The 70,591-nt window shown below is 38.2% G+C and overlaps 8 protein-coding genes across 14 annotated transcripts in view; 4 read left to right on the forward strand and 4 right to left on the reverse strand.

Moving 5' to 3' along the window:
• Positions 1-310: 310 nt before the first annotated feature.
• Positions 311-3,295, reverse strand: rps5 (ribosomal protein S5). The gene is made up of 6 exons (XM_079480896.1): positions 2,906-3,295; positions 2,307-2,414; positions 1,068-1,277; positions 763-891; positions 514-612; positions 311-426 (listed from the first exon to the last, which is right to left on the reverse strand). Exons 2-6 carry the CDS (start codon positions 2,412-2,414, stop codon positions 358-360), a joined length of 615 nt encoding a protein of 204 aa, XP_079337022.1. The 5' UTR covers positions 2,906-3,295; the 3' UTR covers positions 311-357.
• Positions 3,296-4,364: 1,069 nt separating this feature from the next.
• On the forward strand, positions 4,365-12,417 carry cab39 (calcium binding protein 39). Of its 2 annotated transcripts, XM_079481252.1 has the most exons (10): positions 4,377-4,530; positions 6,231-6,425; positions 6,759-6,920; positions 7,017-7,181; positions 7,972-8,090; positions 8,643-8,811; positions 8,934-8,993; positions 9,339-9,404; positions 9,768-9,911; positions 10,021-12,291. In XM_079481252.1, exons 3-10 carry the CDS (start codon positions 6,801-6,803, stop codon positions 10,207-10,209), a joined length of 1,032 nt encoding a protein of 343 aa, XP_079337378.1. In that variant the 5' UTR covers positions 4,377-4,530; positions 6,231-6,425; positions 6,759-6,800; the 3' UTR covers positions 10,210-12,291. The 2 variants fall into 2 exon arrangements, with proteins under 2 accessions (XP_079337377.1, XP_079337378.1); XM_079481251.1 differs by lacking the exon at positions 6,231-6,425 and having other exon boundaries at positions 4,365-4,530; positions 10,021-12,417.
• Positions 12,418-13,095: 678 nt separating this feature from the next.
• itm2ca (integral membrane protein 2Ca) lies at positions 13,096-18,354 on the forward strand. Its single transcript, XM_079480965.1, has 6 exons — positions 13,096-13,409; positions 14,500-14,643; positions 15,960-16,148; positions 16,246-16,356; positions 16,551-16,701; positions 16,828-18,354. Exons 1-6 carry the CDS (start codon positions 13,311-13,313, stop codon positions 16,917-16,919), a joined length of 786 nt encoding a protein of 261 aa, XP_079337091.1. The 5' UTR covers positions 13,096-13,310; the 3' UTR covers positions 16,920-18,354.
• Positions 18,355-19,061: 707 nt separating this feature from the next.
• lpar5b (lysophosphatidic acid receptor 5b) lies at positions 19,062-21,260 on the reverse strand. The gene has a single exon (XM_079480885.1). The coding sequence runs from the start codon at positions 21,174-21,176 to the stop codon at positions 20,232-20,234; it is 945 nt and encodes a 314-aa protein (XP_079337011.1). The 5' UTR covers positions 21,177-21,260; the 3' UTR covers positions 19,062-20,231.
• Positions 21,261-22,225: 965 nt separating this feature from the next.
• On the reverse strand, positions 22,226-28,207 carry gpr55a (G protein-coupled receptor 55a). Its single transcript, XM_079482011.1, has 2 exons — positions 28,001-28,207; positions 22,226-24,360 (listed from the first exon to the last, which is right to left on the reverse strand). Exons 1-2 carry the CDS (start codon positions 28,014-28,016, stop codon positions 23,360-23,362), a joined length of 1,017 nt encoding a protein of 338 aa, XP_079338137.1. The 5' UTR covers positions 28,017-28,207; the 3' UTR covers positions 22,226-23,359.
• Positions 28,063-49,115, forward strand: ngef (neuronal guanine nucleotide exchange factor). 6 transcript variants are annotated; one of them, XM_079482008.1, is made up of 17 exons: positions 28,063-28,147; positions 30,785-30,851; positions 31,404-31,635; positions 35,717-35,813; positions 36,543-36,743; positions 37,698-37,777; positions 38,783-39,009; positions 40,237-40,397; positions 41,216-41,368; positions 43,248-43,377; positions 43,503-43,577; positions 44,636-44,725; positions 45,620-45,783; positions 46,066-46,224; positions 46,303-46,382; positions 46,488-46,592; positions 47,844-49,115. In XM_079482008.1, exons 3-17 carry the CDS (start codon positions 31,407-31,409, stop codon positions 48,059-48,061), a joined length of 2,169 nt encoding a protein of 722 aa, XP_079338134.1. In that variant the 5' UTR covers positions 28,063-28,147; positions 30,785-30,851; positions 31,404-31,406; the 3' UTR covers positions 48,062-49,115. The 6 variants fall into 6 exon arrangements, with proteins under 6 accessions (XP_079338134.1, XP_079338136.1, XP_079338135.1 ...); XM_079482010.1 differs by lacking the exon at positions 28,063-28,147 and adding an exon at positions 28,264-28,425; XM_079482009.1 differs by lacking the exon at positions 28,063-28,147 and adding an exon at positions 28,499-28,703.
• Positions 49,116-54,482: 5,367 nt separating this feature from the next.
• LOC306908263 (zinc finger MYM-type protein 1-like) lies at positions 54,483-58,185 on the forward strand. The gene is made up of 3 exons (XM_079480969.1): positions 54,483-54,598; positions 54,857-55,128; positions 55,848-58,185. Exons 2-3 carry the CDS (start codon positions 54,876-54,878, stop codon positions 58,010-58,012), a joined length of 2,418 nt encoding a protein of 805 aa, XP_079337095.1. The 5' UTR covers positions 54,483-54,598; positions 54,857-54,875; the 3' UTR covers positions 58,013-58,185.
• Positions 58,186-60,746: 2,561 nt separating this feature from the next.
• The window catches only part of LOC306908601 (uncharacterized protein), a 78,452-nt gene continuing 68,607 nt past the window's right edge, over positions 60,747-70,591 (reverse strand). Inside the window, exons 33-43 of the mRNA XM_079481631.1 lie at positions 68,686-69,117; positions 65,727-66,200; positions 63,879-64,331; positions 63,399-63,656; positions 63,074-63,319; positions 62,739-62,984; positions 62,324-62,581; positions 61,914-62,219; positions 61,563-61,820; positions 61,358-61,441; positions 60,747-61,280 (exon numbers count right to left, since the gene is read on the reverse strand). Coding sequence (XP_079337757.1) covers positions 61,214-61,280; positions 61,358-61,441; positions 61,563-61,820; positions 61,914-62,219; positions 62,324-62,581; positions 62,739-62,984; positions 63,074-63,319; positions 63,399-63,656; positions 63,879-64,331; positions 65,727-66,200; positions 68,686-69,117 — 3,082 coding nt within the window. The 3' untranslated portion in view covers positions 60,747-61,213. The remainder of the gene's footprint in view (positions 61,281-61,357; positions 61,442-61,562; positions 61,821-61,913; positions 62,220-62,323; positions 62,582-62,738; positions 62,985-63,073; positions 63,320-63,398; positions 63,657-63,878; positions 64,332-65,726; positions 66,201-68,685; positions 69,118-70,591) is intronic.

The following is a 70,591-nucleotide window of genomic DNA, read 5'->3' on the forward strand; positions in this document are numbered from 1 at the left end:
GTATGTCAAACACGGACCATCGCTTCCTCTTTCACAAAGCAAGATTCACATATCTGAAATATGGAAATGATCAGTCTTATTAAAACAACAACTAGATGTTATAATCTTAAAATGTATGGTCTTATGCAGGCAACACAGTGGGGACATGCCAAGTTTAAGTCTTGACTTTAATTTAAGTGTGTGGTCAAAATCAAGTTTCCTAACGCATGTAATAACTTGATTCTGTGGCAAATTAGCAGCACTCCATAAAGTGAAGCACTTAGTACAGAATGAACATTGCTTTAAAATGGATAAAACACATGAGACCATGTAAGTTTCATTTGTCCTTTATTGTAATGCAACAATAGAAAATGGAGATTAGCGGTTAGACTTGGCCACTCTCTCCAGCTCATCTTTCTTCTTGATGGCATAGGAGTTGGAGGAACCCTGAAAGGAACAAAACAAACAATTAGAGCAACAATAAAATACATCTAAAGGTTGGTATCAAGTAAAATGCTAGGTTGTTTATTTCACCTTTGCAGCATTGATGAGCTCATCAGCAAGACATTCTGCAATGGTCTTGATGTTTCTGAAAGCAGCTTCTCTTGCACCCGTGCAGAGCAGCCAGATGGCCTAAAACCAACAGAGCACATGAAAAGACCATGTCATTGCAAACACACATTAATACTTCACCGGTCACTTCTGTACTGCAGTTTTTCTGAAAATGCACGTTTTAAAAAACTGACCAAAACATGTCCAAGTTTGTAAGTGTGAAAGTCTGACCTGGTTGACTCTACGCAGAGGGGACACATCAACAGCCTGTCTCCTCACGGTTCCAGCACGTCCAATACGAGTGGAATCCTCACGAGGGCCACTGTTGATGATGGCATTCACCAGAATTTGCAGGGGATTCTGGGAAAGAGATTAATAACCAAAGTATAACTATAAGCCATTCAAAAACTAAAAGAAATGGTCTTCTACTGCCACAATAAATCTATTAAGCAAAGCTTTCACATTCTTATAACAGAAGAAAAAAGGTATGGGCTTCTTTGCACCATTCAAACCAAATCACAAAATAGCTTCCTCACCTCACCGGTGAGCAGGTGGATGATTTCAAAGGCGTGTTTCACGATGCGGACGGTCAGCAGTTTCTTGCCGTTGTTGCGTCCATGCATCATCATGGAGTTAGTGACACGTTCCACGATGGGACACTGAGCCTTACGGAAACGCTTGGCTGCGTATCTGCCGCTTGAGTGGGGGAGGTATTTGGCATATTTCTCCTTTACGGCAATGTAATCCTACAGAAAAAAGATGCGTCACGTTAATCTTCAAAACTCACTTTTTTACTTTCTAGCAGTTACGTATTTGTCTAGTTCCTAGTAAAGTCAAACATGCCCTTGAAAGAATTAAACCCAAATAGACATTAAAGGAGTAGTTCATTTTCTAAATACATTTTCATGATAACTTACTCCCCTCCATGTCATCCAAGATGTTTATGTATTTGTTTTTGTAGTCGAAAAGAAAAGGTTTTTGATGAAAACATGCCAGGATTTATTTATCATATAGTGGACTTCAATTAACTCCAAACGGTTGAAAATGTTAATGCTTTAAACTATACCAGACAATGAATAAGGGTCTTATCTAGCGAAAAGATCTGTCATTTCTAAAAAAACAAGTACATCCTTTATAAACACAAATGCTCGCCTTGCTCGGTTCTCAATGCACGCGTTCATGACTTCACGTAATACATAATTACGTTGAAAAGGTCAGTTTGACATAGGTAGGGTCAGGGCGAAAAAATCCATCTCATCTTCATGTTCAAGATCATCCGAAATCACTGTTTTACCTTTTAACTTTCTTTCGTAAACTGCGTTTGGCTTAGTATGCACATGCAACTTGTAAACACTGGCTCTCTACTTCAGAGTACATCAAGCGTGATCTTTTCAACATAAATAAGTATTACGTGAAGTCCTGACGTACATCGCAGAACAGAGCAAAGAGAGCAATCGTGTTTATAAAGCATATACATTTATATTCTTTTTAGAAAATGACCGATCGTTTAACCAGACAAGAACCTTATTCATCGTCTGTTCTCGTTTAAATAACTTTAACTCTGCACTGAAACTAATTTAGACCTTCAACCCATTGGAGCCCTTTGAAGTCCCATATATGGAGAAAAATCCTGGAATGACTTCAAAAACCTTCATATTTTTCGACTAAGGAAACAAATAGATAAACATCTTGGATGACATGGGGGTGAGTAAATGATCACGATGAACTACTCCTTTAAAGCAAGGCTAAAATAAACTTTGGGGTTTATTGTGTACCTGCAGGGAGATGTCATTGATCTGCACATCTTCTGTGCTCCATTTGCCAAAAAGTTTGATTTCTGGTGTCTCGGCAACAGCCGGAGCAGCCTCCCAGTCTTCAGCCATCTATTAAAAAGAAAGAAAACAACTTAAGTGAGGCACACTTCCGTTTCATTTACAAAATTAATTAAAAAAACAGCATAAAATGAAACGTGAGAGTAAAAACTTCTTATAAATCAACGATTGCGGTATATGGAGACATTTTATGAGCCTCACTCGGCGGAGTCACAACTGATCCTAACTATATACATGTTTCAACTATGACCACATATGTGCACAAAATTACGAATTCAACCAGTCAACATGACTTAAATAAAACCCAATATACGAAGAGCGAGGTGTCACAAATGTGAGATCGCTCATATTGTCTTTCCTAACGGAGATACTGCGGACTTACGGGACGTTTCTGAAATACATTAAAAAATAATCGTTCAAACGCATCAAACATCACATAAAACGGTCAAATCATACATAAAGAACTCTTAACTGTCCGATATATCTGTTTTGATGTGTGTAAGAACGGTGAAAACGTTTTAGAACGGTGTTTTAATCGTTACCTTTGCAGCGTGTGTGTGTACGGCGCACTCGAGCAGGCGGAAAGGAAGAGCGACACGAGGCCGGAGAAAAAAACACTTCCGCTCAATCCACTTCCAGTTCGGAGTCTTCTTCGTCGTCCGTCTATGAAATTAAGTATTGAATTGGCGCCACCTGCTGTATAAGCATATTAACATCTATGCATTTGTTGGATGCAGAGGTTATTGCTAGATGATTTGGCAGATACTGTTTGTCAAGTTATTTAAAAATCTTTAGATAGAAGATACGGTTATCTTTAATCTTGTACCGTACAGTAGATTTGTACAGTTGTACTACATTATTTAGCCAGCAGAGAGCGGCATAGACGTGACTCTGTGCTTTTAACAAAATGAAGGTTGCCTAAAAATATGAACATGTAAATGTACGTTTAGTGGTTTAAATAAATATGCATACTTAAATTAGGTACATAACCTATGGAAGCCCGTTTCCGCCAGGGTTGGGAATATTTTTTGAATTAGTATCTCATAATAATGACTTAGTATCTCATAATAATGACTTAGTATCTCATAATAATGACTTAGTAAGTCATAATGACTTAGTAAGTCAAAATAATGACTTAGTATCTCATAATAATGACTTAGTAACTCATAATAATGACTTAGTAACTCATAATAATGACTTAGTATCTCATAATAATGACTTAGCATCTCATAATAATGACTTAGTATCTTATAATAATGAGAAACTTTTTTGAGATACTTAAGTCATTATTATGAGTTACTAAGTCATTATTATGAGATACTAAGTCATTATTATGAGATACTAAGTCATTATTATGAGATACTAAGTCATTATTTTGACTTACTAAGTCATTATTATGAGATACGAAGTCATTATTTTGACTTACTAAGTCATTATTATGAGATACTAAGTCATTATTTTGACTTACTTAAGTCATTATTATGAGATACTAATTCAAAAAATATCCCCAACCCTGGCAGAAACGGGCTTCCATACATAACATCTTGGCAACATTCCTTTACTATCACATTTTCATTTTTTATAATGTCAGTGTATGGTTTGTTTAAATATTATAAACGATATGGAACAAATAGTAAATTGATATGGGACTTTTATGCTTCTTCGGTTTAATTTACACAAAGTTCCCTTTTGTTGTTTTTCTCATAAAAGCGTCTGCAAAATGAATAAATGCAAATGTGCTCTTGCCTCTTTGTATTTCAAATCTACAATTAAAACGAGACGTTTGAAAAAACTTTGAATATATTTCCTTCATTTTATGCATTCATTTATTTATTGTTGGTTATTAATAACTTGAAATTTCTATATTAAGGATGGAAATTTAGAGCTTTACCTATTGTATCACAATAAGATCACAATTTATTGAGAATTTAGACATTATTGTGTTAAAATTGCACCCGTTTTGTTACTTTGGATGTCCTGGGGCTTTTATTTTGAAGTTCCACTCACGGCAGTGTTGCGGAAGTTCTAGTTGGTGCAGTGGTGATGACTGGAGTCTGAATTTCGGGACACACACGGGTGTCCGCACTAAACAGGCAAAGCAATTAAACTCCTCACTCCAGGATTAACACCGCTCTCCTTAAGAAGAGACCGAGGCAAACCCAAAAAGGTCTGAATTTGTTTGCATATCGTGTTGTTGTTTATAGTGCACACAGAGGCCTATCAGATCACATTCAAACCGCAGTTGCATGGTCTATTACGCGTGCAGGCTTTGATGTGCATGTCTGTTTGCGTGAGAAGGTTACAGATAAAGATAAAATAAACTTGACTGTTGCATGTGAATGAGGTTTCTGTGTAAAGAAGTTGTCCATTCTTCTCTCGCATTCTTTACGTTAACGTAACGCGACGTGTGCGTGACCTGCAGTATACGTTTACCAACATCTGATTTGCATAAATCTTGACGCAGTACCGCCCATAACAGAATATAAAACTTTGTGAGTCTCGGTCTGAAGTTGCTTGATGTATATCTGCAAGTATGTGATGTGTTGGATGTATTGTTAACGTTAAAAGTGTGATATTTTTTTGCTGCACAATGCACTATTTTCATGTCATTTTATTGTCACGTGTACATTGAATTGATCAGATTATGATAAATGACATCAGATGCATTCAGTCGGAACGAAAGCATTCATGTTACACATTTTTTGTCTGTGCAAGTTGGCCAAGCTGTTATAATTCACACTTTTTTCTTGCACGCAGATACTGAAATGTCTAAATAATACTGTGTGCATGACATAAGTCACAGACCAATATATCATACGAGTAAAACAATTCAGCCTATATTTGGTCTCTTTTAACCTTTAACTGGTCCTGCTCATAATTGTTGTCTTTAATTGTAAGGTAACAGCACTACACTACGTAAACATGGACTGGATTCGATGAACATGAGCTCAAAGGTTTTATGCAGTGAATGCACGTCAGTGCTTTTTTTATGCATAGCTGCCGGCAATGCATTGTTATGCACTCAAGGCATTTGCATATACCTCAGCATGCCATGCAGTCAGCTGTAGCATTTGTTTGAGTTGAGTTGGGTGCATGTAGAGTGTTATCACCACGAAAGGGAGATTAACTGGCTGGACGTATGGTGCTGTGACGCACGCATCCCAAAAGCTGCCACATGGACATTTAGAGTCAGTGGCAGCATTATTACTGTAGAATAGATGGGTATTTGCGTGTCGTTTTCTCATAATCTTCACCCAGGGGTCCATAAAGTAAATATGTGGCATCTGAAATGGTCCTTAAAGACTGTCAATTTAAAGGAAGTGTTATTGTGTGTTTTTGGGAGGGGCTATGGGAAAAACAGGTGATTGTTCCTCATGTCAGTTGATTATTTTACAGGCCTGATGCTTGACAACACCTGTCATGTTTGCTTTGTTTTACTGCTGTGAGGAAGTCAAAGTTGGGCAGTATTTGCTGAATCTGCTTTTGCAGAGCGTTTCCTGCTTTGATAAAGTTTTCTTTTTGCATTTGTGGTTTACACCTTTTGAGACACCTCAATGTGTCTATGAGTGTGGATGCATATGCAATTGCTTTTTTTATTTGGATGTTTAAAAGAGAATTGACCCTTTCATCATTTACCCTAATGTCATTCCAAACCTTCATGACTTTCTTTCTTCTGCAGAACACAGAAGAAGGTATTTGGAAGAGTGTAGGTGGTCAACCTGTTTGGATATGAAACCACTTAGACATTTCTCAAAATGTCTTATTCTGTGTTCCACAGATGATAGAGGTCATACACAGATTTTTATTGACATGAGGGTGATTAAATGATGACTTCATTTAGATTTTTCTGTGAACTTTCCCTTTAAGGTTCAGCCTCCACCTAGTTCCGTTGGCTATTCTTGAGCAATGGGCCAAGGGTCAGTCATATATTGCTATTTCAGATACGTCTGAGAGTGAGTGCGTATCTTTACCTGTTGTCTACATTGGGCGAGGTTGATCGTATCAGTCATTGTGAACCGCGTCGGGTTTGATCTGTGTGTTTGGAGTCAGTCGGTCGTCGAGGTGAGTTCTAGATGGCAATGTGTGACTTCATTTTCACACTTTCTTTTTTAATTTGAGTTAAAAAAAATCTTTGAATTCAAACTGATATTGTTTTAGCCTTCATCAGCAAATGTTTGTCGTCAGTTCCTTATTTTGTATTAATTAATTTATTATAATTGATCTCTTTCATTCTTAACACATTTGGTTTGTTAGTTTCTTAGTTTTTTCACCAGTTTGTCTTTTGTACCTTTGATCGTTTCGTTCTTGGTGTGACATCCCATGTATTTGTTTGTTTTGTATGTTCATCTATTTATCTCTCAATCTCTTCTATCTGTTGTGTGTTCAATTTCACAGGTGTGCTCTTTTTTTACCTGTTTGCCCTGGTTAAACGTCACCATGCCGTTCCATTTCCCCAACAAGCCCTATCAAAAAAGTCCAGCGGACATCGTGAAGAATCTGAAGGACAACATCACTGTTCTGGAGAAGCGGGACATCTCGGACAAGAAGGCTGAGAAGGTACCGATGTGTTGTTCTGGATTATACAGCAAATTCATATTTAATTGAATCACCAGCAGCCATTAATAAAAGTGATGTGTGTATTTGTGATGGCAGGCTTCTGAAGAGGTATCCAAATGTCTGCTGGCCATGAAGGATATTCTTTACGGCACTAATGAGAAGGAGCCACAGACTGAAGCCGTGGCTCAGCTCGCTCAGGAACTCTACAACAGCGGTTTGCTCAGCATCCTCGTTGCAGATCTGCAGCTCATTGACTTTGAGGTGTGTATGTCCTCGCTCACAAAGACCAGGGTTACAAGTTAGTGTAAATTTGTAAAAGTAAGACTGATTGGTCTTGAATAATTGCTAGTCAGTGAGTTGTTAAGTTGCTAAGTTTATGCAACTGACCCCAGGTATTAACATCCACGTCAAGAGATCCAAGCACAAGTGGATGTACTCTTTCAATTGTGCTTAGTTTACTCTAATATTTTTTCATCATAACCAAAAAGAAGATTTTTATAAAACATGGACGCTCCATTGTAATAACTCAAGGCATGCAAACCAAACTTGGTGAAAACAAAGAAATATTTCAATAATTACTACACTTGAGGACACTTAAAATGTACGACATGAGTCACATGGATATATTTGAATGTTTTTGCGTCGTTTAAAGCTAAAGAGACATAGTCACAGTCACATGTACATTTATGCATTTGGCAGACGCTTTTATCCAAAGTGACTTACGTTGCATTATGTGTTTTACCCTAAATGAACATATACTGCACAATATATTCTGAATATTATTATATTCTCCAAAACTCTGTGTAAATGCAAAAACATTTGCAGAATTAATCTGCTCCTATTAATATGTATTCTTAGATACATGTTCGTCTTCATTTGTGTTTGGGTCAGTTGATCGTATCAAAAGATGGTATCAGGGGCTTCAGAGAACCCTAGACCAAAATTCACTTTTATCGCTTCAATTCTCGCTAAGGGAAACATTCATGTTTACATGTCAGTGCTCTTGTGTGCTTCATCAGTAACTATTCTGCATGTAATTGTGTTTTTGTAGGGCAAGAAAGATGTAGCGCAGATCTTTAATAACATTCTGAGGCGTCAGATCGGTACGCGGACACCCACAGTAGAATATCTGTGCACTCAACAGAACATACTCTTCATGCTGCTAAGAGGGTGAGACGAACACTTACATGTATTTACAAAATAAATGCAAATATATTTACATTTACATTGATTATGCCAAATGAATAAATGTAAATATATTTGCATTTACTTTGCATTGTTGAATTTTTCATTTCCGGTTATCATACCGTTGAGTGTTTTCCACCTTTATCTCTATGCTGGTGTTTATATCAAACGTGAACATCAAATATATCTGTTTTGAACATAAGATCACATGAACCTTGAAATCTAAACTACATTGCTTTCCAAAAACAACTTTGTTTAAAAATACCTTGTTTTGCACATTTGTGGTTTGTAGAGGATCTTTTTGGTCACAGATAGTGCTAACTCTTAAGGTTAAGATCTTATGACTTCACATTATGGGTCTTATCATCTAATGAACATGATGAGCTTAAAGGGATAGTTCATTGAAGAATAAAAAATCTCATTAAAAACTCACCCATAAGATGTACGTTCTCAATCGATCTATCGTAAACTATCCCTTTAAGATGGTGTCTTAAAGTTCTGTTGTTGAGATCTCTTCCTGTCGCTATTCTCTTGTAGTTACGAGTCTCCCGATATCGCTCTGAACTGTGGGATCATGTTGAGAGAATGCATACGTCACGAGCCGCTGGCCAAGATCGCCCTGTGCTCGGAACAGTTCTACGACTTCTTTAGATATGTAGAGATGTCCACCTTCGACATCGCCTCAGATGCATTCGCCACTTTTAAAGTAAGTACAAACAGACGTTTATTGACGGTCTGATTATTCGGTCATTTTCAATCATATGCATGTTTTTTTAACCGTGTCATTGTTACGTCTGACATTTCTGGTTTGTTTGTTTTATTTCTCAGGATTTGTTGACTAGACACAAGCTGCTCAGCGCTGAATATTTGGAGCAGCACTATGACAGAGTGAGTCACCGGACTCACGTTCCTGAGTCATTGACTCAGTTTCCATCGTTGTCTGATTCCAAAGGTTCTGATGTCAGTCATTCTTATATCTAGCTGTTTCCTCTCAGAACTCATTGTGTTGATCTGGTTTGTTTTGACTCGGTACAATATCAGTTATAAAAAGCGAAACGTGTTAAATTGAGGTTGCGCCACAACGTACGAATGGCAAAACAAAACATCAGACCAAATGGCATCTACATCTTTCCCCACAGATCACTTTTCACAGTCATATTAATAACTGATACCATTTTCAGTTATAGGTGTTTATACTGCATTTTCTCATTTCGTTTTGTATTTGGTCTTCAGTTCTTTAGTGAATATGAGAAACTTCTTCACTCAGAAAACTATGTCACCAAGAGGCAGTCGCTAAAGGTGAGCAACAGGCTGAGTTTGTGTCTTTATGGCATAATTTGTGTTTATTTGGGCACATTATGTGGGTGTGTTCTTGTTTTTATACATTGTGGGGTCCAAATGTCCCCACAATGATGGTGAAAGTTTCACATTCTTGCATTGTGTTGCACACCGGCCATCGGCCCCTACAATTCAAATGGCTTTTTAAACTTACTAAATAATGTTTATTTGAAAATGCAGAAAGTTTTGTGTGATACTAAGGAAGGTCCCCCGATTTATTAAAAGTGTGTGTGTGTGGTTGTCTTGGGAATGTGTTGAAGAAGAATTGTTGTGTTGGTTGTCATTTCTTTGTTGTAATTTTCTTTGTTGTATTTTTTACCTCAGCTGTTGGGAGAGCTGCTTCTCGACAGGCACAACTTTAGCATAATGACAAAGTACATAAGCAAACCAGAGAACCTCAAACTCATGATGAATCTACTGAGAGACAAGAGCCGCAACATCCAGTTTGAGGCCTTTCATGTTTTTAAGGTTTTTATCACATTGTTAACAGTTATGGCCAAAACGTGGACTCAAAAATGAAAATTTGTCTCCTGTCTCAAGTTTCACTTTACTAAGTGGTTTGATTCTGATCGTTCAGGTGTTTGTGGCCAACCCGAACAAGACGCAGCCGATCCTGGACATCCTGCTGAAGAACCAGACCAAACTCATCGAGTTCCTCGGCAAGTTCCAGAACGACCGCACCGACGACGAGCAATTCGGCGACGAGAAGACCTACCTAATCAAACAGATCCGCGACCTCAAAAAGCCCACCCCGCTGGATGCCTGAATCACATAAGAAACCTATTCAAATGCGTAGAGAACGTCTGGACAATGTTTGGCTCTCTGGGATGTAAAGTGGCCGCAGCAAAGGGCATGTTTGAACAGATTTGTGTTTTGCGGAAAGCGTTTAACGCCGCTTTAGCCAGACGGGTGAAAAATGATGGCAAGGATGACATGAGTCTTGCTTCGCTGGACATACAACCGCTCCCCCACAATTGTATTTTCATGTTTAAAAAAATCAAGCGTATGAACAGAACAGGCAGTCATAGATGCTGCTGCGTTATTATTGCACAGTGGAGGGTTTTTACCTTGCACACAAACACACTCAGATGTCTCTTTATGCTAACTAACGCGTAATATGTGGATGAAGTTGGGATATTAATGAATTCAAAGAATTTGACATGCAAATGCACTTTACATATCCTATAACAATTTCACATTCATGTGAGCTGGGCGAGTGGCTGGTTTCACACGTGAAACATGTGGTGCAGCCGTGATGTTTATGCACATTTATGTGGTTATTTGTTTCTGAGATATACAAGTTTCATAGCTGGTGACTAGGTGAACATGTAAATAAGTTTATCCATTTTCTCTTTTGGTTCTGGTTTTGTAGATTTCATGCACGCACATCTTACTAACTGTTTTTGAAACCGGTTTTTGAATGAATGCAATGGTTGATGGTTAGTATATGTTGTTATGCTGTTGACCCCAATTCGGCCTGTATTCTTGCTTTCTCTATCTTGTGGCTGTTTTCTGAGAATGTCATAAAAAACAAAACTACAGTCATTTTTCTTTTAACTCATTTTTTCCCAGCTTTTAGTTAAGCCGCATGATCATTAACATGCTGTGTTTTGATGATTTGAGAATCTGACAAAACCATGTCCAGGTCATGTTTAACCCCTAAATTAAAAGATGATAAATACAATTTTATATATTCTAGTGAATGGAAAGTTTACCTTTAAAATGAAAATTCTGTCATCATTTACTCACCTTGTTTATATTTTAAACCTGTGTGATTTTCTTTTTTTCTGCAAAACACAAAACAAGATATTTAGAAAAATGTTTGTAACCAAAAACCGTTGGTTTCCATTGACTTCTAGTGTATGGACACAAAACCAATGCAAGCCAATGGGGACCAGCGGTTTTCGGTTACCAACAATGTTCAACATGTCTTCTTTTGTGTTCTGCAGAAGAAAGAAAGTCATACAGGTTTGAAATGACAAGAGGGCTTGTAAATGATGACAGAATTTTCATTTTGAAGGTAACTATTCTATGCATTGCGATTTTAGTTTTTAATAACTTTTAAAGGAATAACTTATTGAAGGTGAGACATTATTAGATGCAAACTGATCTGAAATAGATGCTAGTGAGCAACTTAAGCCCTTTAGTACGAGTATATTTACAGTTGTCACGACCTGAATGTCTCAGATAGAGAAACGTTTTTGTTTAATCCTTTCAAAGCCACATTTGCATTACTGCTGTTTCTCACATGACCACTTGCCATAAAAACTCCATACACGCCCATGAAAGGACGCATAATGTTACGTTAGTTTGTTTTACATGCAGAACTTTGGCCAGAGTCTCATAAAACCTTGTTCTGCAGAAAGTTTACAATACAGGTCAAAGTTAAAGGGCATCGGTGTGTCTATAGCAGTGCTTTAAATTGGTGAAGATTTATGATTAAAAACAAAGTAGCTTAACATTTTCCTACTATAATCTCAGCATATCTCTATGGTGACTAGCAACTCACAATAATAAAACCGTATCTGTGATTAAGGCCGAACAATAGATTTCATTGCTTGGCATAAAGGCTAACAGCAGCTGGTCATCTTGTATGTCTGGTTATGGCCTAGAGCATTAAGATTTCTGAGAGTAGAACATTTAACTTGCATGTTTATATTTTAAAGCCTTCGGTTATGCATGGTCCTCTAACAGGCCCCGAGTCTGTTCAATTCAACAGTCAAACCGAATGTACGTAGATCCGGCCCGAGTAATAAGCTGTGGGTGCTGGGCATGGAAATGGTGGAGTTTTACTGACATTGTCAATCAGTAGTCAGATTAACAGTTGGAAATAAAGTAAATGCTTTGGCGTGCGTGTGTGGGTTGTTTTGTTATTTGCAGTGAGAAGGATTGATACAATGGTACATTAGATGTATTGAGGCTATTTCAATACAGTGTCTGTTGAATTTCAGCAAAATAAAAAAAGTAATCGCACATTAATGTAAAAGAGTGAAAGCTAAACTATACACTCGAAACTGAAGTTATCACGCATCTTTTACTTTTCCAAATACATATCACTGTTACTGTATATTGCTTAAAAGTAAGCAAGAACTTGTTTTCTTTGCCCTATTTGATGTCCAAAAACAGAGCATCCTTTTATTTTCAAATTCTTATTTCATATAAGCAAGCTCTTAGAAAAAGATGCTTAAAAGGTTCTTTGATGCCAGAGATTATCAAACTGTAAGAAAGAGATGCTTCTTTAAGAAACTTTGACTGAATGGTTCTTCTATATGGACCTTTAAAGCACCTTTATTTTTAAGAGTGTAGTTCACAGTTCTTTATACCTAAACACTATAAATAGTTCATTCAGAAAAACAAAAAATAATTTTGAAATCATTTCTTTTTAGTTTCCTAACTTCCAAAAGAAAAAGCATTGCACATTTTATTTAAGGATTTTATGCCTTCGTGTGTGTTTACATATAGGCAATTTCTTTTTTCATAAACAAATAATTGTATTATATTTAAACGTGTTTATTTATTTATATATTAAATTACATTTACAATGATCTCGATATGTTTACTCGTGATATCTATAATAAACCTATCGTTATGTTTAATCTATATTAAACCCATGAATAATTGTATTAAGGGGTTAATATTAAACGCTGTAGATGCTGTAGCTAGATGACGTGAGCGCGCTTCATCATTCCGGGTGGCGCGCATCATCCCAGCGTCGCTTCCACTGTGACTTAAAAGCCATTTTTATGTAAATATATATAAATATCTTATTATTCCGGTGCATTGTAACGAACTGCAAATACACGACCGAAAGCCAAGGTCAAACGAAGGGATCCACGTCCAGAAAGCCTCTGTTTATTTCCCGTCAACATGGTGAAGATCAGCTTTCAACCCATCGCTGGACCAAAAGAAGAGAGAGATGGAGACAAGACGCAGATGTTCATCCCGCATCCCGCAAACTTACCGCACGTAAGTTTCGCTTTTATAACAAATGAACCACAACAACTGCCGTTCGAAAGAAATAAGATGAAAAAGATTGCACGGAAAATATGTAGATAAAGCCATACATCACGCCTCTTTGTTCCTTGATATGATCTACATTGCCCCATATGCATATGCATGTGTAGGCTATTTATGTATTTGTAGCTGGATTGCATTGAAATGTTGCTTTTGGATTTCATAACAAGACGATGCAGACACTGATGCACCTGCATCCAGACCGCATCACATTATATCATCATACAACAATGGAAATACAAATAATAGTCATTATTAAATGTGAGATTTATCACCGTATGTACCCAATGTACAGTCATATTTGAATATTCATTTTAAATTATTAAAACGAGATGAGATTGTGGGAGATAAGAACGGGATGCTGAGGTTTGATCTACAACATACTTAAAATATCTTAAATAATACGCTGGGTCTTAATATTGGTATTCCTTTTATTGCGTTGATTGTTACTGTTTAGATAAGGACTGTCCTTGTTAGGGCTTGGGATGGGGATGAGATGGTGCAGCATGTTTATTTGTAGTGCACACGCACACACTCGCGCACACTCAAATCCAACAGAGACAAAATGGCAGATGGCTACATTGAGGTGAAATGACTTCAGTCAGCTTTAGCTGTTTAACATGTACTGGTTCTCAAATGTGCCTATACTCGTTGAGTGTTGTCTATTACTTGGACAATAGTCCTGCCCCAAACTCACACTATATTGGTTAGGCCAGTGTTGCGTTGGCATGAGATGCTCAAATAGTTTTGATAGTGTCACAATTAGCTACAGTGTTCAGTGCATGTGTGAAAACCAGGCCAGCTAAGGACATGAGCCAGATGGGTTGCAAGACTGGGGGCGTCATTAGTCATTGCCTATCAGCATCTCACATCTAAGAATTTCTCGCTGTAGTACGAGAGCACAGAATAATCCATTTTTGGCTGCAGTGGAGTGGAGTGCCAGTTATAGCATGTTTCCCAGCGTGTGGGTGATGATACTGAAATTGGCATGTTGTATTGATGACATGATGGATTTACAAGTGCTGTGCATGTGTGTGTGTAGGTGGAAAAGGAACTGGTCCTGCCTGTGGGACGGAAGCGCTCATCTCTGAGTGGACTCTGCTGTCTGACAACTGCACTCATTGTCTTTACATGCAGTCTGATATATGCTTCTATATATATCTACCGATACTACATCATTCCTCAGGTAACACATACACATAAACTATACTCACTATATGCACTGCAGCAGAGCACACATGCTGTGAATCCTGCACGACGGGCTAATCGAAAATATTGGTTCTGGATCAGTGAAAACTGTTGTTTTAGGTTTTAGGTTCGAAATCAGTCAACACCGTTGTGTTTTAGTGTTAAATGTTCAAGACCATGTGCCAGCGTAAGGTCAGTCAGTGCTGCACTATATTTAAAATCAACTTTGTGTGATTTTTTACATTACGTTAATGGCGTTAAACATGTTAATTGATCTTCCGGCATCTTCGGAGCACAAATTAAGATATTTAGGTGACATCCGAGAGATTTCTTATAGGCCTCCTCATAGACATCATGGTGTCAGTTTTTGCCAAGGTCCAGAAAAGTACTAAAGATGTAAATAGGTCCATCCGTGCATAGTTTTTTTAAGCGAAGATAATGCTTTATCTGTGAAAAACAAACCAAAATAGAGACTTTAATCGATATATTGTCCTCTGTCTTGTCAGTGTATGGCGCACGTTCACGAGAGCACTTCTTCTTGGACGAGAGTACTGTGTTGTGAGTCAGAGCACCGGCGTCCAATAGGGACACAAACCTAATACACATGCGTCAAAGTGCTATCGTCCAAGAAGAAGACAAAGAAGAAATGCTCTCGTGAACGCACGCCATTAACTGAAAAGACAGAGGAGAATATATCCATAAAAGTCTGTATTTTGGTTTGTTTTTCGCAAGCATTCTCATCGCTTCAAACAAATTGCATATGGACCAATTTAACAATGTCTTTGGCAAAAACTGACACCATGATGTCTATGAGGAGGCCTGGAAATCCCTCGGATGCCACCTGAATATCTTCATTTGTACTCCGAAGACGCCAGAAGTTCTCTAAACAGGTTTAACGTCATGTGGAAATCACACAAAGTTGATTTATGGGTGAACTTCTCCTTTAATCGGGTTATCTGGTTCTTAATTTAATTTTCAAAGATTTAAAAAGATATTAAATCAGTGTTGTTGATTTATGTGGTTAAATTCGAGCTTGAAATCAAGACATTGTTTATTCCTTGTGATGCTTTAAGTGGTTTTCATTTTGTGTCGGTGCTGACACAAGTCAGTGTTGGTTTACACTATTGTTATTTATCTTCTGGTTTTGACAGTGTTATTTTTTTCGTGGGCTGTCATTAAGGGTTCAAGGTTATTCAGTCCTAATAGTTTTAATGCTGGTAATGCAATGTCTTTATGTATACAGTATGAATAATACTACATGTAGTAATGGCACTAGATCTGTCAGTGCAGTTGTATAATGCAATACTTCTGCAGGTTCCAGATCAAAGTCGCTTCCATTGCCGTGTGGTGTATGAGGATTCTGTGTCTGCTCCGCTGCGAGGGTCCCAAGAGCTGGAGGAGAAAGTAGAGATTTATTTGAAAGAAAATTACGAGCAAATCAGTGTCCCCGTCCCCGACTTCAGCAACACAGACCCTGCTAATATCATTCATGACTTCCACAGGGTAAAACACAAATGTCCATAATTCTCTTTCCTTATCATAGACTCATTCAACTTTCTTTTAACATCACTATATTGTGCGTGTTTGCAACGATGTTTAGGGTCTAACGGCATACCATGACATCGCCTTAGACAAGTGTTATGTCATTGAACTCAACACCACTGTGGTTATGCCACCACGTAACCTCTGGGAACTTCTGGTCAACGTCAAGGTACTTGTTTTGTGTGTAAATGAAGTTAAAAAAAGATCATGATGTTTGCAATGCTAAGGTCACGAGTCACAAGGGAATGCATGTAAATCCTAAAATTCTCCTTTAGCATACATGTGCAGAAAATGTATTGTAATTGATTCATACATCTTTTATTTATATCCTAACTTTCTAATTCTCCTTTTCTCTTTTTGTAGAAAGGGACTTATCTCCCACAGACGTACATTGTCCAAGAAGAGATGGTTGTGACTGGCCGTGTTAATAACTTGCATCAACTCGGCCGGTTTATTTATCGTCTGTGTAATGGTAAAGACACGTACAAGCTCCGTCGTCGCACCTCACGCCGTCGTAAGTCCATTGTATTTTCTTATATATTAATATTTGTATCACACAGTTTAATAACAGTGAATATATAAAATACGTATGTTTCTACATAAGCTTACATCATTATTGTGTATTTATTTCTTCTCTAAGGTGTCTCCAAGCGCGATGCAGAGAACTGTCACCACATCCGTCACTTTGAGAACACATTTGTGGTGGAGACTGTCATTTGTGAGAACCCATAGGCTGCCGGTCCCCTCGCCCCTCCCATTCCCGATGAGATCACATTGTTGGTCTGAGTGGCCACTCCCCTTAGAAAATCACACTCTTGACCTCTGACCCTTATTGTCTTTAAACCCCCTTTATTCTTTCATTTTGTATTTTTTTCTAGACATAATGTTTAATTCCATCACAAATGTTTTCTAACCGTTAACCGAACCTTTAGTTTCTGCATATTTGCAATAATAAGCACATGCTTATACATGCACAGTAGCATCTTGAAGTCTTGATGAAGTGTGTCGTTTTTGCATCACAAAATACAAACGGATAGTAGCGTGCAAAAATTCACATCTTTGTTTGAGCAAACATTTTCGTTTGGTGTTGCGGAAAGGACACACTTTACTTTCACAACTATGAGAAAAGAAATTCTGGGCATTAAGCTCAGAGTGTGTGTGTGTGTGTGTGTGTGTGTGTGTGTGTGTGTGTGTGTTTACACTCATGCCTGCATGCTCATATACTGTATGTGTGACAAGCTGCTTGTTCTCCATCAATTGCCTCTTCAATCAATTACTCATATACAGTATATTCGTGTTGGATCTCATGAATAGGGATGCACCAAAATTTCAGCCATCAGACGTGCATCTGTGCCCAACTCGTAATGCTAGCAAGGCAAGGGTCGTATGTTTAATGCTCAGAAAATGCATGAAGTAAAAAATACACACTATTTTGGCTAAATGCTTATAATTTAAATGAAAACAAACTGTCTGAAAGTGCTAAAAAACATTAGGACAGAATCTTTGACCCAGGAAAAGCAGTTTAAATGTGAAAGGTTCATTTTAATCGAATGCATTTCATGAAGAATTGCACGGAACAAAACATCTGAATTGTTTTTAAGTCTTCATTTACATTTTTGTTTTATATTTTAAGTCTATATATGAGTATTGTGTGAACATTCTGTGGTTATCATATAATTTATTTGTATTAAAGGTATAGTTATTCCCAACAGAGACTCTTTTTAAAAGGGCAATCTGGCCCAACGTGTCCAGTATTGCATTATGGAATTTCATTTTGGTGCATCTCTACTCATGGATATTATAAGTATCCTTATAATCCTAATGGCGGTTAAAGCGTCTGGTTAAGAACCACATTCGTGGTTACATATATTTTTGCTTGCTTTCACATCATTGTATCCAGTGCTTTGTCAATTATGTAACTATTGCTCTACACCCACTTCCTGTGGCACTTCCGCTATTCTTCTCTTTCTCAGCATGCTTTTTGATAGCAAACGCCTTTATTGTCTTTATTGAGTATTGTCATATGAACGAAGCCTTAGGCCAGACTCATGCCCTGGACTAAAGTATACTCAAAAGCTTTTTGTTTATGCGTTTGTGTATATTAAAGTTAACACATCCTGTTCAGTTTAGTAAAGCAAACATGTAAATAAACTATTAAGTCTGTCACAAACGTCGTTTTTGTGTATTCTCTTCTGAAATGTCAACAGATTAACCTCATGATTTTCACAAACATGAGAATTAGAGACATAGAAGTCATTTGCAGTAAGTGTCTCACACAGAATACACGTCATCACATTTGATTCCAAAGCACCAGCGGACATCTGCAAGGCCTGGGTGGAAGTTTGCAATGACAGACCACTTAGATCAATTGAAATTATAGGAAAGAGGAAATGAGAGTTGTCCGTGAAGTTGATTTGGAAATGATCTGATTTGGAAATGTAGCGTGTGCACCTGCATTAGATAAACATCTGCATTAGATCGTGTCTAATTTCCTTTCTAAAATGTAATCAGTCATCCTTGCCACACACTGACTAGATTGTAAACCAGAAGCTACAAAATACTCAAATATATCAAATATGAGTTTTTTAAATAAATGGCCGATTTTCACGTCAACTGAAATATTTACTCTAACAATACTCACCATTATAGAAATTGTTATCAGAAACCTGAAGAGAAGTGAAATTAACATTTCCTGAAACACTGACGCATTTCTCTCGTTGACCTTCTCCTGGCCTGTAATTTCACATTGAAATATCCAACATTTCCACAAAAGACAGTTCTCTTCCTGTTTTATGAAACCGTACTGCATCGCAACTAAAATGTTCGAGCTTACGATATACAAACATGGAACAAATTCTCATAATATTTGGATCAAAAGGTTTAATAGGTTTGTACAAAAAGCCACCTCAATGAATCCACTAGATCAATTACATTTACATTTATTCATTTGGCAGACTGCAGAGCAATCAGGGGTAAGGTGCCTTGGTCAAGGGCACTGCAGTCATGACCTGCTGGCACTAAGATTCAAACCTTCTGATCACAAGCCCAGCGTTCTAACCCCCAGGCCACAGCTGACTCACCCAAAGATCCAAATCATAACATTGATGATGAAGACAATGATAGTTAATTTTGCATAATTTTAAATACAATGTATTTGTACAATGCTTTTTATAATACTGTAACAATACTGTTCCACAGAAGCTTTGCAAAGAATCGTTTAGCGAACCAAAGGAGACAAAAAAACAACAACCCAAGATGTTAGGTAAGAAAGAAACCTAAATCCTGAAAACCTTCAAATGATACATGTAACAAGTCAATATTTATTTAAACTTTTTTAAGTCTGAGCGTTGGTCGATATGAGATGATTTTTAATAGGTGATTTTAAAGAGAGCAGAGATATGCTGATATACTATGTACATTTACATGTGTGTCATTGTGAATAACACAGATATTTTACTCCCTAAACATAAAGAAAATGTTCTCCATGTCTCCATTCATCAGTATTTCTTCTATAATTCAGCATTAAGCTCTGGTTAAATGTTTTTGTCTTTGTTCGTTGACCTTGATTTATTTCCCCCAAATACAGGCTGATCACATCTGAACAAATAAATATTACAGACACAGAAATGCAGGTTGTCAAATACTGTCAAATACACTATTTTGGTTTCAAGAAATCATAAAATCCATATAGAGTAACATTCCATATGGTGGTCCGAGGAAATGAAAAGATATCCATAAGATACTTTTGTAAGGGGTCCCAATTAACACAATTATTTTCTTATCTTGGCTTTGTATGTTTTTAAATTGATTTTGTAAGTACACGGGTATTAAAGCAAAGGGTCAGCAAAGCAACCTACTCGTGTGGTTACAAGCCTGTTCTGAGCAATTGGTGTAATATTCAGACGATGAATGTCGAATGATAACTTGTACAAATCTACTTGGTCGAATGTAATTCTGACCACCAGATAGCATAATAAATCACATACATTGTTTTACCAATATTTGATTCTGCCATGATCAAAAGTATATTCACCAGCCTCATTCTTATGACCTTTCCATCGACCTGCTGAGGGAATGAGTAGTCGCATCCCCTTGAATTTTGCCTTTGTCCTGCCAGAATGAGTCCAGGGAGAAATAATAAATGAGTGGATCCAGACAGCAGTTGATGCTCGCTAGGCAGACCAGTGCATGAAAAACTTCCCGTTTGCTTTCCTCATTCCCAGTATCGAGGTGTAACATCATGAGATGTAATGCAAATGGCATGAAAAATACAATAAACACCAGCATGTTAACCGCAAAGATGAGTATCACGCTCATTTTCTTGTTCACTTTTGTCTTGTCTCCACTCGGACGTCTCCTCAGTGCGCATATTACCATCGCCGTACATACGACGTTGACCACAAGGAGAATGAACAAAAAAATAGCCTGACCGATCGCAGATTCTTTTGCGCCATTAACAGGCACCCCAGACTCAAAACAGTTTACATTGGAACCACATGTTTTCAATGCCTTTTGGTGATTTACAATACCCGGAATGCACAGGAGGGTTAACGAGATCCACACCAGAACGCAGCACTTGGAGGCGAACGTGGAGGTGCGCAGAGACCGGGAGCGCAACGGGAAGACCAGGGCGAAAAAGCGGTCCAAACTGATTAAAGTGATGAAACAGCTGCTGGTCCTGAAGTTGATCCGGAACAGCATGACTGCCGCGGTGCACGCACCCGCTCCGAACGGCCACCGGACGGTTGCGTAAAAGTAGATGCGCAGCGGCAGCGAGAGCGCGAGCAGCAGGTCGGACACGGCGAGGTTGATCATGAGCACTGCGCTGGATGACCGGAGCCCGTGTCTGCGCAACAGGATCCACAGGGACACGGTGTTGAGAGGCAGACCCACGCCCAGTACCAGTCCATACACGACAGCTGACACCACGTACCTGTTCGTCCATTTGAGTTGATCTGTGCAATTGATGTTAGTCAAGTTCACGGACATTTCCAAAGATTCCTGCTCAAAACCAACTTTAAAACGCAGTAAGTTTGTGTGATCATGAAGATCCCCTTTTGAAATGAATAGGAGGTCTTCAAACACCCAAAGCAGGAGTGGAGTAGGATGTAGCTGAAGGGTGTATCACTCCACCCCTTCACTTGAACCTGTCACAGAAAGTTCACAGTCCATGTGGCTTCGTGGCTTTAGTGGTAACTGAGACTATTACCTTTTTAAAAATACATTTTTTTTCATATTCATGAATGATCTTCAAAATTCAACAAGAAAGGGTCTTGTTTTAAAGTCAATTTGTTGTAGGCACATAACTTCAAGCTTTGGAAAATCATTTCCATTCTGGTTGCTCATGAGAACACACATTTCTAAACCCACGTTGGTCTTTTAGTGGCACACATGACCCAGTAAAGTTCACTGTAGATGCCTGTGGGTTTTCCGTGGTTTATTGTTCACAGCTCAAGGGTGACAGCACCGGAAACACTGATACACCTGCTTTACATGGCGTGTCTCACTTGTTATAGAAAAATCTGTCGCCATTTAAAAGAGAAAGCAGAACATGAAAAGTACAACCTTTTAACATTCTGATGCAGAAATTCCTCTGAAACTGTAGCCTGCATCCACACGTTTCTTGGGAAATTAAGTGAATAAAGTAAAAAGTATTATCTACATGCCGCCAACAAGGTAGCTGACTAACTTATGCCACACGGTCAATTGAAGACTGAAATAACGTTACGATTATTTTGCCAGACGCAAAACAAAAAAGATCTAACATAAACAACTATACAAAAATAAGTAGTAAGTATACTTTCACATACATTTCTACACAAACATGCACACATTTGACGAACACAGAGACTATAGGAACAATGACCTTTCTTGTGCAACGGATTTCAACATGTTAAAAGATTCTGACACTTTCCAGATACAAAACTAAACGGGATTTCAACCTGTCAAACTTTTTTTGCTTTGAAGAAAGGGCCTCCTCTGCTGGTAAGAGAAATACAAGCGTTGTTTAAAATCACACCATGAAATCAAAACTGACGGTTCTTATAAAATATGTGTTTATTATAAAGGATTCATCTGTGCAGGGGATTTTTCATATATAATCTTTTATCAAAAATATGAACATCCTTTTTGCTAAATGTACACAACAAGCATTGTCCTGCTGAATGATATATATGATGCGAGCCAGTTGAGCTGTCTGAATGGCAGACACATTCATTGACCAGACAACTTCAACATCTCCAATCATATACAATAAATAAATAGGAAACAATATGCACAGGTAAAATATTTCAAACAACAGTTGGCAGCCAGGGTGTCATGCACAAATTATTTTGAGATGAGATAAAACAGTACCAGACAACACAGGACATGACTTTGCCTTTCTGCCATCATGGTGTTTTTTAGCACCACGTGTAAGTCTAGCACAGTTTTTGGGTTAAGCAAAGTTCAAATCCACCTTTTGTTAAGCATTTTAGCCTAATCTTCACAGCCTGTGATCAATAAGTAATATTACCTAACGAAAGTGTTAACAATAACCAGTTTCACATTTCACAAGATTGTGAGTGCCATACATTTACTGTAAAGGATAATCAAATAACATTTAGTTATTTTAAACAGGTCTCAGTTTGACATGAGACTAAACAAACGTAGGAACATTATTACACAACACAGTTTTCCAAAGTTCCTTTTCAACTTTCACGAGCACGTTTTTGAAAACACGATAGTCTGTCTCAAACATTGCCAACATGCAAAACACAGACAATTTAGCATTTTAATTTGTGTGTTATGTGAGGGTTTTGACAACATTGTCATCTGTAGGCTACGTGAAACATGTTTGCTTTACACTTAAGGTGCTTCAGACAATGTGATATTTCTGTTTCACAAAAGGGTCTTTGGAGGTTCTTTAGAACATAAAAAAAGTAAGAAATTATTTTCCTTACAGAACCTTTGAGCAAACATTTTCTAGCACAATTTCTTTTGTGCAACCGATCAAACACCTCTGGTTGAAAGAACCTTTTATGCAGTATAGATGCATTTGCTCCATATTGTCCACACTGTGTGTACAGTATGTTCTTTATCTCCCTCCAGTTCTGTCCTCCTCTGCTGTTTCACCATGGGCATAATCACCCTTGCATTTGTTGCTTTGCCGGCTGAGGTTTAATTTTAAGTGTTTATGTAAAACCCGTATCCACACATATTTCCATCTCCGTGTTTTTCAACATACTGTCTCCAAGTTTTGACTCTACACTTTTCGTCCGGGTCTTCGGTTCTCGTATCCGTGTCTCTCTGACACGTATGGCCATTCTTCTCTCCCGCCGTGCGGACTCCAGGTTCTCTTTGAGAATAAAATAGTAGCATGCCCCATCTGCCAAGCAATTCACACTGCTAATACAAATGCTTATGTGAATGAAGTAGCGCAGATTTTTGACATATGGGTCATTCGGGTAATTGTTCTTGGCATTAAAGTATATCGGCGCTGCTATGTGGTAAGGGATGAAGCATATGAGGAACACCACCAGGTTGCTGAGGACGATCTTTATGCTTTTGTTGTTGCGCAGTTTGGGATCGCCCGGATTGCGTTTCCTCATATCCCTCAATATCTGCATCACACGCACGGAACAGAACACCATCACCACGGCACTGCTGCAAAACACAGTCTCCATAGCAATCAAGATCCAACTTTTTCCCCATGTTTTATTGGAAAATTCCTGAAAGCAGTGAGTTTTGGTGTTGTTTTTATCGTGAAGCGTGTATATAGGATAGCTGCTGGCAAAGATGAATATCCAAACGACCAGACACACAAGACATGCCTTGCGTGGGGATCGCAGACAACGGGCGGTGAATGGAAACTGTAGGCCAATGTAGCGGTCAACGGCAATGCATACGCTCAACATGATGCTGCCGTAGATGTTGACGTAGAGCAAGCTCTCCAGCCAGGAGCAGAAGGGACGACCCAGGGTCCAGTCTCTACTGTACGCGTGCATCTTAAAGGGCAGGGAGAACATCAGCAAGCTGTCGTTTATCATCAAGTTGGCGAGGTAAACCGTGGACTCGTTCCAACGTCGAACATGGAAGAGGAGCTGCCACAGAGCGGCCAGGTTCAAAGGAAAGCCGGCGACCAGAATGGGCACATACACGCACCACTGAACCCAGCACACACTGTCACAATCGGCTGAGAGAAACAACAAGAGAGAAACATGTTAGTTTTAACATTTGTATTCTTCAATACTTACTGCAAGTCATGGGCGAGGCTAGCCCCTTTTTAGGGGTGCTTAAGCACCCCTAAAAAGAAGCTCAGCGCCCCCAAAACTTGGAGTAAGAAATTTTGTTATTCTAAAAATAAATTCGTCTTTTACAATGTTAAAAATGTCCAAAACATACTCCGTAGTTTGAGGTTTAAAATGTACGCAATTAAGGATGAAAATGAAAACATCCCCGCTTAGCAAATGGTGTCATCCAGGGGCGATTCTAGGATTTTCATTTTAGGGGGGCTCAGCCCCCAATAAGGGTATGATTAAAAAAATATTATTTGACTATTAGGGTAGGTTTGTATACTACTAACCTTATTGCTATCCACTATTTCATTGTATTCGAGAAGTGTATGTATAAGAACATAGACAAACATGTATTAATGTAATTGTCTATTGGAAAAATGTTTAATCTGTTCTATATTTATTTCTATTTATTAAAAATAACAACATTCTACAAATCAATTACTTAAAATAAAACACAAATCCATTTACTCTACTCTTACTCTAATGTATCATGATACACTAATGATTCATTATTACTTAATACAAAAAATATTTAATATTACAAAACAAAATAACTCCACATGATGTTTCTCTCTCTGTGCCATTTGTTGCTTTCAGACAATGATGTGTGTATTTAACCATTTTAAATAATCAAATAATTTTTAGGGGGGTTGGGCAGAAGTTTAGGGGCTGAAGCCCCCCTAGAAAAAGGGCCTAGTGACGCCCCTGGTGTCATCCTCTTCTCTTCTTCTACTTTTCCTACGACCGCCATCCAGCGCGAAACACGGGGAGTGAGATCCCGTTATGAAGTGTTGTGAATCAACTAAGTTGCTCCAAAGCTGTGTCTCACACTTCTTTCCTTTTACATAGAGTTGTTTTGATTCCGAAACCATATCGGTGAGTACTGGAGTCAGTATCCGGAATCACCTTGGTACACCTATTAGTGTTTATTTTCTGACTATTTTAGTCGCGGGTGGCCGCCTCTGTGGAGTAGCACAGGACCTGGGTGACTCGTCCATAGTCATAAACGGAAGGAAGTAGCGCCGGTTACAATGTTCTTCCTCAAAACGCATGCAGTTCTGTTTATCAACCGCTAGAGCTTGAAACAAAAACAGCAGCGCGACAAATAAATTGCGAACCTGTCTAGTGTGTACGTGTGTCTCTTTTGTTAAAAGTTTATCGTTAATTTGACACTCATTTTAACAACCGGGAGTCATGTAAACATGACGTCATTTGCGTCTTTTCTGGTCAGTCGTCATGGAAACATGAAGCTCTGACATTTGCACCAGTTTCAGAAGTGAGTTGCAAAAAACTTTCTGAAGCGCAAGAGTGAGTCTGGTACAGTTCAGGACATGATAGCAGTGTACAAACTCCTAGATTCATAAATGTTCCCTTCACTGAAAGCTGTTGTACGGAATTTAAGTGCCTTGGGTCGGCTCCATACATGGCTCAGGAGGACCGCATGCCAAAGCAGACTCCTGCACCTAGCTGTGATGTCTATTGAGAAGGAGTTAATTGAACACCAAAGGGTCATTGACAGGTTTGCCACCCTCAAAGTGCGGCGACATAGATTAACTCTCGCAAAGTAGAAATCGCAAAAATGGGGATTTAGGGAAAGTACTTCTTTTTTATATCTTTATTTTCAAGACCTCTGTAAATTATCTGGATATTTGTACCTTCTTTTTTTTTGCTCTTGATGTGAAGCTTGTTTTATTATTATTTATTGATGACTTCTATTGGTTTATGAAAGTTCAGACAGGCGTGCGACCAGATATAGCTGGTCATTTGTTAATAAATTACAGAAGATGAATTACATTTTGTTTTTCAAGTACCTTTGTTCAATGACAATAAAGTTGAATCTAATCTAACCAATCTGATGACTGTTGATACAAAAGTAGGCACATGGAGTTAACGGGTCAGGAAAACAAGCTGAGTGAAGAAGGTTTTGTGTTTGTTACAGGGGGCTGTCTCTCACAATTAAGCTGGTGTTCTGAAAAGATCTCAAAAAAAGAAAATATCTGAATTTTGGAGTTAGTTGAATCAATGTTGTAATGATAAAGTTATTTTTCAATAGACATATTTTTAGTTTTTGTGTGTAAAGAGGGTGGGTGGTGGCAGTGGGGCTCATTGGGTGCTCAGCACCCCTAAAGCTCTGACCCTAGAATCAGCCCTGCTGTAAGTTAATGATGCGATTTTCTGAATTATTTCATTAACTTAACATTATATATCAATGAAAGTGAACTACGCATTTTAAGAACAAATCACCACAAGTTAATAACAGTGACAATGTAACCAGCCACAAAACTTTAAATAAAAGTGTGAAATTGTCAAAAATCAAACCACGTTAATTATGTACGGCCTGGCGAATGCTGCAAAGAGGGCGAATGAGGCTAAACCATGAAACAATTTCATTTAGGCTGCGGTTTCATTTAGGAAAGACACTCACATTCATAGTTTGCACTGCAACAGCTTACAACAAACATAGATGCATTTAGTTGTGGGTGTGATGCGGCCGTTTTATAGTCTTCTGATATGCAAATCTATACATTTCGGTATATCACGTATTATATCTCAGTTGATCAATAACTCAACCGGCTGCAGATAATCTACTGACCCCCAAGTTTTCCTGGTTCACCTTTTCAACGTGTGGACGATCTACAACTGTGAAACTACACATGTAACAAAGCATACAAGAGCACACCCCTGTCCCACCATAAAATAGGATAGAGAAATACATTTTATTTCACTGTAATATTGAAATTTAAACCAAACCCGAGCTGAAGATGTCGCTGTTATCATGTGCCATCTAAACAAACAATTTGTATTTGAAAATACATGCAAATAACCCCAAGACGAGGAAGAACCACGTCCTGGTGTATTCTTTTTTATTTCCTTATAAAACAAACTATTACCCAGAAACAGTGCGCACCGTTTGATTCTCAATTTAATGGTTTGGGCATCCCACACCGAATCGCAAGTTCGGTGAAAGCGGAGCGGCATCTTGGTATTTCTTGAGGGGCGTCGAGCACTGGAAACTCTCATTGAGCACCTGGAACGATGGAAATGTGGTCTGGGCTTCCCCTTGACATTTGATCATTTCTTCCAAACAAAAATAAACGATTAAACACTTCGGTTGTGGTGTCTCTGATTTGAAAGGCACCCGCTTAACCTTTTAATCATGCATTATTAAACAATAAAATGTTTAAGCTTGACGTGTATGTACACGACACCAGGCGCATGATGTTTGAAGAAAATACAAACCTATATAACATCAAATACGCCGCACAGCGAATTAACAGATACACGTGTCAACCAAAACCTGAAACACTTCACAAAACAACAATATTGCTCAAAAGTTCGATACTAAAAAGTTATGAAATAATATGTCATCGTGTACAAAACGACTGTGGAACACCACATCCTAAAACAATGACAGAGAACAAGAGCCTCTTACACGTGTTTAAACATTTACAGTTGCGGTTATAACTGTATTTCGACGGAAATGTTTGTTTTCGTTATTTAAACGTTAAAACGAGCGCGTCGCGTGCGCTGACTTACTTGAGTTGGAGCTCATTCCCACGGTCAAACGTGTATAAATCGGCGGTGACTGTGTTGTTATCTGAAGCAGGTTTCTTGAAATATTGCGATAAGAGCGCGACGTTTCCTCTCCAGACCAGCCGAGCTGTTCAACAGAGGCGGACACTTGTGAGTTTTGTAGCCCACATGCGCGCTCACGCACCAGCCCTCGTTACGCACGTGCCAGTCAAATGAGAACTCGACAGGCGACGTTATTAAACGACCTGACTAACACGGACCGAACCGGTTTTATTCGTTACGTTATATAACGTTGTACGCGGGCTCTGCGTGACGGGGCGCCTCGGACGTTTTACGTAATCGAAAAGTGATTTGTTTTCGTTGAAATTACGTTTTTGATATATAGCGAGAAAAACAACTGTGAAATACGCGCGAGGATCTTTTGAGCGGTAAATGCATCCACGTTACGAAAATTAACCGAGATAACCTTGATTCAAAGACGTTGGTTGGTACCCGGCGCGCGCAATTTCGAAGGGTGACGTTCGAGCGAAGGGGATTGTGGGAATGAGACCCGACCCTGGGAATCCAGCGTTTGCTACGTAAAAAAACATCGTAGAAATGCGAGCTGGGCTGTTTAAGTGCTAGTAGTATAAAGAAAGAAGGTTGTTCGGCATAACAACACGAAAATCGTGTTTTTCGCGGTACATGAAGAAAGAAAAATGGCGCGGTGTGTAGTTGGTCAGTGTTATGAAGTAATGAGAGGGAAGTCTCTGTACCGCGTTGGTTAGACGGTGTGATGTAATTTGGCCAAAACCATTAAAGCACTAGTAGTCAATCCTACTGGGTTAAGGCCCCAAACACTCTTTATACAGGACTAGTTAAAATCGTTAACAGCATTAATTTGTGAGGTAAATAGTTACTATTTGTATGGTCTGTAACTGGAACCACATCTATATTGACTATTACTAATAGCAGCCTATTAAACAACAAACGTACATATGGCAGACATCTATTTGATGTCTACATTTTAATCTGCAAGACTTCTGGCAGATGCTGTTTGGACATCTAGCAGATGCTGTTTGGACATCTGGCAGGTGCTCTTTGGACATCTGGCAGGTGCTCTTTGGACATCTGGCAGGTGCTCTTTGGACATCTGGCAGGTGCTCTTTGGACATCTGGCAGGTGCTCTTTGGACATCTGGCAGATGCTCTTTGGACATCTGGCAGGTGCTCTTTGGACATCTAGCAGATGCTACTTGGACATCTAGCAGATGCTGTTTGCTCATCTACCCTACGTATCAAAGACGTCTGCTGTCAGATGTCATATAGACCCCTAGAAGACGTCTGTACGATGTGTATGATTTAGAATGGATGTACAACAGCTCTTTCTAAGATGTTTAGCAGATGTTTTTACACAGCAGATGTTTTCCAGATCTTTAGCAGACATCTTACAGACGTACCTGCGCTATCTGGGTAATGTCTAACACATTGGTGGAGACTTTACACAGGAAGTAAAAATGAACGCGTCAAACATTTGTAAAGCCCAAGCGCCCACTGTGGCTTTCTTTCAACAACATTTCATTTCTTTTTCACACCCAGGCAGTGCGGTTGTCTATTGCAGACATTACCACTAGATGCCGACAAACCTCAACCGCAATAACAGGCTTCGATAACTCGGAGTGAAAAAAAACCAAGTGAATTCAAACTTTGGCCATTATAGCTCGGATATCTGAATTACAGCATGCTTTTTAACACTTTCTTCAAAGAGAGTTGATAACAAAGTAAGTGCTTTATCAAAGTATTGTCAAGACAGGAACTTTCAAACCACCCAGTCAATGAGTAAACAGTATGAAGGTGCGACTGATATTAACACGTTGTATGGACTTTGATAGCATAGCAGATGACCATTTAGATAATGCTCGAAGTTGTTTGTTTTCAGATCAAGTAACATTTATGTAAGGTGATCTGTTCAAGCACAGACGTCCATGTATTTATATAACTAAAAGATTCAGGTGATTCGATTAAGTCACATTTCATCCTGAAAATTATGTTCAATTATTTGATGATGATACCATTTGGTCCGAAAAAGGTTTTATGCTTTTTTGAGCACATGTTCACATACACAGGGGTCACATAATGGTTTGTTCTCCCACAATTCTCTTTTGTAATATAATACTTATCCTTGGCATAGCGAGGTAATTGAAAGAGGCGTTTCTGTTTTGTGTTTGTCACAGGTAGCCTGACGCAACCCTGTCTAATTGATGTCTGTGCACACTGCGTGTTTTTTCTATCGTGCTTTACTGGAAACATTAGGATTGCCTGTCTTTACATCTGCGTCGTTACATGCGCCGTCCACATTGATTCAGATGTGTATGTGCTTGTGTCCATCTGTTCTTTTGTATAGGTGTTAATCGGCGAGTGCACAATGGGATTAGACGGGTGCTTTTGGTCGAGGGAGAGTCAGACTTTCTAAATCTCAGTAGTCAGCTGATTGCAGGGTGTTACAAAGAACATGACTACAAACTTTGCACTTCTGTTGTTAGAAAAAGCGACACATTTAAGTAGAAATTTAAAGTATTTGAGAATGACGATGTACAAAATTGTTTTGGATAACATTTGTTTACAGGGAATGTATCATTATTTTTCTTTCCTTGTTGGCAAATACTATTGTTTTATTTTAGACTTAATCTTGTTACTTTAGTTTAAGCTTAATATAAAAATAAGTGGTTTCGCTATGGAGAGCCTTTGGACAGATAAGTTATTTTAAACATGGGAAAAATCATTTTGTTGTGTGTTGTCAATGAGACAGGATGGGTGAGGTGTCCGTGTTCATAGCAACATAGAGACGGCTAAAAATACAGGAACTGCTGTTTTAGGTAAGTGACTCTACCTGTTCTATACACACACACACACACACACACACACACACACACACACACACACACACACACACACACACACACACACACACACACACATGTACACACGTTCACGCACGTGGTGCTCAGAGTTATGCGCTCAGGCAGAACTGGGTAAGGCAGTGTGACGGGAAGAAAAGAGGGCGGGTTACCAGGAGCCTGGGTGGGCGAGAATGAATGAAAGGGAGGAGGGAGAACTTTGACTGTGAGGGCCAGAGGACAGGTTTTTTTAAAAGATAGAAGAAGATTCAGAGAGAGAGGGAGAGAGAGACGAGCAACAGGTTTGGATCACAAAGCCATGGAACCAATGGGCAAAGTTAGGAGTTAATAACAACACGCCTGCCCCCTAGGCCGAGGAGAAAAGACAAGTAGAAAAAAGTAGAGCGCATAACACTGACTGTGGGATTGTGTTTTGGGGACTACGTCTTTTGGATCGATTTGAATAGGAATCCCTGCAGCGTTTGTCTGATGGGGATTATTTTATGAACGTCTGGATCCTGTCTCTGATAGCTGATGTCTGAGAGCATCGCCGTGATGATGACAGCCCTGTTCAGAGGGAGACGGCCTAAGAAATCTCAGGAAGCTTCCCCCAGAAGTCGGACACCTGCGGCCCACCCGCCGAGTCCAGATGAAGATGAAGACAATGAGGAAACGCCTGGCAGAACTCCAATTCGCAGGAACTCACGGTTTTACCGCTCAATGAGAAGATCGAGGTTGTCTGCCAATTCAGAACAAGCACAAAGTGAGAATACAACTTTCTGCTTTCTTTACTCATTTCTTTATCTTGTTGACAACTTCCTCTGGATTTGTATGGATTTGATGTGTTTGTTTGAAAAAATGTCACGAAAGATTTCACATGAGGGTTTACTGATTATAAAAGCCAGTTTATGTTACTGAAACGGATAAGTTTGCAGTATTGACGTTGCCTAGCAAATGTAGTTGGTCTAAACAGTGGAGTATTGTTTCTGTGTGTTGAAAATATAGTTTGTTATGGTTTATGAAGCTTGGCTCAATGGAATTACTCAACTATTATCACTGGTCTTAACAGAAGGCCAAACTAGAAGACTAAGATCCATTACTATCTATTCAATTACTAGCAACGTATACAATACCTTGTGTAGACATTTTTGGGCCAGATGGGTTTCTGAGTATCTGACTATTTGTGTTCTACTCTAGTTTATTTACTTTGTTTAGTTTAGTTATTGTTTTGAGGTTTTCAATAGTTTATACACACTTATGGATTGCCCAACAAGTCGTAGTGATTTGTTGAGAGAGAACCCATGATTTTCCCCTGCGGTAAACTTCAGAGCAGTGGAAACTCGAGAAACTGGTTCAGTTGTTCACTGTATGTTTAATTGTTCTCAGAATTGTGTACGTGTGCGTCTGTGTGTCTTTTAATAGGTGTCTAAGCGTCTATATAGCCCTTGGGTTTATTTGCATTACTGCGTTACCAGTGTTTTGGTATTGTTCGAAAAGAATAGGAAATGACATTTTGTTAATATCTTTATGCTGTTTTTTTTAGAATAGAGATATGAGTTGAAGAACCATTACGACGTAGAAAATGCTAGAAATTTTTGACAGTTGATTTTTATTCATATTTACTGAAAACATTTGGCCCAGGATATTCCTTGATTTTTCACGGCCTTCAGTGTTTTGTGGTTCATCAAGTGAAAATACAAATAAACCTGACAAATGTTTAAAATGATATATACTCAAATGAGCAGGGATCTAGAGAAAACGGCTTTCTTCTTGCCAACATGGAGAATTCTCATGGTGGACGCCATGTTAGTATCACATGACCGGTTAAATATTTTCACCTCAATGACTCTGTTTTTGAGTACACTTTGAACTCTTGCAACAGAAGGGGAAAATGTCACATGTTTAGATTCAATTTTTTGAGGCTTTTAGTCTTTCTGCTATCTTTGAATGAATCTATACAGGCCTACTAATGTGCTTCTTTAAAAGTCAAAGATCAAAGTTCAACCAAAAATGAAACGTCTTTCATCATTTACTCATCATCATGTCATACAAAACCTGTATGATTTTCTTTATTTTGCATAATACAAAGATATTTTGAGGAATGTTCATAACCAAACAGCATTGGCCTCTATTGACAACCGTTGCGGGAACTCGGAACCACTGAGACATTTCTTAAAATATCTTCTTTTGTGTTCCTCAAAACAAAGAGTCATATAATGAGGTTTTTGACTCATCCTGCACTACAACGTGAATGTCCTAACACCACCTGTCACCGTCTAGAAAGCAGACAATTATGTAAAGCATATTATTTATATTGTTTATTGAACGTCTTTTCATTAGATATTTTGGAAATACAGGTAAGTCTTTATTACAGCAGGTGTGCAGCTAATGGTTCTTTCATCACCCATTAAATCTAAAGCTTTGTGAAGTCCTTGAACTAATAACTTGTGGCATGCTATTGTTGCATACTCGGAAATTCCAGCATCTTTGGCATTTTATTTGACACAATGTTTGTGTATCATACCTCACCTGTTTTTCCAGCAAAAGCGGTTTCATATGGCTTAACAAACAAAACAAATCAAGCTCGGAAAAAGTTGTTCAATACACTCGCACCAGTTTTTATGTTTAGTCTAAACTACCAACAAGCGCACCTTAATATATTTCTATCAATATTTATGGAATAATAATAAAGTATACATTTAATTATTTATATATATATATATATATATATATATATATATATATATATATATATATATATATATATATATGAAGAAGGGCATGCGGTGGTGCATGCCCTAACAAAATTTGTCGGCAAGCTGTTGTGGATGTGAGGCAACCAGAATGTGCATACTGATGTATACATGCAATGTTTGACAGTCATTTTTGAAACCCCACATTTGACTTGACAAATATTCTCAGCTGTAGGCAAGTACCCAGAATACATTGCACTCTTGCTGGTTGAACGCTTTATCATTTTTGTGGTGCTTTATAATTGTTATTATCAGACTGCATGATGTTTACATTTAGTCATTTAGCAGACGCTTTTATCCAAAGCGACTCATGAGATTTCAGGTAGCAATAAGCGATATGTCATACATGACCAATAATACAATAGGTGCTATTATTATTATGCATAATACACAACACACAATTATCAGTTGAATAATTATGTTATTCTAGTATAGGTAAGTAAAATTGTACAAGGGAGATTTCCTACGCTTTGCACTCAGATTTTGTGTTGTGTACTTATTGCACATACGTGTGACTGGTGTGTGTGTGCTTGTGAATGTGTAGCGTTTGTGTGAAGATCTGTGCTTTTCTGGAATTTCTCACATCTTTTGTATTCTCTGACAGTTTTTGCACGAACGCGCGAAATGTGAATGTGTGTGTCTGGTTGCCAGGCAGTGTGGTTTGCAGCCTGTTCTGCTTTAATGATAAAACTGAATACGTCTGGGTTTTTAAAACGCCTCATGATTTACTGCATGTTCACAGTCTATATGGTAATCCCTCAGTCTTACTGTACATCCTACATCTATACACAAATGTAACCCTACACAAATAGACACACAATAGACACACGTTATGGACTTATATGGACCAGGAAATCATTCTTTCTGACAAAAGGTTAATCTTTAAAGGACGTGCATTGTAAATATTTATTTATTCACAAAGTCCACACACCAATAAAACACTCCTGAGCTTTTGTAGAGAAACTCTAAAGTATTACATTTAAGACTTTTAAGCATACGTCTTGCTTTGACTAGCTTTTTGAAGCATGCGTCATTTTGAGTTTCTCTCCAATTATAGGCGAAAGCTGCGAAACGACAACATTTTACTGTTTGAATGCCTCTCTGGATCTGGTGACACTATAAAAAATTGGGTTTAAAGCAAATTATTAACCAACCATAAAATGCAAAACTTGTAAAAAGTTCTTGTGATAAAAAATTCCCCATATCCATTCACCATTCCTGAAGAATGCTACTAAACTCTCAACCTCATACCACCTGACATCAGTCAGGGTAAAGGGTTCAGTTAAGATGATATTTTCTGTATATTATTAAACGATATATACATACATTTCTACTTCAAGTAAGAGTTAATAGCACACTTCTCTCCAAACAATCTGTGGTTTAATGGTATTACTCTTGACCTTAATACAACCCGTGTGGGCTGTATTTTTTTACTGGTGTGTAAAGTCATGAGTTTGGAAAGCACCTGCGATGGATTTCGTAGCCACTAAAATTCTGCATTCCTGTCTGTCGAGTGTAAAACACAGTTGTATTACACATGGGTCAATATTTATCTAAGGACATTGACAAACATGCTTTGGGATCTTCCTGATTTAATAGTGTACAGTACAGTCTATGCACCCTACCGTGTGCCACTGGTGTATACTAAGTGAGTATGGAGTTAATGAAGCATTTCACATGTGCCTATTGTCACTGTGACTTCAGAATTTGCAGAGGATTGAAATTCATGGACAAAGTTTTTTCAGCGGATACCCTCGGTACACATTCCTGTGCCCACAACGTTTCATCCGCACGGCGGACGTGCACAATGGGTTCTCTGTGTTTGTGTCTTTCATTTGTGTGGTAACAAGAGAATACTCAGTACATTATTTGTCTGTATTAAAGTCCAAGTATCAGGAATTCCTTCTTAATTGTATTTTTTGTCTTGTTTTTTGTAGCCGATGATACGTCTCTCTCAAGAAATGTGTAATTCAGACACACTTTTCATTAAGACATCATTTCTGTTTACTTATGTTCTATTGCTCTCATGTGTCACAGATGTTTTTGTTTATAAGTTCTTATTAAGCGAACCCCTCCCCTTTTCTCTGTTAGGCCCCGCCTCTCCAAACCCAGCGGTTCCCCCCGCCTCCTCCAACAGGCTCAGCCCCTCTATGGCGTATAAATCTCCTCTCTCTCCCAGAATGCAACAGTGAGTACACTCATTTGCTTTGATATCTTGACGAATATGTGAACGCAAAACAATTAAAAGCTCTGACACCATTACCGATATTAAAGCGATAATTTGCCCGATAGAAAAAATGTATGTCGTTGCTGTCAGACTGAAACATTGTATCTCCTTTTTTATTATTTGACATTTTTTGGGGGGCTGCCAAACGATTTATCGGGATGAATCACGTCCAGAATAAAAGCATTATAGTAAAAGTTTGTGTTATGTGTCTGTGTATTGTGCATAATCATTTTGTATTAACACAAACATACACACGCATATATTTAAATATATATATATATAAATAAAAGAAAACACATGTTTTGGACTACAACAAACAAATGAAACATTGTTTGCTTGATACTTGTATCAGTGTCAAATCTATCATTCAATCTTTATCTGTATTTATCTATTGTGTTTGCTAAGGCATTGTGTGCAAAGATGTTTATGAGTTATTTGTTTCCATGTAAGATTTGTACCGAAATGAGAGAATGTGTGTGTGTGTGGGTGGCAGGGCTGTAGAAATGAGTGTGTGTGGGTGAATTTGTGTTTGGCTGTGATTCCGTGCATGTGGACAACAATATCCAAAGTGTTTGTTTATTTATGTGCGTGTGTTTGTTGAGGAGGTTTTGCTAGTGTGAATTGAATAGTTCGAGTACAGTTCTTTAAATCTCTCATTATTTAAAGATAAACAATATTTATCTTTATCAGTCCACCTTCTCACTCTGGAATCTCGTTGCCAAGCAACGGAAGGGCTGTATTGGGAGGAGCTCGGTCTCGGTCTCCGCTGGCGACGCCGGGAGATTCGCCGCTTAGACAAGACATGGAAGAACTGAGCGAGCGGACGAGTACAGCCTGCACCGTGCGGGACAATGACATGCACAAAGACGACACCGACAACATCAAAGTGAGGTAAGACAACAGAGAGAGAGAGAGAGAGAGAGAGAGAGAGAGAGAGAGAGAGAGAGAGAGAGTGGGGAAAATCAGTAAACTGAATCGCTGCAAAAGTTTATTTATTCTTTTTTCAAAGTGTTAAAGCAATTTAAATGTATAAATAAATTGCATTAAAAGTTATGTTACTGAAGGTTTACTGTTTTTGATGTTTATGTAATGTAAATCAGTGCTGTGTGTGTATCTATACGTGATATCTATTGTGACATTTTAGTTTTTTCATTCGTTCACACCTTATTTAAGTATGCTTAAAAACGTTTAAGTAAATTATTTGTATATGTATTTGTAATGTCATCCCTTTGCTTCATTGACAGCAACAGGCATGAACTTCACAAGTGTGTGTAAAACCTGCTGATCTGCGTTACATTTACATTTAGCTTTTATCCAAAGCGACTTACAGATGAGGAAACATCGGAAGCAATTACAACAACAAAGTGCATAAGTGCATCAAAACTAGTCCATTAAAGCCTGGCACAGTATACAAAGCTAAGAATAGTGAGATTATCTCTGCATGATCCGAGAACGTCCCCTAAGATCATGCGTCTTTTAATAAAAGCAAATAAATCCTCCTAAAATTGTCAGACATTTAGATCGTGCTTGCATTTTGTGTATTACATCAGCCTACAATGTCGCTGCTGTATGTTGGAATGTGTGTTTCTGTGTAGCCGCTGATGGTTTTGACAGATTCGGGTCGGTCTGGGTTAAATGTAATAAAGCTAGATTGAAATTAAAGCCTGGGAACCAATATTTCCTTTATTTAGAAACAAAAGTAGGACTTCGACAGCTGTAGGGTGTTTTGGGTGAGGGGTAACACGTTCTCGTTTTGGTACACACACGCACACCCTTCTTATCGCTTCTAGTCACTGATTGTTAGTTTTTCTTTATTTTCACATGCCCGCTTTTCCGCTCATTCAGGTTAGTGAGGAATGGTGACAGTCCGCACAAGATGGCAGTGGAGAATTCCTGCCGCAATCTCAACATCGTGAAGAACGTCGGTGAGTACACAAAACAGAGATACACTGTGTAAACTGTGTAGGCAACTTTATTTGCAGTTTAATTCACATCATGGATGATGGATTTGTGTGTAGGATGAGGGCAGGTGCGGTGTGTGGGTGATGTCTTTTTAAATATATGCTGAAATAACAGCAAGAGTTATCCGTCCGCTTTCTTCGCCAACGCATCATTTCAAATCATCTCCATTCGCCTCAAATTCATCTGTTTCTCTCTTATTTCCATGCCTTCTCCGTGATCCTCTGTTTTTTCTCATTTCCTCTCTTCTCCTCCTCTCATGCTCTCGGTTATATAAGCGACTGTGCCGAAACACCCACCTGAAGGTCTTGTTGAATGCGACTACAGGACATTACGCAACACGTTTCCTCCGTGCAAAGTCACACTTTTGAGACGCTAACACACACACAAAGTCGCAAGCTGGTATCCTGTGTTGTGTTGTTATCAGGTGGCGCTCGGTTGGATCCAGAAGGTCATTTCAGATCAGTAGATCACATGCTTCATGTTTGTGGAGCTGTTGGAAGTTGCAGTAGATTTTGTAGCTCAGTGGTAAGAGCGTGGTGTTAACTGCGCCAAGGTCGTGGGTTCGATCGCAGGGGATTGCACATACTTAGAAACAAAATGTATAGGATAATGCAATGTTGCCAAATGTGTAAATGTAGTTTGATAGAGGACAAAACATTACTTTAGCTCGACTGCAGACGGATTTGATTCCTAAAGAACACACATATTGTACAACTCTGCTCGACCTGATTGATTGATTTAAATGTTGTCCCAAGGTCAACACGATGTTGCCCTAAGGACAACAACCACTTGGCAAAATCAGGAGAGCCGTACAACTCTATAGTGGGATGCTAACAGATTTCTCCAGGTGTCTTGATAACATTCTTCGTCCATATTGTCATGCTACAATCCTTCTTGCTTAATAATATAGTATGTTTAAAAATGAACGCGTTGTTAAGAGTCACTAACATCATTTCGTGTTTGTCCAGATGTTTTGTACCAGGAATACCGTGACACTTCTAAGCAGCAGGAGATCGAGCAGAGGCGACAGAGAGATGGGCTTCCCGCTGCGGGGTCGGGGGTCGTGGCTGCGCCTGCGTTACAGCTGCAGTTAAGGAACAGTTCACATTCACTGAGCCTCTGGCAAAACCTGGAGGCCGTGAAGGATAGTGGACTACTGCAAACACTGGAACCAAAAGAGATCATTGTGCAGGAGGTGAGACTCCACAATAGACTTCAGAGCTTTTTCAGTGGTTTTTGCTTTCGAAAGCATGTTAACTGTTTAGTTTCTCTATATGGATTAAATAAATACACAGCCTGCTCTGAAATGAATCACAAGGTTTGACTTTAAGCTCAAATCCCACAGAAACACAAAGGTACAAGACTACTTAGTTAACTAGATAAATATGTGAATGAAAAACAATAAAAAAATATTTTCTAAATATATATACATGTATGTGTATGTGTTTATAAATATGCACAGTATACAGACATACTGTATATTATGTAAACACAAACATTTATTCTGGATGCGATCAACAGCCCGAGTTTTTCGTAAATCATTACTATTGGTCCCCCTTCATGTTTGGGTTTTGCAAATATTTAGACACTGAAAAGTTTGCTTGTCAATGTTTAATTCAGTCAACTTTCTTCAAAATATCTTCTTTTTGAACCATCTCTTTAATGAATGTAATTTTTAAGTTCAAAAGCAATGTAATGGGATAGCCAAGATAGCCTTGTGGTGACACATAGCACCAGTGTGCTCACGGTGACCCGTGTTCGATTCTTGTACTAGGCTGTCCTTTATCGATCCTGCTCCCCAGTAACTTCCTGTCTACTCTCTACTGTGCTGTCTGATTAAAGGCATAAAAGCCCTTAAATATAACTTCAAAAAAGCAATGTAATCTGTTGTATAACAAGTCAAATATATACTGTACTGAAGTAGTCTGGGAGTGTAGGAGGACATACATCGTCGCATCAGACCTTACCTTTGAGGAAGTGGGTGGCAATTGCGTTTCCATGGTAGCAACAATTTTATTGAATTTTAAATAGACTTGTGGCTTCTGCAGAAGAATATATAATCACTTCATCTCCGAGCCTGTCGTATCCTCAAAATCAAATTCTCTGGAAAATTGACAAAGGTTCAAGATTTTGTGAAGCATGACATTAGAAACAATTGCATTTCTCTCTCTCTCTCTCTCCTTTAATCTTCAAGGTACTTTATTGGCATGCTTGTGCTTGTGTAGTACCAAAGCATTAAACATATATCAAAAAGACAAACCAAAAGTACAAAAACTGAAATTAAAAGAAGGTGCTAAGTAAAGGACAAACCAGAGTGAAATGTGAAATAAAGTATATGTTAATAAACAAGTTGACAGAAATTTAAACATAATTAGAATTATATACATTTTTTATTGTATTTACATGTTATGTCTCTGTGTAGGCCATGTTTGAGCTGGTATCCTCAGAAGCATCGTACTACAAAAGTCTGGAGCTGTTAGAGACCCATTTTCTCCACAACCCTCTTCTTGTCACCACCTTGAGTCAGTCAGACATGCACTTCCTGTTTTCAAACATTGAGGACATCATGAAGGCAAGCGAGAGGTGTGTTTTTGAGGGATGGTCTGCGGTCAGCCTAAAGTTACATATGCTTGTGGTTTTCCTTTGTTTGGTGTAATACTTTATTTTCTGAAAGACAACTCAAACTCAGGCTGAGCGACATAGTTCTCCAACAGTCGCCAGACCACAATGTTGTATTTTTTAAATGCTCTTTCATGAAACGTATTGTTCGGTATTTTATATAAAGTTGTATAGAAAAATACATATACGTTTAAATATATATTTAAAACCATATATTTGTGTCTATGTATTTGGAGTAATTATTATATATTTTCATATATAATATATTTTTTCAGTCTCCCACTATTTTAGTTAAGTTGGTTTTAGTCTACACAGATATTGGAAATGTGTTTTCTTACCCTGAAGTACATTTTGTAATATATTTCTAAATATAAAGGTTAATATATATATATATATATATGTTTCGGTTTGGAAAATATATTTGTTCAAATAATCTGCTTGATCATTTAGATTTCTTTTGGCAAAAAAATACTTCTCCCTTTACAGACCATCTTTACTAAAATACTCATTACAGTCAATAGACTAAAATTAACCTCCAGATGCGATATGATTCCAGTCAGCACGTTTATACTTTGCAAATCCGCCCACCGATGTGATGATTCATATGCATATGACTCAGGACTTCGGCTCGGCCTTTCCACACCTGCTTTTGTACAGTACATTGTAAAACTTCGAATGAGAAAATTTGATTTTGAATCATTTTTGTATAATTGTATATAATGCACTGCTAAACTTAAGCATATATACGGTTTCTAACTGTGGTGACGTCACGGTTCCCTCAGGTTCCTCATGGATCTGGAGCACAGGATCGAAGAATCCATCTTGATCTCAGAAGTGTGCGACATCGTTCATAGTCACGCCGTCAACCACTTCCAGGTCTTCATCAGCTACGTCATCAACCAGGTGTACCAGGAGAAGAACTACAGACGGATACTGTAAGACATAAGTGTTTAAAGCAGGGACAATCCTTTTCAATGTTTGACCCGAGCCTTCGATTCTACGTTTTCATACTCAAGTCGACTGTGTTTTTGGTTTGGAAAGACTTCCTCGGTAAACCAGCTTCACCAGAAAGATCACGCTGTCGACCGAGCGCTCGAAAGTTAAGCCACGCATAAACCTGAGGATAATTCAAATTGCGTTACTAACAGGAAAACATTTCCTTGTTGGTGTCATAACTGACAGGCGTGACGTCAAATGATGTCTTTTGTAAATACATTTGACACAGTGACTTGACTTGACTGGTGGGTGTGGCTCAGATGAGGAACAACAACAAATACAGATGTGTCATATGCAATCTTCCCACGCATGCGGTTCTCTGTGCTTTGTGAATGTTACGTTTTATATATCATTCACTCCAAAAAGATATATCGTGTCAACATGTTATGTTTACGCTGGTCTTTCGCACCTTGTGTTTGCGTGTCTCTATGTTGTGGGGTCCATACGTCCCTCAAAGATGGATGACAGCACAGAGGATAAGTTGTAAATCAGCTACATTCAGGATTAGGGGTTTAACCGTTGTGCGTGTCCTTGGGTTCCACCCTACAGACTTGTGGGTTCAGATCCTTGCACTTGTTTGTTCATGTGTGTTTGTAAGCCGTATCAAACTCTTGTGACATTCTGCTTGAGGAGTTTTAGTGCTTTCCATTCCTGGTGAGATTAGACTGAGGCATAATAGTCTTGTGTATTGCGTCACAAATAAGTTTGTATAGCACACCACACACGTTTGTGTAGATCTAGGTTAGGGTGAAGTGTGTAAGACAACATCTTGAGTATCTCTACACGTCCAGTATTGTCTTTCGGTTGTTCTGTGACCTAGTTCAGTGCATTTCCATTTATGTTGTGCTTGAGGCGATATCCCACTAAATACTAATTATGTTTATAATACTTAGATCTGTTTTCTGTTTAAATTAAGCCATTTGAAGAATAAGTTGTATAGTGGAAGTGGTGCAACTGGCCCCTTTCCAATTGAAGCTTTACTGACATGTCACCCGCTGGACGAATAGGCAAACCGCACACACTTCACACTTGTGAAAGCTCAGATGAAGTTCTTATTAGCATACTGACTTCCTACTCTTAATATTTCGTCATCTTGTAATTATAAGGTTCTGTCTGCGTTCTGAGCGGTTTTGAGCTAACAAGCTTCGCACTTTTTGCATTACATTAGGCTTTGTAGATCAAATCTTTTTGTTTTTTAAAAAAGGCCCAAAATGTGCACGACGTAAAGAAAAAACATCATAAGTCACAAAATAAATATGTGACAAAAATGTATCTTAGATCCTTACAAACCATTGTACTACAAAGAATACTGCATCCCACAATGCATTGGCGGTGTGATGAATTAAATATAAGACCTTTGACTAGTAATAGTATTTTATTGTGAGGATTTATGATTGTTTATGACATGACTCAGGCCATACTTAGGGAAATTGCATATGCACATGCTTGAAAGATTTACTTACATGTTTGTGCATATGAGAATGACTGTGTAGGGAATGTGCAAAGGTAACTTACTTATAACAGGAAGCACAAAACCTCATGATTATGGATGCAGCAAAATAAAACGCGTCTTAATGGATTTTACTTCTGCTGTTTCATAGTTTCCACTGCGATTTTCTGTATTTTTAGATGGCTTCTGTGATGCTCGGGATGTGTTTAGGTGGATGCCCTTGTGTTCGTGTGTTGTTATGTGATTGATATGGTGTTGCTCACCTGTTTAAATTTGGCAAGCATCAAAAATGATATAAAGACTCTTTGTGTCTGTTTATAATTGTTTTAAATGGTCGTACGTGAACATCAGTTTTTATGTTTTCTTAGACAAGAAAATTCAAATTTCCGGGATAATATGCACATCCTGGAGAATCAACCGAAAGTGAAGGGCCTCTCTTTCACATCCTTCCTCATTCTTCCCTTCCAGCGAATCACGCGGCTCAAACTGCTTGTCCAGGTAATCTTCAGCCAATCATATATCTCGGAATACGGGTACAGGGAAAGCGTTATGCCAATCAAAAATAATGTATAAAAAGATGAGTATTATTGTTCAGAGACTACAGTTGCGTCTTTGTTTTCCAGAATATTCTCAAGAAGGTGGAGGAGAATTCAGAAAGAGAGAAGTCTGCGATTTTGGCACATCAGGAGTTGGAAAGGGTAAGATGAGTATGTGTGAGTGTTTTGATTTCAGGGTGTGGTTGTAAGTCCTGCTGTCTCTAGACTTTCACCTGACATACACACCTTACCCAGCTGTCATCGGTACCGAGGTTACCACGCCACACCTCTCCTCGCCCGAGAAACGCCCAAGACATGACTTTATAGCTGTTCGGTGGAATACTTCATTTGTTTTCAAGTAATTATTACTGCATTCTTGTGTTGTGGAATTATGTAACGCGACTGTGGAAACATGAATAAATTCAAGTCTTCACTTGAATTAGTTTGTTTCTATGGTAGGTTTTAAAATGGAAGGGCTTTGATGTTAATGACAGTCACATGTTTCACGGCACTACAATTCATTTACTTCTAGTTTACACGATCCTGGCTTTTTGTTCTCAGTTGTTTTCTTGTAGTCTCGGACATTTCTCACACAACAGCTGAGTAGAAATACAAATGAAACATATAGGTAATTGTTTAAATCCTTGAGAGTTTGGAGATGTAAAATGAATGTAGATTGTAGAGGTAAATTCATCCGTATTCTGGTCAAACTGATGAGAAATATTTATTAAATAGTGAATATTTACAAAAATATTGACTTTTGCTTGTAGACTTTGCAAATCTAAACACAGTTGCGGCAATGTTTTCTAACAGTACCTAAAGCAAGCAATGCCATCCCCATTGAATATCATTGATGTCCTAAAGCAAAAATAACGGTCAGTTCCTGAAGTTTTCTTTCCTGATGATTCATCCGATCATCTGATTCTGAGATGGATCTCCTGATGGATGTGTTTTTCCGTCTGACTTGTTCTCGTGTGTGGGAGCGTGTTTTTCTAATTGTAATGACAACATGCCCTTAAGAACAGGTAAACCTGAAGAACAAGGGACGTTCCCGCAAGAATCGCATTCATAATTGGGCAAAATAATAGTCCATTTTGTTTTACTAAAAATGGCACAAACGTTTTTCAAGGTTAGGAGGATTTGTGTTCATCTGAAATGACTATAATTAGCTTCTGCTAGGAAGAGAATCCTGCGCTAACAGACGTGTTTTTGGCTTTCAGATTGTGAAGGAGTGTAATGAAGGAGTGAGGAAGATGAGTCGTACTGAGGAGCTGATCAGCATCGAGAAAACACTTGAATTCAAGTCAAAGGTACAATGCCAAAGACGCAAAATAACACTAATGTATTAAAGGGGATAGTTCACCAAAACATCTAAACTATATGATGTCATTCAAAACCTGCATGTGACTCTTTGTGGAACACAAAAGAAGATATTTTCAGAAATGTCTCAGTGGTTTTACAGTGAAGGTCAATGTTGTTTGGTCATCAACATTCTTCAAAATATCTTCTTTTGTGTTATGCAGAAGAAAGTCATACATGTTTGACATGACACGAGTAAGTGATGAACACGTTTTCATTTCTCGGTGAACAATCCCTTTTAAGTTGAGTCATTACCACAAAATAAACTCTCTTCCTCTTCAACAAGGAGGACTAATTCACACAAAATTAAAGATGTGTCATCATTTAGCTTCATGGCCTGTCATCAAGCGCATATGATTTTCAAAGACTTTGGGTAACAGGTCAAATACTATTTTCCACAATCTCCAAAAATGACAAAATGAAACATTGCTAACGCCATAACATTAGTAGGTTTGCATTATATAAATGTATGTAGTATACAAGTTTTTTAAGCTGTATGATGGCGTCATGTGACTGATGTTTCTTGCAGTATTGAGTGAAAAACTTCCTCTATCTTTCAAACTTCATTCTGAGATGAAATGGCATGTGTGGTCATCGTCGTCACTTCTGGTTTGATGCCTTCTGGTGAAACACATTTTACAGCAAGAATATAATGCATCTACCATGTCTTTGATGTGAATGTCTTTGCAAAGAATAGAAGTTTGAAAGAATATGTAATGACTCAGGTCTACTATTCCTTTAAAAGAGAGAAAATCCTGTTTTCTTTTCTTTCTTTTGTGTTACTCCTGCTTGCTCCTCTTACGTGACATGACAATACATGACTTGTTTTCATCTGTTATTCCCAGTCAGTGCCTGTGATATCACATTCACGCTGGCTTCTGAGGAAGGGTGAAGTCCAGCTGATGTCAGGACCCAAGAGCACTAGGACCATGCGCAGCCGCAGACTTTACCAGCCCATTTACCTGTTTCTCTTCAATAACCTGCTGCTCATCACCAAACGCAACTCCAGGTCTGCATTACACTTCCCTTTACAAAACATTTACATTTAAAGTCAATCTGTCACATGACTCTTTCTTTTGTGTCCGTATCATGGAAGTCAATGGGTTCCAGCGTTGTTTGGTTTCTTAAAGTATATTTGTGTTTCGCAGAAGACATACAGGTTTTCCTGACAGTGTTGACACAAAGCACCTAAAAGACAGATAACATTCCTAGTCCACCGTGAACAGGTTTTTATGAATTGCCACGTTTGCCTTGTGTATTTATTTGTCATATTTCCGAATGTGTGTGTCAGTGGAGAGAAGTACCAGGTTCTGGACTCCTGCAGTCGCTCTATGTTGAGGACAGAAGATCTGGAGGATCAGGGTCAGATGCTGGCCTGCACATTCGTGCTGAAACTATTGGAGAATCAAGAAGACAGAGAAGTCAGCTACATGCTCAAGACTGAAAGCATGTGAGAATAATGTCCACACCACAGAGAAACGGAGACACGTTTGTAGTGAAGTACTAATGATGCTCTGAATGTTCACAGGAGCGACAAACTGCGCTGGATCTACGCTTTGACTCCAAACCGACGCACAAGATTCCTCTCGACCAGCGCTCACCAACCAGGTCTGTTTAAAAACGTCACTAAACAAAATGAGTTTTAAAAAGCTATGCGTGAATCCAATTTGTGATCATATTTATGTGCAGTATGTGATTTCTTGTGTGTGTCAGATTCTCCTCAGGTACAGTGTATTCAGTCGTACTCCTCACAGGAACCGGATGAGCTCTCTGTAGAAATGGCTGATGTGCTTCACATTCTGGAGTGTACAGATGACGGTGAGATCACAAAACACATATTATCACCTACAAGACATTTATTCAGGTGTACTAATTTTAACTACAAATAAAGTATAAGTTTGGATGTACTTCCTAAAAATATACACTTATATATATACTTTAAAGCGGCCCTAACTCAGTTTCTTTATATATCATGTTAATCTTGAGAATTTACAGAAAAGTATCGCAACCATCAAATATCAGTCACATGCAAATACTGTTTAGTTTGATCACATTTATAAAAGACAGAGACAGTTGTACGATTATTTCCGAAAACATGCGACGTCAATCAGTTTCAAACGATCTCCAAATCCAGCGTTATATCCACTGTTTATATTACATTCATCACCCAAATGCAACAAACAAACAACACAGCTTGACTTCTCGAACATAGTCCTCTCTCTCTCCTGCACACAAGTGAAAGTGACTTGTGCCCATTCTCCTTCTCCCGCTCTCCATGTTTGATGCGTGGGCGTGCTTTTCCATCTGAATTGTCCAATAAGAGACTAAGAAAAGCTTTTGCGTAACGATTTTTCATGTTTGAAAAAACTCCCTCAAACCTATGAACAGTGGGGGATTGTATCGAGCACAGAAATACCACGTCATACTTCCAACTCGTTTTTTAACAGATTGACCATGTTAAGCATGAGAAGACCATTGCACCACCCCTTTAAAGTTAACTTTTATAAAGCGGCCAGATCAGTCTCAGTAGTACAGAAATAGCACACTTACAAAATATACTATTACTTTTACCTACTACATAAAGTATACTTAATGAACATGAATATACTTTAACTTTGCTGAAGTATGATTAAAGAACTAAATTTTGCCCCATTGACTTTTTATGGTAGGAATAAAAATGACTCTGGTCAATTTTGAAGTGGACTGCTCCTTTTAATAAAATGAACTTGGAGTAAACTTTTAATGCTCTGGGTTCACTTTCATTTTACCTTTGTAATATACAAAAGTATATACAACAAACAGTTGTGTCGACGATTGTCTATACTATTCAACATTGCAACTTTTAACACATCTTCACATATCAAAAATTGAATCCCTTCAAAATAAAGGCGCTACAAAAACTTGTTTTCAGGCAAAGGTTATTCACTATAATGAAACTATTCTAAGTCTCTTCTAATATATGATGTCATTTCCTACCGGCACTTATTTGTATTGCTTTTTTTTGTGACAAGCCCTTCTTGTTATTCCTTTCTCTAAATGTGCATTGCATATCTCTTTCTTTTTCTTCAGGGTGGATTTTGGGTGAGAGGTTGCACGATGGAGAGAGAGGCTGGTTTCCCATCCGTGTGGTGGAAAGGATCATGAGCGCTGAAGTTCGGGCTCAAAATGTTAAAGAGTGTCAACGCATCCAACAAGCTCAGGAAGGAGCGCAGGGGGCCAGAGCCGCCTCTAGGGGCCGACGAACGGCTAAAAGTCCCCAGTACACGCCAAGTTGGACTGACCTGTAGATAAGCAGCTGGAAATGACATCACATTGACGTTACCATTCGTTCGCTTATTCCTGATCTGGTAACCTGGAAATGATGCCACCTAGATGTCGGGGTGGCACTGGATTGTACCGAGTGTCAATCTGTGTCCAGTGTTTATCAAATACGTTTCCAGTGTCACATTGAAGACTTGGTAGAGTCTTGGGAGAGCTTTTGCACTATAAGCACTTGTGTTTTTCAAATCGCTGCTTCCATACAGTCCTAACACGCTGTTGGCATGAAGGATTTCAACTTTAGTATCACATACAGGGTCTTTCTAAAGTTTGCACATTTGAGATGAACCAAGAACAGAAGGGAGGGGATCACATAAAAGAAGGTTAATGCGACGGCGGGACTTTTGTAATTGATCTGGAAAAGAAATGTATGCGCAGGGTCACACCTTTACTGACAATACAGGTTTATATTCTTTAAACCTCTGAGGATTATTTGGTGTACTGTAAGGATCTCATTTTTTTCTCCCATCAGCATGAAGAACAACGTTAATAAACTGCACACATCTGGCTTCTGTAATTTGTAAACATGCTCTCATATAAAATACAAATGATGAACATTTGTGTTTGTAAAACATAACGTTTGTGCTACATAAGAGTTCGACACACTGTACAGTCACACACAAACACAATATAAAACACACACTCGCACAAAGACTTGTAATTTTGGTAATCCAGTCAAACACTGATCTTTTCCAACAGAGAATGTAACTTCCACGAGAGATGTCTCTCGCTGCTCTGGTGGTTTTGGTGTGTGTGTGCATGTTCATTTGATAACATATTTTTATGTGGTATAATGTAATTGCCAAATAATTGTCCCATTTCATTTTGTAAAGCTATATTTATTGTTAATGAAAATAAATCTTGAATGTTAAGACCCAGTCTGACCTCATCTAATAAATGATGAATCCCCAGCATGAGAAACACGTGTTGTTTTCTGTTTACTGTCGCCTACTTAAAGATTTTTTTGTGAATTGTGTATTAAAAAAGCACTTTTGATTTTCATATTGACCAAAAGCAGATTACAAACATAGTGTTTCCCCCACGATTTTTCATGTTTGAAAAAACTCCCTCAAACCTATGAACAGTGGGGTCCTTGCAGGCGTTTCCTGATCTTAAATTCTTGCAGAGCGCATCAGCTGCAGAATCAACAACACCACCACTTCCTTTTTCCAAACTGTAACACATGATTATAAACTGCAAGTTGAAGGATGTACTGTTACTCCAACAAATACTGTAAAAGATTTAGGCGTTATATTAGACAGCAACCTGTCATTTGGAAATCACATCTTAAATGTCACAAAAACAGCCTTCTTCTACCTTAGAAATGTTGGCAAATTAGAAAATATTCTGTGTTGCTGACACGGAGAAGCTTATTCATGCATTTATGACCTCAAGACTTGACTACTGTATTGCATTTCTTACTGGATGTCCTGCATCATCAATAAGCAAACTACAGTTAGTTCAGAATGAAGCTGCCAGAGTTATAACCAGGTCCAGAAGATATCATCACATAACCCCAATGTTATCAACCCTTCACTGGATACACATTAAGTATCATATTAACTTTAAAGTTATTTAACACCTAGAATAACTAAATCCACCAAAGGGGGTCGAGCTTTCTCATATGTAGCACCTAAACTCTGGAAAAGCCTTCCTGACACTACTCGAGGATCAGACACACTCGCCCAATTTAAATCTAGATTAAAGACGCATCTTTTCAGCCAAGCATTCACTTAAAGCAAAATATGCTAAATAAACCACGAGAGACTGCATTTATAAGATATTATTTACTAGGTGTTTATATAACAAGTTAAACTATTCATGTACGGTGTTTTACCTTTTTTGTGTTTTTCTTATTTTCCCCTGTAAAAATGCTTTGGAACAATGCACATTGTGAAAAGCTCTATATAAATAAAATTTAATTTAATTGAATGAGTTACATTATATCAACATTCTAATAATATACAAATAATAAATATCACTTTAAATAAATTCAGTGTGTTAATTTTTATGTTAAGTATTAGCATAAATACACAAAACTTTACCATTTGATTGATCTAGAATCAAATAAAAGATCCCTTATAGAAGGGACTAGTTTAGATGATAAAATATTATTTAAATTATGAACAGAATGCCAGATCAAGATTATATCAAGGTGAGTGACTATAATATCTTGTAATCAATGAACTTCAATATTGTGTAATGGGGATCAAGCTTAAACGATGTGCTTTGTCTGGTTAAAGGCACATTTATTTTATTACGATAATAAAAAGCTACAAAGACAGATAAAGCTCAAGCAATAAAGATGAAATGTTATAATCGTCTACAATCGTCTTTATGACGATAAAATGGACGAAAACACTATTTTCTAATCTCTCCTTCTGTTAATGTTTGACGAGACTCTGCCGCCATCTAGTGGTGGAGGTTTAAATGCAGCTGTGAATGTGCTGACTGCTTTGATGCGTATGAAAGAAATTATTACGTTTTTTAAATATTGTTTTAAAGTTTTTATTCTTTAGATGCTAAAGATTTGTTACATGACTATATTACAAACTGTAACACGCCGTGTTTATTGGTAAATAGCTGTGTTTGTTATTAAGTATATTGTGGCCGGTTAGCTCAGTTGGTTAGAGCGTGGTGCTAATAACGCCAAGGTCGCGGGTTCGATCCCCGTACTGGCCAAACGTTCCTTTTCACAAAGGCTGGAAACGCATAACAACAACATTGCATGTGTGCATTTATTTTAGTCTAGATCTAATCTTGAGCCCTGAACAGGAAACGGGAATTTTATTCAGTACTGTTTTGTATATTATAGAGTTGCTTAATTTGCATGGGATTTATTAAAGTGGCGATCCGTAAGAATTGCCTCTTTGTCGCCATCTTAGTTTGTAATTGTTACTGCAAGTGATGTGCGGAGGTACTTTCTTTACGTGTTTTTATTTAATTTTTATTTAAATAATCAAAATTGAACTGCAATAATAACAGTTCTTACCAATAAAACGAACAAAACACTAATGTTATTCAAACAACATAATGTATCGAATCAATGTGATTTTGTAGCATTAATGAGGATTCTTCTGTATTTCATGTATTTAGCAGGAAAGACTTTAAAATGAGAACTTTCTGTATTGTCAGTTTTTCTGTATCGTATTTGTTAGACATGCACGCTTATTATAATGAAAAGCACATATATTTAATAAGGACGTCAGTTGCAAAGCCAACAATATTAGAATGTTGGCTTTCATTCATAAAATGATGCTGTGGAATAATTGTCTTGTTTCTACGTTCATTTGGAGATAAAATGCAAATATTTAGATTGAAAAAGCATAAAAGCTGTGTCGATTGACTGTGTCGTATGTACGCAACAGGTGCGCTGCTTTGTTATCTATTGACATGAGTTGATATGCAAATATGTTTCAAATGAAAAGTAGGGCTCGTCCGGGATTTGAACCCGGGACCTCTCGCACCCAAAGCGAGAATCATACCCCTAGACCAACGAGCCATAGTGAGAGACCGTCATTATGTCTTTAAGTACCGCTTACTATACCCTTTGTAACGTTGAGTGATAATTCGTATCGAAATAGAGCCGCTTGAAACTAGCTTCTGTGTTCACTAGAGCGTTTATGCTTGCGACCGGTGTTTTAAAAAATAAAGTTTTCAACGTAATTGCCACGTTTTACTCCGCTGCCGTTAGCAGGAGATAGTGTTTCCCCCCACGCTCATCGCCGGTGCTCGGCACTTTTCAACAGTCAGCGTTTCATAGTAACTAACTAATGCAATGCGCCCACATTCGACGCCGTCGTCTGTTCGTCATTGTTTTTAATAGATATGCTCCACACACATTAAGAGTAGGGACCTCGTGGCGCAACGGTAGCGCGTCTGACTCCAGATCAGAAGGTTGCGTGTTCAAATCACGTCGGGGTCAAAGTTTTCTGTCCTCTTCCAAGAGAAGTGTATTTTTAGGAAGCTGTTTTGTTATTTTTTTACGTGAACACATTTATGTTCAGTGCTGAACAGCAGACACAAACCGATGAAGATTATCTAGAAATCCAAAACTACAGAGACAGGACAGAGGATAGTGAGAACAGCGGTGATGCGCCACAAAGTGAGGAAAGCACAGAGAACCGGGTCCTAAATGGAAACTCAGAGAGTATTGATACAGACAATACAAAGGTGTCAGAACATGATGTAATTATGGAAAAAGTAGAAACAGAAGACAACAAAAACAGTACAGGTTCAACAGCCACGGCTAGTCACAAACACCACCACTCGAAAAGAGAGCCCCTAACTATTTACAAGATTACCTGACAGACTTCAGAGATGATGAAACCAATGTGAGTGTTGATTATTGTTACAGGGCAGTGTTTGTAGTCCCACAAACCTATAGAGAGGCCCTTATGTCACCTGAGGCTCCCGGATGGGAATATGAAGGAAGAGATGAACTCGCTTAAAGAAAATGACACATTCGAATTGACAATTCTACCAAAGAGCTGAAAGACAGTGAGGGTAAGATGGGTATATGCCCTTAAAGAAAATGCAGAAACAGGAAAAATATTCAAGGCTAGATACGTTGCAAAGGGATACAACCGAACTGAAGGCATAGACTACCATGAGACATTTTCTCCTACAGCAAATCTCGCCTCAGTACGGGCATTAATGCAGTTAGCAACTTCTTAGTTCATCAGATGGACGTCAAAACAGCATATTTACACGCTCCAATAGAGGAAGACATATACTTAGAACAACCAGAGGGTTTTGAAGAGACATCTGACATAGGAAACAAGTTAGTATGCAAGTTGAAAAAATCACTATATGGTCTTAAACAGTCTGGAAGAAATTGGTACAAACTTTAAAAGGATCATTTGGAACGAAACAACTTTGAGAGAAATCAGTCTGATCACTGTGTGTATAGAAAGCAGATCGAAAATGAGACAATCATAGTGATCATCTGGGTAGATGATTTGATAATTGCAGCAAGCAGTGAGGAACAGCTCAAATCCAAATTTTGACAAAATCTGTATAAAAATTAAAATTCTAAAGTTCAAAGGTTTTCTGTTTGGGAACTAAATATTTTGTGATAACATTGTAAATGGCTTAAGATGATGAGAACAAGTGGGGGTGTGGAGTTATATGTTCTCATTAATCATATTATTTATGTAACTTACTGTTGTTTTGTTTTTTGATGTGCTATTGTGCCCATGTGTGAACAATCGTACAGCTGCATCTGTCTTTTATTAATGTTACCAAACTAAAGACTCTGCGGATATTTGAAGGGTGCGATACTATTCTGTAGGTATTCAAGATTAACATGAGATATACAGAAACTGTTATGGACGCTTTAAGGTGCTTTAGTTAAACTAGGATATTTGAGTCGCTTTCAATACAAAGTACCTTTGATAAAAAACATTACTGGTGTGCATCTTGATACTAAACAGTGGTTATGATATATTTTTCAGTTATGCTCAAACTTTTATTTTATCTGTGAAACGGGGCACAAGAAAAGATGGGCTCGTCCGGGATTTGAACCCGGGACCTCTCGCACCCTAAGCGAGAATCATACCCCTAGACCAACGAGCCACACAGAAAAGAGCGCGCAGAAATGATCTACACCAGCTATACAAAATCTCATTTTGTGTGATTATATTATTTAGAAAACGTCACCTAACTCTCTTGGCCGGCCCCCCACCTACGATAAATTGTCGCACAGCGTCCAGCTTGAGGGGGCGAACGCGACGAATTTCAAACCGATCGGAGCATGGGGCGTGACCGGGCACAGGTTGATAAAATCCACGCGCCACCCGGCAACGTGTGGTGCTCATTGCAAAGGGAACATGATGCTCTTTGCATTGGTTTGACAGTTTTTCAGTATGTCATTTCACCGTTTGCTGAATGGCGAGACAAAAGAGCGGCTTGTTAACTTCTAACAAATCATTGAAATCTTATTCAAACAAGTTTCAGACGTTTATCTTCTAACGTTTTATCATTAAAGTTTTACCTGAGAGAGAGAATATCGTTCAACGCCAGCGGGTTCGTGGTCGAGAGTCACGTGACGGAAGTATGACACCAGAACGTAATTTTTATTTGTGCGTTTGTCTTATATTTTACTTATTCTGCATTTGCAAAAAAAAAATGAAACCTTACAAAAATCATGTAGGAATCCCACATGATGATGTGACCAGTTGAAGTTCTCTGAAGCATGGGCGGTTCTAGGGGGGGGCAGTGCCCCTGTGACAACAAGCTTGGACCCCCTGTGGCCCCCCTAAATATGGAGTGTGAAATAATTTTACAAAAACGTTTTTTGTCGCGATCGTTTTTTACATCCGTTATTAGACCTGTTAGACAGTGGCAACGCGGAACAGAAATGTCACCCACACGTTTTCTAGAGGGGCTGCTTAAAGCGGAACACAACAGAACACGCATCTGCAGGTTTTTTTCTACTCAGAAGTTGGTGGAAGGTTTGCACGAATATTATAGTTGAAGACTTCAAGCAAAAAGTAAATATAGAGGTGAGTAAAGTTGTTAATATGTTGTATTATGTATATGTAAATGCATAACGTTAGATCAGCTAATCTTAACCTGGCCGTTTGTTATTTTGTGGCAGTTTGAAACGGGATATGATCAACAAACACATGGTTCTGAGTGTTTTTACTCAGTAAACGAGTTGTAACATTAAATGTTTAGACATAGTTAGTTTCCTAGCAAATCAGTTATTTTCAGTAAATCAATTCATAAGCTTCATGGTCCCCATTGCTTTTGCTCCATAGTTCTCAGCTTCTCACCAAAATGAAGAGAAAGAAGGACATCATGTCGTTCTTCCAAAGAAAAGATAAGGTAGGCAGTGAGACAGAGCCAGATGGTTCAGGTGTGGAGAGAGCAAAAGAGAGCAGAGAGCCTGCAGAGAGAGAGCAGGAAGAGCTGTCCATTGGAGAGACGGAGAGTGAAGGAATAGTAGAGGAGGAAAGTGAGACAGATGGAGAGGCTGAGAGTGAGACACCTACAGAGGAGCCACATGTTTCCACTAGCAGTGGACCATCAGGTTTGTGCTGTTGAATGCATCTGTAAAGCAGTGCAATATGTCAGTTTATATGGTGTTTATAGAAATTAATCAATTTGTGAATGAAATTTATTCTTATTTAACATGCTATGAGCTTGTGATATCAGGTGGATTTCACAAGTTGCCTGATACCAATTGTACAATAACAATGCTTCTCAATAAATTAGAATGTCGTGGAAGAGTTCATTTATTCAGCATCTCCATAAAGCTTGTCATCTGAAGGAAGCATGAAGTGCCATAATCATCAAAATTATAACAAAAAGGCTTGAAATACCTCACTTTGTATGTAATGAGTCTATATACTATATCGGTTTCACCTGTTAAGTTGAATTCCTGAAATAAATTAATATTTCCACGACATTCTAATTTATTAAGCACCTGTATATCTAAAATTAGCCAAATATTTTTTATGATTTTTTTTAAATTATACATTCAGGGTAGGAAAAAGAAAGAGTAACAAATAAATAAACAGGCATGAGTAATCATAACAGTAGTAATAACAACAAAAATACATGACAGAGTAAAAATAAAGGTGGTAAAATAAATACTTTCTCATCAGGAAATAAAGGAAAACAGAAAAATACTAAGTTAGACAAACAAAGTAATAAGTGTATTTAAAACTTAATTCTCAATATTTATATAATTGAAAAGGGTATACATACTTTTAAAATATGTATATATATATTTTTTTTCTTTGACAGATATCAGCAAATCCCGGGAAGAACCACCGGTGCAGCCAATGATGAATATATACCCAAGAACTCTGATGGGTGACCGGAGGAGGAGCTTCAAGGCAGCCTGGTACCATATCCACCCCTGGCTTGAATATTCCAAACAATCAGACTCTGTGTTTTGTTATGCCTGCAGGTATTTTAGCCCTCCCAAAGTCTCAGAGACAGTATTTGATTCAAAATTGGGCTTTAACAATTGGAAGAAGGCAACTTACAAACAGGGGGGATTTGCAATTCATGCAAGGTCTGAGCGGCACAAACAAGCAATGATTACATGGAGAGACTATCAGAAAGCTGTAAAAAGTAATGCAACACTGGTAAATGCCCTAAACAAGGAACACAACAAAAAGGTTCAAGAAAATCGGGACTATATTAAAACAATAGGAGAAATACTACTACTTACAGCCACACAAAACATTGCAGAAAGAGGACACAATGAGTCTGCAGAGTCAGATAATAAAGGAAACTTCATGGCAATCTTAGAAACAATAGCTAAGCATGACAAAACTGTGCAAAAAAGGTTGACATCCATTCATAATGCAAAATATACCAGCAAAGGGATTCAGAATGAGGTTCTGAGTTGTTTGGCAGACATGGTTCGAACTAAAATTATAGAAGAAGTGAAAGACAGTGAGGTCTATAGCATAATGGCAGATGAAACAAAAGATGTAAAAAAAAAGGAGCAGATATCTCTAGTACTCAGGTACTATTTCAGTGGAGCTGTCCATGAGAGCTTTCTCCACTTTGAATCGGCTGAACGACTAGATGCAGCAGGGCTTACTGACAAAATCATACACATATTAGAAAGCCATGGTCTTGAATACAAAAACAACCTAGTAGGCCAAGCATATGACGGTGCTTCAGTTATGAGTGGGAAGCATTCAGGTGTCCAGGCACGCATTAAAGAACAAGCAAAGCATGCTTTTTACGTCCACTGCAATGCACACTGTCTGAATTTAGTTTTAGTGGATACACTCAAAGCTATCCCTGAGATAGGAGAGTTCTTCTCCTTACTAGAAAGACTGTATGTCTTCACATCTGGGTCATATGTGCATCAAAAATGGCTTAGCATACAGAAAGAAATGTACCCAGGTGCACCGGCTAGAGAGCTTCAGAGGCTAAGCGACACTCGCTGGGCATGTCGATATATGGCTCTACATACTATCATGGATAGATTGCCTGCCATTAAGCGAGTCCTGCAAGACATAGTCCAAGAACACAGTGGTGACAGATCTGTTGAGGCTAGAGGTCTGCTTGCACAGATAGATTTACAGTTCATTGTATGCCTTGTTACCCTCCATAAAGTGTTTGGAGAAGCAAAATTTCTATCAGATATGCTACAGTCTTCGTCACTTGACCTATCAAAGGCTGTCGATTTAGTTGAAGCCTTAGTTCAGACTTTGAATGACTACAGGGATGAGTCATTTTTTGATGACCTATGGAATGAAGTGTTGAACACAGCTGAGCAATGTGATATTGCAATACAGCCCCCTTCAAAACGACCAAAAAAGCTAAGCTCTCAATTTAATGCAGACTGTGTACTCAGTACAGTAGGTCAGAGGTCCGATTCAGAACGAGAAAAAGATAGCTTTCGTACAACCCTTTTCTACCCTGTTTTAGATCAGATGCTCAATGAGCTTAACAGAAGGTTTTCTAGCAAAAACTGTGAAATAATGACTGGCATCCAAACTCTAAACCCTACAAGTGATGTGTTTCTCAAAGAAAAGTCCCTGTTTCCATTTGCAAGAATGTATGAATCAAATATTGAGGACTTGGGGAATGAACTACATCAGTTCAGAAGAATTTTAGAAAGGAAAATACAGGGTGGCATGCAGAAACCCTCCAGTGTAGTAGAGCTGTCATTATTCCTTGAACCTTACAAAGAAGTTTTCTTTGAGCTCTTTAAACTATGCAAGATAGCTGTTTCAATCCCTGTTAGTACTGCATCTTGTGAACGGAGTTTTTCTGCACTAAAGCTGGTGAAAACCTATCTCAGGTCCACAATGTCAGATGACAGATTAAGCAATTTAGGTGTTCTAAGTATTGAGTCAAGGAGGGCAAAGGCCTTAAATCTAGATGAATTTGCTGATCTATTTGCAAAAAAACACAAAAATCGTAGATTACAGTTAATGTGACTGATATTGAATATGTAATGCAAATGTAAAAATAGAATTAAAATGCAATTACAGTTAATGTGACCGATATTGAATATGTAATGCAAATGTAAAAATATAATGGAAATGCAATTACAGTTACTGTGACTAATTCTGAATATGTAATGCAAATGTGAAAAATAAAATGGAATTGCAAATACATTGTTGAATGATTATATCCATGGTATTTTGCCTGTTAATGCATGCAGTCCAGAAAATGATATGACAACAATAAGGTCTAAATGTAACTGGCCCCTCTAACAGTACACCTGGCCCCAGCTTGAGCCCCCCCAGTTGAAATGGTCTAGAACCGCCACTGCTCTGAAGTCATGTTAGTAGTCCATTTCTATACTTGACTTGTAACAAAACGTAAAAAACATTATTTACGGAGTTGACAGGTTTCCTCTTTTATTCTGAAGGTTTCCTCTTTGAATGTTTAACTATATAGAAGACAAAAGCAGCACAGAGAAGCATGCACAACGTTTCCACACCACACAACAGACTACAGTACTTCCATGAAAAAATATGTATTATGCATTTATAAAAACATATTATCGTTTATTTTTTACACGTTTTATTTATATATTACACAATTAACACACTTACACATTTGTTTAGAGAATGTCTGATTTAATATAATTTGTCAATTTAAACATTCACACAGTAAAAAAATTCTGTCAGTCCATCCAGAAACATCGGCAGCTGTTCACAAGCTCTCTGATCCATCTGAGTGTGACTGAGGTCCAGCTTTCCTCCTAAAGCCTGTGAAAGACCTTGAGTCCACCTCTCAGACCCTTTCTCTGCATCTTCACTAACACAAGTCAGAAACTGTAACAGTAGATCTTTACTACAGCTGAGAGAGAAACAGATAAACAATACATCAATCAGTTTAATCATTGATGTATATTAACACATTTGCCTTATATAGAGTGTTATACATCATTACCTGAGCTGGTTTCAGGGCCGTATCACAGACTTTACAGTCCTCCAAAACCAACTTCACAACACTTTTGGTTTTCTGAAGCACAGATGAAATCATTCTACAGTCTTCATTGGTCAGATTTAGATGGTTCTGGTTCTCCTGTGTGACTGTCAGATCCAGAGCAGAGCAGCAGGAGAAATCCAGTTTGTTTTGAAGAGCAGAGAGCAGAAGATCTGTGAAAGTGACCTATTTGTCAGTTATGGAGAACCATACCTGAAATGTTCCCTCTGCATTTAACCCATCCAGTGAGTAGTGAACACACGCACAGCAAGTCGTGAATACACGTACACCCGGAGCAGTGGTCAGCTATCACTGCAGTGCCCGGGGAGCAAGTAGGAGTAAGGTGCCTTGCTCAAGGGCACCTCAGTCGTCACCTGCCGGCCCTGATGATCGAACTGGTAACTTTCTGGTCACGAGTCCGACTCTCTAACCATTAGGCCACGACTGGTAAAATGGTAATACAATAGGCTTTAACTTAAAATATTTTAACTTATTTAAGTGTCACTTTTAAAAAACAATCAAATAACAGCATTAAAACATCCAAATGACAGTATTCAGAGAAAAAGCCAAGCGGCTTATTAATGCGTTTTGTCTCTATATGTCATCTTCATTTGTTGGGCCTCATACTCCAGACTGGGAGACGGGCGAATTGACCAGTCACTCAGTATTTTCACAGTCAACAACTTTGTTTTGGGGAAGTGTTTTATGCGATTCAAGTTAACAATGGCATACAGTCATGCGTCAAAAAAAGATAAAAAAGAACTCCTCACTACATTAACTTCCTAAAGTGTCTTGCATGAAAAAAACCCATCTGTGTGCACCCACGCACGCAATTACAACTCTTTCAATGTGTTGTCTTCTTCTTCTTCTTTTACAACGTCTTGGCGCATTACCGCCACTCTCTGTTCTGGAGTGTGAATCGGAGAATAAGATACATGAAAATTATTACATGTACAGTATAGTAGAAGTAAGAGGTTAAAAGCAAGATTTACACAGATAGATAGAGATGGATAGATTATTCATATTCTTCACTCATTTGAAGTGTAGGGAGGAGCGTTGACCTGGAATGTGTCCTGCACGCAGGGGTCAGATCCGACATGCCATCCTCATCCTCTTTTTATTTGTTATTCAGTCTTTGTCCTGTTTATACCCTTCTGTAAAGTAGTTCATAAGAAGCATATCTGTGGTTTTCTGCAGATCCTGGATCAGTGAAAGCTCTTTTACAGGACTGCAGCATTCTGAATGCCAGGCTATATAACAGAATGCCTACACCAATCCTTGGCATCTATAAATACCACAGCAGGAAACCAGAGAGGACAAAGAGACGTCCACACATAAACACATGCTATGAACCCACAATTACGCAAAGATTCAGTTTGTTTTTCTTTTGATACGGTGAGCATCACTGATGCTTTTGTACAGTAGTTAAACACCATTATGTCTTTATCAGAAGTCTAGTTCATGATGGTCGGTAATGATGTAGAATTGGCCTGAATTACAAGCAACGCATGAAGGTTATACAATATAAAAAAGGGTGAAAACACAGAAGACAAACACACAGATTCAGACACACGCACACACAAAATCACAGAGAACCTCACAGCCAAGATGAGAAGAGAGAGAAACACAGGTCAAATTTTATACAGACACATCTAGTACATCAGTTGTTATCAGAAGTGTTCCTTGATTTTTTTCATTCTAGGTATTACAACTGACCGGATGCCCGAGAGCGTAGTGAACATGAAGGATTTATTGAACAGAGGATGCTCTTTTATTTTCAGTTATTTTTTATTTCAGTATCGATGTCATGAGATATATTATATTTACAAGCATTTTATCTCATAGAAACCACAGATTTTTGTATTAAAAGTAATTGTCTTAGTTATGATAACCTACAAACATCGATAGTGTAGAAAACACTTATATGGGTATGTAGTGTTTCAGCTCTGTCATTCTAAAGATGCTATCATGCAGTCATTCCCAACCTCTTAATTTATAAATCATTATTATAAGCTTACCGTTAAGATGATTATGAATCAGTTTTCGAAATAGTTTTCGTACTATTGACTGATTTTTGTTATTTTAACTTTTTTTACTGATTGCATCTGAAATGTATTCACAGGTTTTATACAGAGGTACACATTCAAATATGTGATTTATTTACATCCTCTTGATGACACAAGAGTTACAGTTCAGAGTCTTCACCATATTTCAAATCTCTTGTCTTTGATAAACTGCGTTCTGTCTTTGATTTTGTTTCCAAAGAGTCTGCAAATACAAAATACAAGTCTCATTAGCAAAATTACACTGATAACACAACCACACAAACACACATACACACTTACCGTACTGTCTGAATATTGTTGTGAGTAGAAACAACACTGTGGATTCTGTTTGCAAGTTCATCAGTAATACAATTGAAACTCAGACTGAAAGAAACAACGAAATGATAAGATTAAAAAATTAATAAAGAAATTCAACATAAAGTGCGTGTGATCATTTAATCTATCATCATTTGTGTCTGTATTCCTGATGTGATCTTTAACTCACTCCAGAGTCTGAGTCTTGTGTAGATGTGGTAACAGTGTCTCCATGTATTGATCGGTGAGTTTACAGTGACTGAGGTCCAGTTCTGTCAGTCCATCAGAATATTCCAGAAACACCTCCAGCTGTTCACAAGCTCTCTGATCCATCTGAGTGTGACTGAGGTCCAGCTCTCCTCCTAAAGCCTGTGAAAGACTCTCAGACCCTTTCTCTGCATCTTCACTAACACAAGTCAGAAACTGTAGCAGTAGATCTTTCCTGCAGCTGAGAGAGAAACAGATAAACAATAAATCAATCAGTTTAATCCTTGATGTATATGAACACATTTTCCTTATATAGAGTGTTATACATCATTACCTGAGCTGGACTTGAGACAGAACTGGCAGAAGTTGTTTCAGGGCCGTATCACAGACTTTACAGTCCTCCAAAACCAACTTCACAACACTTTTGGTTTTCTGAAGCACAGATGAGATCATTCTACAGTCTTCATTGGTCAGATTTAGATGGTTCTGGTTCTCCTGTGTGACTGTCAGATCCAGAGCAGAGCAGCAGGAGAAATCCAGTTTGTTTTGAAGAGCAGAGAGCAGAAGATCTGTTGCCTCCTGTTGATCATCAGAGGAACTGCAGCAATGAAGCATCTTCAGCAACAGCTGCCTGTCAACACTGATACAAACACACAAATAAACACGGTTAACAAACACACAAATACATTCACCAGCTCTCTCCGTTATGATGTCTATTATGATAAAGCTGTTAAATAAGATAACCTGAGTCGTGTGACTCTGTTGAGTAGAGGCAGAAAGCTCTTGAGCTCTTCATCTGGGATGGAGGTCCAGAACAGATTGAGTTTGAGCGTGTTGCAGTGCTGTAGAGTGAAGCGCAGAGCTGCACACTGAACTGAATCCAACACTCGGTCTTTCAGGTTGATGTCATTCTCCGCTGAGCTCAACAGACCGGACACATACTGAGGAGAGCGACTCTCATAAATCTCCATAATGATGGACAGAATAAAACTGGGGCTCAACCTATAGAGAATAAAAACAATTCATAACGGCACTGAACAAATACACATCCCCAAATGAAAAGGTAAACTACACATTTCCTAAAAGACAAATAATTGCAAAGTTATTCATCCTAAAACACATTTAAAAACCCAGATTTCTTCTAAAATAATTATTTCACCTTTTCAACTGGATTCTGTCTAACCGTGGCACAAGTTCTCTTATGTTTTCACAAGAGATTTGACTTTTTCTTAAGTTCACTTTAAAATGAACAGCTTGGTTTTGGAGCAGATACTGAATCTCTTTCCAGGTCAGTGAGCAGGAGGTCAGATCTTCAGACACCTTCTCCAGAAAGCAGCGTGTCAGATCATCATCTTGTGCTTCACACACCACTGACACCAGCTGCTGAAGAGTCTGTGTAGAGAACCTGAACATACACACAGAACAGGACTTTGTCAGCTTGTAAAACAATCCGGTTCATTTAGCAAAAACAATTCAACAGTGCTGAACACAGACCTGATAGTCTGGAGTCCCTGAAGACACAACAGAGCAGTGACAGACACGGCCTCTAGTGAACATTCAGTAAGATCCAGACATCTGACAGACAGGCGTCTCAAGAGAGAAGTTAAGCTGCTCACAATCCTACTGTGAGTTCGCTTTGAGTCTTTAGTGACCACTGAAAGCTCCTCTGTGTTCAGTAGAGAATGACCTTTAAATGACCTCAGAGCTCTGACCATCATCATCACCATTCTGTCTTCAAGACTGTTATGAGAAAAAACACACTGAATAAACATTGATGTTTCATCACAGACGGAGATGATGCTGATGATGTTTCTCCTACCTGAGTTTCTTCAGGTGTGTGATGTGTCTGAAGAGTGATCTGACTCCTCTGAGAGAGATGGCTTGTGGTTTTAGAGTCAGGTTTAGTTTGGAGGGTGACAGACTCAATACTCTCCCCACACATCTGCAGGTGCTGCTGGGTAATTTTCCTCTGAGAGTGACTGTAAACATCAGAGCCTGAAGCAGAGGAGTCACCTGATCTCTCTTTACTTTGAGCCCGAACGCTTCACACACCGATGGAATAAACTGATCAGAATTCCTACACAAAGAGAACAGAACTTGATTTCTGACACAGATCTCTGGAACACTTGATCAATCAAAGCCTTCAGCTGTCAAATATTCTTTGTATAACATTAATATAATTTTATATTTGACTGCAGATTTATCCCTTACATAACAGATATAAAATATGCATATTATTCTGCACATTAGATTGTATGAGGCACACAAATGAAAAGCAGTATTAACTCTCATTACAGACCTCAATTCAGAGATGTACGGCAGACACTGGAGGAATCCTCTCACTTCACTCTCTTCATGTGTCCAGTCTCTCAGCTCTACTGGTTTCTTCTCTGTTTGGAGTTTCAGCACTTCTAGGAGGATGGAGCTCTTTCTCTCTGAGAGGTTTATGATCCAGACTTCAGGAGATGACTGATGATATATTGACTGTAATGCTGGTAGGACACTTCTGCCTGTTTCACTCTCATAGTTCTTCACATGTGACCACAGATCCAGCAGAAAATCACACTGTTCAATCTGAAACTCATCATCTTCATCATAATAATATTTATTAAAGGGGAAAGTTGTGTAGTTGCACACAGATGTTAATAGTTCAGTGTATTTTTCTCCTGTATCAGTTTCACACTCTAGTGATGCAGTGAACAGATTCACAAGGAACTGGAAACACTCGTCCTGATCGTCTAACAGATAAAATCTGTAAAGACAGAAATATAATCATAATGTTAATGTCTAGTGCTGGATCATTGAAGAGCTTTTAAAAACCTGAATTTCAAGTGGTTCAGTTTAGACTCTTCACACATTCCTCCAACAGCGAAAAAGTAGAAATGGTCTTGAAGGAGTAGTTCACCTTCATAATGAACATTCTGTCATCTTTTACAGACCCTCTTATCATCTCAAACCTGTACGACTTTCTATCTTCTGCTGTACACAAAAGACGATATTTTGATTCAAGTTAGAACAGAACAGACCACCATCACATCTATTGTAACCAATGCAAGTGGTTGGCTGTTGGGGGCTGTTATCAACATTCTTCAAAATATCGTATTTAGTGTTCTGCAAAAGAAAGAAAGCCATACAGGTTTGAAATGACAAGAGTGTGAATAAATGATGACAGAAAGGTGAACTACTCCTATAAATATGTATTTTCATGTTGTACATTATCTTATGATGAATTAATGCGGTTTTTCAAACCAACATAGATACTGAACTTGTTATTACAGTAAATAAAACTTCAGTGCCTTATGAGGGCTGTCAGACCCAAAGATGATTTTAATGAAATGCTTTCTCTCCTGTCTCGTCATTTGGCCCCGCACCTCTCGTTTCTAGTATAGCTTTCCTCCCGTGTCTCATTACCCACACCTGCCCATCGTTATCTCCTTTGTTAGTCTCCCTATATAATACCCTCTTGTCTATTGTCTTGTGCTCGTTCGTTGTACATGGTTCCTGCCCTGTACGTAGAGGTCCTTGTCCTTGTCCCGGTCCGCTGTATGTATTTGTTAGAATAACCCAGTGTTTGGTTATTTTTGCCCCCCATGTGGGAAGTATTTGTTTTGTTATTTATTTTTAAAGTCTGTTACCCCGTATTGCTGCCTGCGCTTGGGTTCTTCATTATACGTTTCGTGACATACATAAATGAATATAATAATACACGCATAAATAAATACAGGAAAAAATAATTAAATCGATAAATACATGTAGAAATACAGAAGTAACTGTATTACAAAAAATTGTGCAAAGAAAGAGGTGATATCATGTGAACCGTGATTGGTAGAAGATGATGTCAGGTGAAACATGATTGGTTAACACCATGATAATGACTTGAGGTTTCTGTATAAAGTATGAAGTCAGATGTGTGTTTGTTTGACAGCTTCAGATGAATCTGTGTGTCTCACTTTGTTTGTCTGGGCAAATAAAGTTAAAACTCTTGGGATCTGGAATCCTTGTCTCTGAGATTTATTTCTGCGACGGAAAACAGATTCGCCACAACAACTACAGTTCAGTCAGATTGTTTTATATCTGTATACTGAGATTTCAACACTAAAACAAACTAAATCCACTTCAGGGTGATATTGTACGATAAAACCCTCACCTGAGTTGTGAGATGTACGGCAGACACTGGAGGAATCCTCTCACTTCACTCTCTTCATGTGTCCAGTCTCTCAGCTCTACTGGTTTCTTCTCTGTTTGGAGTTTCAGCACTTCTAGGAGGATGGAGCTCTTTCTCTCTGAGAGGTTTATGATCCAGACTTCAGGATATGACTGATGATATATTGACTGTAATGCTGGTAGGACACTTCTGCCTGTTTCACTCTCATAGTTCTTCACATGTGAACACAGATCCAGCAAAAAATCACACTGTTTAATCTGAAACTCTTCTTCTTCATCATAATTATCTTCTTCATAATCATCTTCTTTAAAGGGGAAAGTTGTGTAGCTGCACACAGATGTTAATAGTTCAGTGTATTTTTCTTCTGTATTTGTGTCAAACTCTGATGCTGCAGTGAACAGATTCACCAGAAACTGAACAGCAGATTCTCTCTTCTCATATAAATCCTTGTTAAATCTGTGGAAAAACACACATTATTATCACATTACTGTCCAGTGCAGGATAATGTGAGATGCTGTGTGTGATTCCTCATTTAAATAAATTATATCTTATTAAAAAAGTCTTTGACAACTGGAGTGACCAAGTCCCATTCAATGATCAGTTCAGTAACAGTTGATATTTGAGGTGTTATTCATTTAGGAGTATAATAATGAAATAGATCGTCTCTTTCTGTTTATTGGATAGATGCTATCGTTTGGATTATTCAGTACATGTGCAACAAAGGTTGAGTGATTTAATTCATGCAAATACGCTGATCTCAAGCGATTCGATTGGTCGGCTTGAACTCCTCCCTCAGGTAAAAATCTCAGGGACAGCATCATGTTTACTTAAAACAAATTCTCTAAATAAATTATTTGTTTTTCTACATTTAACAACTCGAGCTGCAACAGAAGATATAACTTATATTCAAAATATCTTATTTTGTGTTCTGAAGAAGAAAGAAAGCCACACAGGTTTGAAATGACAAGAGTGTGAATAAATGATGACAGAAAGGTGAACTACTCCTTTAAATATGTATTTTCATGTTGTACATTATCTTATGATGAATTAATGCTGTTTTTCAAACCAACATAGATACTGAACTTGTTATTACAGTAAATAAAACTTCAGTGCCTTATGAGGGCTGTCAGACCCAAAGATGATTTTAATGAATTAAAGGCACATCAGTTTTAACTGCTTAAAAAATATACACACGTGATATTGTCCATCTTATTTCAGACAAAAGGAGACAAAAGTGGTCAGAGTATCTGTGAATCATGTGAAACACAGAACTGAATCACCTGTATATTGTATGGAGGACAAGAAATGACTTAAGCATAAATACATAAATGAATATAATAATACACGCATAAATAAATACAGGAATAAATAATTAAATCAATCAATAAATGCGTAAATAAATACAGAAGAAACTGTATTACAAAAAATGGTGCATAGCTCATATTTTTAACAAATTTAATTATTTACGCATTTATTGATTGATTGATTTAATTATGTATACATTTATGCATGTATTTATTTATTATGCATGTATATATTTGTTTATTTATGCGTGCATTAATATATTCATTTATGTATTTATACTCAAGTCCTCCATAATATTGAGTCAAACAACTGCTTCCTATAAAGAAAGATCTTAGTTTTACTACGTCATGATTTGCAAATGTCTGGTATCGACATGTCATTCTCTTTTCTATCATGGAGTATGCACACACGTTGGAAATACATGAAACACCAAGAATAACACAATAATGACATCAGTGAGTGTGTAACGGCCACCTATGTCTAATGTGTATGTACCTTTATGTGACGTCTGTTGTGTATGCACACGTGTCCTGTGTTAGCACGCGGGCAGTTGGACTACAGGTGATAATGTGTGCACTTGTTCCACTTTCCTTCCCCGTTTCTACACCACTATTATAGTGTCCAGGATGCTTAACCGATGGACTTCCTCAGTTATGGCCATCTGTTCCATTTCGTTTTGCGATGCCTTAAACTCTCTGTCTCGCCGTTACAAATGCTCATGATACACAAACTGTTCACACCTGGATGCAAACCACTGCGACTTACAGCACAAGACCTGTTGAACCTATGAGCCCCTGGACTATATTGTGGTTTTTCTATTACAGTATTCATTTTTGTATTATGGTATTGGGTTTTCTAATATAAAATGATACATTTAGTTATAGTATATAACATGTATATAGTATATAATATGTGCTATGGGCCTCATGTATAAGTTTGAACACTTGAACACCGGCACACAAACCAAATATCTTATTACACTAAAACATGAACTGCACGTACACATCAGACACTTTTGTAGACAAGTTTAATTTATCGCTTGCATCCGCAGACCTGGGTTGCCCATTATTACGCTTAACTATAAGCTAGTAATAAAGCCAATAATAAATCATGTATGGTCCGAAAGCCCCTGAAAGGGGTCCAGATAAAGGGAACATGATTTATGTGTTTTTGAGAGGCGCTCGCTACGGTTAAATCCTAGTATGGTAGATAGAAAACATAACTGTAGCAAGCGCAGACCCGACTGAAATATATCAGTAGCGAACGGGAAGGGGACGAACAAAGAAAGAGGTGATATCATGTGAACCTTGATTGGTAGAAGATGATGTCAGGTGAAACATGATTGGTTAACACCATGATAATGACTTAAGGTTTCTGTATAAAGTATGAAGTCAGATGTGTGTTTGTTGGACAGCTTCAGATGAATCTGTGTGTCTCACTTTGTTTGTCTGGGCAAATAAAGTTAAAACTCTTGGGATCTGGAATCCTTGTCTCTGAGATTTATTTCTGCGACGGAAAACAGATTCACCACAACAACTACAGTTCAGTCAGATTGTTTTATATCTGTATACTGAGATTTCAACACTAAAACAATCTAAATCCACTTCAGGGTGATATTGTACGATAAAACCCTCACCTGAGTTGTGAGATGTACGGCAGACACTGGAGGAATCCTCTCACTTCACTCTCTTCATGTGTCAAGTCTCTCAGCTCTACTGGTTTCTTCTCTGTTTGGAGTTTCAGCACTTCTAGGAGGATGGAGCTCTTTCTCTTTGAGAGGTTTATGATCCAGACTTCAGGATATGACTGATGATATATTGACTGTAATGCTGGTAGGACACTTCTGGCTGTTTCACTCTCATAGTTCTTCACATGCGAGTACAGATCCAGCAGAAAATCACATTGATAAAAATGATAATCTTCATCAAAGGGGAAAGTTGTGTAGCTGCACACAGATGTTAATAGTTCAGTGTATTTTTCTCCTGTATCAGTTTCACACTCTAGTGATGCAGTGAACAGATTCACAAGGAACTGGAAACACTCGTCCTGATCGTCTAACAGATAAAATCTGTAAAGACAGAAATATAATCATAATGTTAATGTCTAGTGCTGGATCATTGAAGAGCTTTTAAAAACCTGAATTTCATGAGGTTCAGTTTAGACTCTTCACACATTCCTCCAACAGCGAAAAAGTAGAAATGGTCTTAAAGGAGTAGTTCACCTTCATAATGAACATTCTGTCATCTTTTACAGACCCTCTTATCATCTCAAACCTGTATGACTTTCTATCTTCTGCTGTACACAAAAGACGATATTTTGATTCAAGTTAGAACAGAACAGACCACCATCACATCTATTGTAACCAATGCAAGTGGTTGGCTGTTGGGGGCTGTTATCAACATTCTTCAAAATATCTTATTTTGTGTTCTGCAGAAGAAAGAAAGCCATACAGGTTTGAAATGACAAGAGTGTGAATAAATGATGACAGAAAGGTGAACTACTCCTTTAAATATGTATTTGCATGTTGTTCATTATCTTATGATGAATTAATGCTGTTTTTCAAAACAACATAGATACTGAACTTGTTATTACAGTAAATAAAACTTCAGTGCCTTATGAGGGCTGTCAGACCCAAAGATGATTTTAATGAATTAAAGGCACAGCAGTTTTAACTGCTTAAAAATATACACACGTGATATTGTCCATCTTATTTCAGACAAAAGGAGACAAAAGTGGTCAGAGTATCTGTGAATCATGTGAAACACAGAACTGAATCACCTGTATATTGTATGGAGGACAAGAAATGACTTAAGCATAAATACATTGTCATGATTCTGCCTTCTGTTGTCTTGATTTTCTGGTCTGGGGCAGAATCAAGACAGACTCACGTGTTTTATGTGGAGAGAAACATATTGTCAATCAGGACATAATATGCTTTCTCTCCTGTCTCGTCATTTGGCCCCGCACCTCTCGTTTCTAGTATAGCTTTCCTCCCGTGTCTCATTACCCACACCTGCCCATCGTTATCTCCTTTGTTAGTCTCCCTATATAATACCCTCTTGTCTATTGTCTTGTGCTCGTTCGTTGTACATGGTTCCTGCCCTGTACGTAGAGTTCCTTGTCCTTGTCCCGGTCCGCTGTATGTATTTGTTAGAATAACCCAGTGTTTGGTTATTTTTGCCCCCCATGTAGGAAGTATTTGTTTTGTTATTTATTTTTAAAGTCTGTTACCCCGTATTGCTGCCTGCGCTTGGGTTCTTCATTATACGTTTCGTGACATACATAAATGAATATAATAATACACGCATAAATAAATACAGGAAAAAATAATTAAATCAATAAATACATGTAGAAATACAGAAGTAACTGTATTACAAAAAATTGTGCAAAGAAAGAGGTGATATCATGTGAACCGTGATTGGTAGAAGATGATGTCAGGTGAAACATGATTGGTTAACAATATGATAATGACTTGAGGTTTCTGTATAAAGTATGAAGTCAGATGTGTGTTTGTTTGACAGCTTCAGATGAATCTGTGTGTC

Source organism: Barbatula barbatula (assembly GCF_947034865.1).
Source record: "Barbatula barbatula genome assembly, chromosome: 19".
Classification (NCBI taxonomy): domain Eukaryota; kingdom Metazoa; phylum Chordata; class Actinopteri; order Cypriniformes; family Nemacheilidae; genus Barbatula; species Barbatula barbatula.

Bases quoted from the DNA above. Each gene is read 5' to 3' on its own strand.
- rps5 (XM_079480896.1), bottom strand. From the start codon at position 2,414: ATGGCTGAAGACTGGGAGGCTGCTCCGGCTGTTGCCGAGACACCAGAA. The intron at 892-1,067 runs GTGAGGAAGCTA...TCTCTTTCCCAG, and splicing joins TCCACCTGCTCACCGGTGAG to AATCCCCTGCAAATTCTGGT. The intron at 613-762 runs GTCAGACTTTCA...TGTTGGTTTTAG, and splicing joins CTCTGCGTAGAGTCAACCAG to GCCATCTGGCTGCTCTGCAC.
- cab39 (XM_079481251.1), top strand. From the start codon at position 6,801: ATGCCGTTCCATTTCCCCAACAAGCCCTATCAAAAAAGTCCAGCGGAC. The intron at 7,182-7,971 runs GTGTGTATGTCC...GTGTTTTTGTAG, and splicing joins TGCAGCTCATTGACTTTGAG to GGCAAGAAAGATGTAGCGCA. The intron at 9,912-10,020 runs GTTTTTATCACA...CTGATCGTTCAG, and splicing joins AGGCCTTTCATGTTTTTAAG to GTGTTTGTGGCCAACCCGAA.
- itm2ca (XM_079480965.1), top strand. From the start codon at position 13,311: ATGGTGAAGATCAGCTTTCAACCCATCGCTGGACCAAAAGAAGAGAGA. The intron at 13,410-14,499 runs GTAAGTTTCGCT...GTGTGTGTGTAG, and splicing joins ATCCCGCAAACTTACCGCAC to GTGGAAAAGGAACTGGTCCT. The intron at 14,644-15,959 runs GTAACACATACA...ATACTTCTGCAG, and splicing joins GATACTACATCATTCCTCAG to GTTCCAGATCAAAGTCGCTT.
- lpar5b (XM_079480885.1), bottom strand. From the start codon at position 21,176: ATGTCCGTGAACTTGACTAACATCAATTGCACAGATCAACTCAAATGG.
- ngef (XM_079482008.1), top strand. From the start codon at position 31,407: ATGTCTGAGAGCATCGCCGTGATGATGACAGCCCTGTTCAGAGGGAGA. The intron at 37,778-38,782 runs GTGAGTACACAA...GTGTTTGTCCAG, and splicing joins CAACATCGTGAAGAACGTCG to ATGTTTTGTACCAGGAATAC. The intron at 44,726-45,619 runs GTACAATGCCAA...TGTTATTCCCAG, and splicing joins CACTTGAATTCAAGTCAAAG to TCAGTGCCTGTGATATCACA.
- LOC306908263 (XM_079480969.1), top strand. From the start codon at position 54,876: ATGAAGAGAAAGAAGGACATCATGTCGTTCTTCCAAAGAAAAGATAAG. The intron at 55,129-55,847 runs GTTTGTGCTGTT...TTTCTTTGACAG, and splicing joins CACTAGCAGTGGACCATCAG to ATATCAGCAAATCCCGGGAA.